This window comes from Choloepus didactylus, chromosome 8, assembly GCF_015220235.1.
Source record: "Choloepus didactylus isolate mChoDid1 chromosome 8, mChoDid1.pri, whole genome shotgun sequence".
Classification (NCBI taxonomy): domain Eukaryota; kingdom Metazoa; phylum Chordata; class Mammalia; order Pilosa; family Megalonychidae; genus Choloepus; species Choloepus didactylus.
This window is the reverse complement of record NC_051314.1, coordinates 83,202,006-83,272,444: the sequence shown is the minus strand read 5'-3', so window position 1 is coordinate 83,272,444 and position 70,439 is coordinate 83,202,006. Positions and strand designations below refer to the sequence as shown.

The 70,439-nt window shown below is 53.5% G+C and overlaps 1 protein-coding gene across 1 annotated transcript; it reads right to left on the bottom strand.

The window, feature by feature from the left end:
• Positions 1-10,846: 10,846 nt before the first annotated feature.
• On the bottom strand, positions 10,847-34,217 carry KRT80 (keratin 80). The gene is given in 10 exon segments (XM_037848016.1): positions 10,847-12,883; positions 13,020-13,075; positions 13,526-13,746; positions 14,405-14,530; positions 15,063-15,227; positions 22,252-22,260; positions 22,262-22,348; positions 22,622-22,682; positions 27,889-28,097; positions 33,781-34,217. Coding segments are annotated over 10 exon segments (1,359 nt in total). The 5' UTR covers positions 34,081-34,217; the 3' UTR covers positions 10,847-12,758.
• Between the last annotated feature and the right edge of the window lie 36,222 nt (positions 34,218-70,439).

Sequence of the window (70,439 nt, the reverse complement as noted above, 5' to 3'; positions counted from 1 at the left end):
GCTCATGCATTTACTGAGCACTTACTGTATACAAAGCACTGTAACCACGGGAAGAGAGAGAGCATTGTGAAGCGAATGCATCCTAGATTGGCAGGGCTGATGAGAGTCTTAGAGATGGCCTCTTCCAACCAGCTCAGAAACCTGGGTCCTGAGAGGTTACCCACACTGCCCTGGGTCACACAGCAGCGCATGGTGGTTGAGACGAGAGCACATGCTCCTTCCGTGGCACCTGCTGCCCAAGGAGCGCCCTGAAAACTGGGCACAGTGGTGGTGGGAAAGGCTGGCTCTGGGCAGAGGGGTGCCCAAAATCCTGAAGCACAGCTGCCAGTGGTGAGGGGTGAGAGGCAGACAGGAAATCTGCAGAAACCTAATCCCAGGAACATGGAGTTACTGACGTGCACCAAGGTGTGCGTGTGTGTGCACATATGTGTGTGTGTGTGGCCCCGGGCAGGGTTTGTTCTGGGCAGGCTTGATTAAACAAGCGAATGTTTATAAAGCACCAAGATCAATGTTTTCCAGGGTAAGTGCTACCCAAGCACTGTATTTTCCTGTTGTTATTTTGAGAGGCCTTAGAGTAGGAAGCCAAGCCCCAGCTAAGGTGGGGGCGCTTGGCTGAGGTTGTGGGCAGGAGGAGGGGTGGTGTGGCAGGTGGGCTTGGGGATGGGGGTGGGGGAATGAATGTCCCTTGGAGGAGTGTCTGAGCAGATCAGAGTCAAGGAGAGGAGATTCCAGCTCTGCCCACTTCCTGGGCAAGGGAAGTTCAGAAACTGGAGGCCGTTTCTCCAGCTTGGCTGTGGCTGTGCAGAGGGTGTCGCTGGTGGGCTCGACGGGGTGAGGGTGGTACTGGAGGGGGTGCTCAGAGCCTTGGCAGGTCAAAGAGGGTAGCGGGAAAGTCCTCTGCAAGGCTCTGGCCTTGTCCTCTAGGACGACCCTCTCCCCTCTCCCCCCTACCCTCCAGCACGAGCGGGAAGTGCTTGTTGAGTGACCTATGGGGGTGGTGCGCACGGAGGGAGGTTCCCCAGGGTTGGGGCCCGGTGGACTCCCCGCGGCCCACGCCTTGCGGCCTTCTCCCCGGCCTGCAGCAGGCGGCGGCGGCCGGCAGGGGGCGGTGCCCGGCGGCGTTGGGAGGCTCCCCTCTCCCGCCCGGGCGGGGCGCCGGGGAATGCGGCGGGGCTCAGATGTGGCGGCGCCGCCCGCGTCCCGTCGGGTCCGGTCCTGTCTCGCCCGGGCGGCCCTGAGCAGCCTCCCTGCCCGGGCACGCCGGCCCGAGGGCGGGTGGACACCAGGTGTCGGCGCTGCGGGAACAGAGGCTTCCGAGCCCCGCCCCGGGGACCTGGCGCTCTTCCCGGCGCGGGCCCCGGTGGGCGCCAGAGATGCGGGCGCTGGGAAACGCTGCCAGGGACACAGGCCCCAAGTTCCTGAGTGTCAGGGTGGGGGACCCTCCGTGGGCAGGAACCCAGAGCGGCCTGGGACACTCCTGGCCCCAGCCCCTGCCTCAGTGGCCTCCCATCTGTTCTGCTGGAGGCATTGAGGACTATGCTGGAGTTGTGGCTCTGCACCTCAGTTCCTCATCTGTTAAAAGAGGGTCATGGTCCTACTGGGCAGTTGAGAGTGTTAACCAGAGGGAAAGGCCCAGGACAAGGCCTTGGGGGGCTCTGCCTACCTCCCCTATCAGACTGGCAGCTCTCCCAGGGAAGGGCTCCTTAGGCAGGAACCTTTTGGTCCCCCATTCCATCCTGTAGCTGCCTGCTTGGGGCTGTGGCTGGCCCTCAGCTTGGGTGAGTGGGTGGGGAGGCTGAGAAGTGAAAGGCCTGCTTTGGCCTGTGCTGGCCCCAGTTTTCCTGGCCTGGTATCTGCTGTCTGGGGTCTCTTAGTGGATGCTGGGTGCACCCAGAGCCTGGCTGAGGCTGGACAGCAGATGGGCCCCTTAGCTCCTGCCCACCCTGCCCTTGGCCTGCAGGGCTAAGACAGGTGGGGAGTGGGGAGGCACACTCCAGGCATGTGGAGGGGGAGACTCAGCCCGTGAGGGGTAGACTGGCAGCAGGGGGGAGGTAGGTAGAAGGCAAACCCCATTTCCACATGACAGATGGGTCAACTAAACCTCAAGTTCACCAAACTAGTTAGTAACAGAAGCATGACCAGAGCCATGGCCCCTGACTCCCAGTCCAGTGCTCTTGTTCCCAATTCCTTATTTCCCACATTTTTGGGCTCGTGGGAAGCTGTAAACTATGGTGGTAGGTGGGGTGGGCCTAGAATACATTCCAGGTGTCTCTCTCTCAACCCAGCAACACTCTGTCCTGTCCCAGGTCCAGGATGCTCCTGAGAGACCCTGTCTGGGCCCTGGGGAGAGGTTTCTCTGCAGCTTCTTCCTCTCTACAGAGAGAAAATCAGTTGAATCTGGTGCGTCCTTCCCCTCTTCCCCCCTCCAACCACTGGACTTTCCCAGGACGTGGGGGCAAAGCTCAGGGTGAGAGATTCTCCTGGAGCTCAGGCTGTGTCCAAAGAGAGCAGGGAGAGGGCAGGAGGCCCAGGCTCTGGGCAGGTCCTTCCCCTCTCTGGGCCTCAATTCTTCATCTGAAATGAGGGGCAGGCTGCATTCATGGTGCTGGGAGAACACCCCTGGGAGGATGCCTATGCCACCCCCTGTGCCCCCAATCCTGAGGTGTGAGGTGGCCCCATCCTGTTCTGGAGGGATCTGGAAGGGTTGGACCTAACTGGACTGCAGCAGCTACTTTTCAACCAGGTTAGTTTTCAGAGGACAAAAGAAAGGGGGCTCATTATGTGTTCTATAGAGCAGTCACTCCTGCCAGGTGCTCCCTGGCTGCCTGGGGGTGAAGACAGGCAAGGGGAGGGGTCCCAGGCCTGCCCTCTGGGGCCTGAGGGGTTGGGGCTTTGGTGACTGAAAGCCACACTTTCTAGGGTGATCTGCATGGGGCTGTCCGGACCCCTGGGAAGGCCTTGAGAGCCAGCTCCTCAATCCGGGTTGTTCTCCGCCCTGGAGACAGGACAAGGTCCCCCTTTCCCTCCAGTGGGGCTGGACAGACAGGCCTGTGGGGCTTCCCATGCGACAGGCATAGTCTCAGCAGCCACAGGCTTGTGGGGAGATGGAGTTGGAGAGGGGGCCGTCAGGCAGGCTGGAGGGCTCCCAAGGAGGACCCCATGATCCCTCAGTCTCAAGGGCTTCCCCTAAAGGACCCCCACCTCACTGCATAGTGGCCTGAAGGGTCAGTGGGTCCCTAAGGCCTCCATTTTGTACCCCAAATGTCTGCAGCCAAGAGGAAGAGGCAAGGCAGCAGGAATGCAGGAATCCGGGCCAGGCCCTGTCCCAACAGGCTAGGGAAGGCAGGGCCTGGATCCTGTGTGGGCCCACAGGCTCCTGGGCTCAGCTTGCAGCTAAGCAGTCTGGGTAAATAGCAGAAACAGAGCGGTGCCAGCCTGTGTGTGTGTGTGTGTGTGTGTGTGTGTGTGTGTGTGTGTGTGTGTGTGTGTGTGCGCTGGGGGGCTCTAGGCTCAGGGATGGCTCTAGCCTCAAGCCTCAGAACCCCACAGGCCAGCACCTTTATTACCCACACATATAGGAAAACTGAGGCTTCAAAAGGTTGTACATACCCAAGGCCAGAGAGCAAGCCAGAGTTCAGACTGAGGTCTGGCTGACTCCAGAGTCTACTCTTAGCATTAGGCATGGACGGACGTGTTTGTGTGTTCATGCACATGTGTAGACGCTTTGATGGTGGACCCGTACCTGTGAATATCTGTCTAAGGACACCTGCATGTGTGGGTGCCTGTGCCAGTGCACGGAGGTGCATGCATAGGATCATGTACATGCATGTGCCCACACAGCCCACACATACAACACATATACATGTACATAGGTTCTGTGTCCATATGCTGTGTACATGTATGTGCATGCCTGCTGAGATCCATGTACTGGTGTACACGTGAGTCCTCTCCAAAGGCTGACCTCACTCTCCAGCTCAGCCACCCTCTGTTGTTTCTCAGGCTCTTGAGTCAGCACACTCCCGGGATCTGTTTGCATGTCAGCAGGATGTACCATGGCCTGGAGGGCACGGGGACTTCTGAGGATTTGGAGGAAGGGCATTTTGGGAGGGGGTTAGGATTGACAGGGATGGGGTCGAACATGAAGGCAGCATATGGGATGAGAAGGATTTAGGCTGGCATTGGGGGCAGGGCTAGGTTTTCTTCTGTCCCAAGCAGGGGCTGAGGACCAACCCACTGTGGGTCAGTGCTCCTTCTACCCACCTCTCTCAAGGCTCAGTCTCCACCAAGGGAGGTGCTCTGGGGAGCTACAGGGGAGTCCCAGGGCTGGAGGACAACTCTGGACCCAGTCCCCATATCTGTGTGTACACAGGCAATCCCTCCCCAGCCCCTGATGGGATGGAGGGATGAGAGGCAAGTGCCCAGATGGGAAGGTCCCCTGTAGTTCATAAGTGTGGCGGAGAAGGGCTGAAGCCAGATTCTAGTCCCAGGAAAGGCCCTTTGCACCTCCCCAGACCCCAGGCGGCAGATTTCCGGCTCCATGTGGGGAGTGGAGGTGCAGGTGAGGCAGCGGTCAGCAGGGGGCGCTCAGGGCCCACGGATGGCTGGGAGCAGTGTTGGAGGCAGGTCGGATGGACAGGATGAAACACATGCACAGACCCACCTGCGGGGTGGGGGCCGGCTGAGGAGCACGGACACTGCCCCAGGAGGGGCAGACCCCCAGACCTTCTGTCCCTTCCCGGGAGGGACAGACCCCAGACCTCCCTGCCCCCACATACCCTAAGAGGGACAGACTCAGTGACATCCCTTCCACCTATGAGAACACCCTAAGGCTGGTGTCTGGGACCTCTGGATGGGTGACTGGAGGCAGAAGTGATCGCCCTGGAGGTCCGTCCAGTGAGGCGGGGTGTGCTGGGCTTTGCCACAGCAAGGAGCCAAGGAGGGAAGGGCTCTGAGGTCAGAGCAGCAGGAGGTCTGATCCAGCTCTGCCTGTGGGTGACCCGGCAAGTCACTCAGCCTCTCCTGAAATGGGGGCAGTGTTGCCGAGTGCTCAGCACAGGCCTGGGCGCTGTGGTGCCACCACGGGGGTCATTACAAGCGGCCGAGCCTCCATCATGGGTGTGCTGGCACATTTCTGCAACAAATAATTAGTGAGCACCAACTAAGTGCCAGGCCCTTTGCAAGGCACTAGGGGATACAGTGATGGACAAGTCACAGATAGTGGCACCTGCCTCAGGGACCTGGCATTTTAATGGTTGAAGGAGTCCTAGGGCCTGTCAAAATGAAAACTATACCTTCATCCCACTTTGTTCTTTGAAATCAAAATTATGGGGTAAAAGACAAAGACTGGCAAAGGAGGCCTTTCTTCTCATTTATTGCTTGTCACCTGCTGGGTGAAGAAAATTCCAGATATTACTGTACTGCTTTGGCCCTCTTACCACAGAAGTCAGATCCAGTCACTCCTTTGTCCTAAATTCTTCATCTCGCTCAGTCAAAGCCGAAGTCCAACCATGGCCCGCGAGGCCTGGCACAGCCTGGCTCCCCCTGACTCTACCCAGTCACTTCCCACTGTCCCCCTCACTCTATCCACTGTGGCCACACTAGCCTCCTGGTGGGTCCTCAAACAGAAAGGCAGACTCCCCAGACTCAGGGCCTTTGCCCCCATGGCTCCCTCTGCCTGGAATGCTCTCCCCCAGGAACTTACATGGCTCCCTTCTTCACTTCCTCCTGTTGCTGAAAGGCCCCGTTCTCAGTGAGGCTTCTCCTGACGTCCATCTTAAACTTTCACACACCCCCGCACCCCACCAACACTCCCTATGCACCTTTCTGCTCTATTTTTCTCCATCGCACTAATTGTCACCATCTGGCTGACTGTATCTTGTACTAATACATTTCTTTCTTGTCTGTCTGTCTCCAGGAAAATGTAAATTCTACGTGGGCAGGGATTTTGGCAGATTTATTCACTGATACATCCCAGGCTTAGAACCTGCCTAACACACTGTAGGCATCAATAAATATTTGTCAAGTGACTGTTGAGTGTAGGCCCTGCACACACAGGAGCTGGCCGACTTTGAGGCCACAGCTGAGCCTCTGCTGACAAGACCCTGAATAGGGGCTGGAAGTGGGGTGGGGGTGAGGGGCACGGGCAGGAGTACTCAGGTTCCTTTCTCGCTTTCTTCAGGACAGAAATTGAGTGGTATGGAGACATCTACTAAATTTACCTACCTTAGTTGGGACAAGGAGGGGTGGGTTTCTCCCCTTGAAAAAAAGAAAAGATGTGAAAAGCTGGCAGAGGCTGGAGGAAAACAGAGGTTCCAGCGAGGGATTTGCAGATGTTACATATTCTCCACCTGGGCCACAGGTGCAGCCCTCCTTCTGGAGGCCCCACCCTGGCGCAGCCATTTTGTCAGGACAATCATCCAGTGTATTAATTCCAGAGGTTCCCAACTGAAGGCAAACTTTTTACTCTCCCCAAAGGAGTGTGAAGGTAGTGGGGGGTTATTTGAGATGGGAGTTCAGGGAAGGTCTCTCTGAGAGGTTAGCATTTGAGTTGAGACCTGAAAAATGAGAAGGAGCCAGATCGGGGGGGGGGTCTCTGAAAACTTAGATCTGCAACTGGAGCCTAAGTTTGTGGGCGTCTGAATTCCAGGTCCTAAGCCCTTCCGGTCTCGCCGCGGCCGGTAGAGGGCAGTGGTGGCCGTGCTGCTCCCTGGACGGGCAAGAACCGACCTTCTTGAAATGGAATGTGGCCTGGGCCACATTCCATTCCCATGGAAAGGAAGAGGGAGGGGTTGGGCCACTTCCTTTATCCTCTCTGATCCTCACCGTCTCTCACCCAGATCTCCGAGCCCCCAGAAGCGGCCTCTCCTTTGGGGTGGGGGGGTAGGTGAGGCCGGGCACATGGTGTGGACGCTGGCCCAGGGACCAGATTCCAACTCCACTGGGGATCAGGGGAAAGGCATTCCAAGATTGGTTTGTGCTTGTTGTTGTGTTATTATTACCAAGCCCTTCTGCGACCGAGGCACTGTGCTAAATTCTTTTATCCTGCATCATCTCTTTAAGTCTTCACAGCGAATCTATGAGGCAAGCACTGTTTATCTCTCTGAGGTCCAGAGAGGGTAAATACATTGCCCAAGCCCACAAAGCTAGTACCTTCTAGAATCAAGATTTGCTCTGCAGCCCTTAGTTTCAATTACTATTACCACTGCCTCCGTAATGAGGGTGGGTAGGGGGAAATTGGGTTACCCAGGAAACTGAGGAGCGTGAGGGGGGATGAGCAGGCAGTAGGAACTTCATGGGGTCAACATAGAGGGGATCTGGGCACTAACTGCTTTATTTTACAGATGAAGAAATGAGCCTAGAGAGGGAATTTAGGCACCATGGGGGCACCATGAGCAGGGGCCTGGTCACCCTGAACCAGACCAGAATCCCCTTGAGGGCAAGTTCCCCATTTTACCCCTTACTCTCACCTTCTTCCCTGCTCTGCCTTGCACAGGGAACAGCACACACTAGGTGCTCAAAAAATCCTCTGTGATTGGTTCAACTTGCATCCTTCAGCAGCCCGCAACCTCCTGCCATTCATTCTTTCATTCATTTATTTGGTATTTAGTAAGTGCTGACTGCATGCCTAGCATCCTACTAGATACTGGGTGCACAGCTGAATAGGACATGGTTGGCTTATACCCTGGTGGGGGCTTCATATTATGGCACATGCCCCCATAGTTTTCCTTCTCATCAACTCAGTTGTCCCCTGCTCACATCTGGCATCTCCTGGCCCCTGCTGTCTGCCTCAGCTGGAGGAAGAGCAAATGTGCTGCCCTCCTTCCCCCCAGGCCATTCCACTCCTTCCTCTTTGCCAGCCCTGATGCCCCTTCTTCCAGGAAGCCCTCCTTGACTAACTTCCATCAGCAGCTCTGTGGGCTGCCAGTGCTGAGGCCTTGGGCTCTGCACAAGTATCTCTGGTTCTATCTGCCTCTCTGTGTCTGTGTGGATCTCCCCCATCAGCCCTGGGAACTCACTCAAGACAGGAGCCAAGCCTCCCTTCCAGCTGTTTTCCTTTTAGGGCCTGGAAAGAAAGTTATGTTGTCAACCCCCAGCCACAGGGCCTGCCTTGGGGTCCCGGCCCCAGGACCCCGCTGGAGGAAAGTTTCTCCAAGCCACCAGTACTGACTTGCCAGTCCTGGCGCAAGGCCTCTGAGCCCAGTCTTCCAGGCAGAGCCTGGGACTCAGGCTGGGCACCAGCTGTTGGTACAGCTCAACCCCACCTGCTCTTTGTGTTTGAAGGTGGGGTCCTTCAGGCTCCACCTCACCAACTTTTGGGTTTGGTGATTATTTTCTGCCCTATGGTAGGCAATCTGCACATAAAAAATGGTTTCACGCAACCAAAATGCTTCCTCTTACCAGCTGGGTGAAGAGAGTTACAGTGCTTCACCTCTCTGGGCCTCAGATAATGAACACACACTTTCCCTACTTCCCTGTCACAGATGGTTAGGAGGACAATAGAGATCAAGGAGGAGAAAGAGCCAAACCCAGGTAGGGGCTTATTTTTATTATTGTAGCCAGAGCAGGGGTGGTGCTTTTGGCCAAGTGTTCACTGACTCATTTCTCAAGGGCAGCCATGGGAAGGAGGAGGGGAGGAGGGAGCTTTGCACAGGAGGGAGCCAGAGTCTGTACCTTGGCAGAAACCCATTTAGGAGCTGCTAGCAGGAAAGAGGCAGGAGTGTTTCCTTATTTGGGAAGGGAAAGAATTGTCTTCTGTCATTCATATATGCATCCATCCATTCATCTTTCACACACTGTGCTCTTTAAATGTTCTTGGCACTTCCTGACATGTACAGGCACCATGTGGGCCCCTTACCAGACACGTCATGGGGATTCCCCAAGTGGTGTGGGGTTCTTCCTCAAACCCTTCTGCCCAGGTGGCACAGTCTAGAATATATTCTGATGGGTACAGGCCCAAGCCTGCCAAATCGAATTCTAGCTCGACTGATAAGGACTGAGGACCTTTTTCAAGCATTAGCACTGATGATACAGAGGTCAACGAAACCTGCCCTTGCCCTTTTAGGCTAGGAAACCTTGGTTGGGGAGGGACTGCATTTGTTCATTCATTCTACATTTATTGAATACCTACTATGTGCCAGGCTATGTGCAAGGCCCTGTGATTCCCTGGGATACAATCCCTGCCCACAAGGAGCTTAGAGTCTTCTGGGGATAAAAGGAACAAAAATAGGCCATCAAAGCACTTGGAGGATTCGGGAATCAAGTGTACAGAGATAAAGAAACAGCTGAATTTAAGGTCCCCCTGAACATCGCGAGCAGAGGCAGGCACAGACTAATGCACATGCTCAATAAATGTTTGTGAAATGAGCGACTGTGTGTGGACGTGTCTAAATAACATGAATCAAGTCAAGAATAAAATTGCTTTAACTAAATGATAAAAAAAATGTGACATGCAACTATGGGATGCATTCAAAATGGTACTTCAAGGGAAATTTATGATCTTCAAAGAATCTTACATTAGAAAAGAAGAAAGGTGGAAAATCAGCATTCTAAGCATTCAACTCAAGGAGTTCGAAAAGGATAAAAATAATAAACCCAAAGAAAGTAGGAGGAAGGAAATAACAAATAAGGGCAGAAATTCATAAAATAGAAAACAAAGAAACAATTTGAGAGCTGATCCCAGCTCTGGGCCTCTTCTGGATGGTTTATCTATCAGTCTCTCATGAATTCTGAGAGTGCAGCCTGTTTCTCGGAGTCCTCAGGGGAATGAATAAACTTTTGAGTCACTGAATCCCCCGACCACGGTCCTGGCTGGGGCTGTGCCCTGAGTGGGTCAGCCCGAGACTCAGTTGCCTGTTTTGGATCTCCCAACCGGTCAGTCGACTTTAGTCCTTAGTATCTTCTGCCCCGACAGTGAGAGGACTAATAAACTTTTACATTTATTGAGCTGTTACAGTTCAGAGTGCCGGAAACAAGAGAGGTGGCTTTTCAGACAGGAATGCACACAGATATCTTATCAGCTCCCAACCATCCTGTGAGGTAAGTAGGAAGGGGTTTGCTCCATTTTACAGATGAAGAAACTGAGGCTCCATTTCCCTGAGGTCCCATTGCTGGTGAGTGGGTGGGCCAGGACACAAACCCATTTCATTTGCTTGGAAGTCCCTTTATCCCCTGAGATTCCTTTCCTTGAGACCCCTGTTCTTCCTTCCGTCTATCCAGCTTCCTCATGCTTCCTGAAATCTCCGCTTCCTCCAAGCAGCCTGCTTGGGTTCCCTGCTTCTTTTGGCCTCCACAAGCCTCTCTCTGTTGTGACCTTCAGTAGCACCCATTTCTGCACTTGACTAGGAAGTCCAGGGTGGTTATTTTGAGTCTTATCTCTCCAACCTCTGACTGTGAGCTTCTGGAGGTTGAGGGGTGGAGAGCAATCTTGGGCAGTTTAGCACAGAGCTGGGCTTGAAGGTCCTCAGTCCTTATCAGTTGAGCTAGAATTCGATTTGGCAGGCTTGGGCCTGTACCCATCAGAATATATTCTAGACTGTGCCATCAGGGCAGAAGGGTTTGAGGAGGAACCCTGTACCACTTGGGGAATGCCCCATGACGTGTCTGGTAAGGGGTCCACGTGGTGCCTGTACATGTCAGGAAGTGCCGAGAACATAGGCTGGTGTTGGCATGGGCTCCTTGTGGGGTGATGGGGCAGGAGACCTTTTTGTGTTAAGTTGTTTTGGCTCAAAGGTATAACTAGGTCCCCGGACCCTTTCCCCATAATTGGAGGATCTCCAAAGTCCTGTGGTCAACCCGGTTGACCAGTGACTGACGAATCCCAAAAGGAAGATAAATACAGACACACGGCTTTATCCACAGACAAATCTCAGCACTTTATTCATCCCTTGGCAGGGAGAAGGGGGCACCGCCCCAAGATAGTCAGCCAGTCAGATGGGGTGGCTGGGATATAAGTTCTCTATCCAGAAAGATAGTATATACCGCATCGATTATGCAGAAACAGGAAGGGAAGCAATAAGTTAAAAGCCACATAAGTTATGAAAAAATAATGTATATACTTTATATATCTTGTATCCCCACTGAGGAACTGCTCCCTTGGAAACCAATAAATAGCCTGAGAAAAAGCAGCAGTCAGCACCCTCTTTTGGGATTTCCTGACACAGAGATGGGTGTATGTCTGGGCTCCCTCCAGCCTGAGCGTCGGTAGCCCTCCGGCGCCCCCTACAGGCCTGGACGGCCTTAAGACCTAGCGGGGCGGAGGCCTGGGGGTAACGATGTCCTGGAGAATGAGAGGAATGTATTCAGGATTGGTGCTGGAAGAGGAGGTGAGGGCAAGGGGACAAGAGAGGGCAGGAGAGAAGGGGGCCTGTCTAGTGGGAGGCTGGAACTGCTCAGATCCCCCTGCAAACTGCAAAGGTGGGAGAAAAGAGGAGAAAAGAGGAGCGCTCCTATAAGACCCCAGAACTTTTCTCTTTGCTTGGGCCCTTGTAAGACTGCCATTGAGGCTCCCCAGCCTGACCTCCAGGGCTCAGAGGCTCCCAGACCGGCCTGGACTGTGCCTTCCTCCAGGCTCCGTGGGATGCCGGGAGAGTGGGCATGGACAGAGGGAGGATGGTAGAGGTCAAGGGCAGGACACCCCTAGGAAAGAAGCAGCTGTAACCTCAGAGGCGCGTGGTGTTCCCAGGCTCTTTGATGAATGCAAAGGAAGGGGAGGGCCAGGCTGTTTGGGCTGATGGAGATAACAGGGGCCCTGAGAAGTGGCATTGGTGGGAAATGGGCCTGGGGTTTCACGGCAGGAGTGGAGCTGGGGTCTCCAGGACCTGGTGCTCCAAGATCATGTGTTTGGGCCGGGGAGGGCCTGGGCTGCAGGGGTGGAGCGCTCAGATCCCAGGCAGGGGTTGTGAACCCAGGGCTGGCAGGGAGGTGAGAGATCTCCTTCTCCTGCCCGGGCCCAGGCTGCCATCTGGCCTATACCCCAGGGAGTTGATCATGGCAAGAATAGCTTTGGAGAAGGCGCTGGGAGCTGGTTGGGGGAGGCACCCCCACACCCTGCCGGTCCGGTTCTGACTGAGACCTTCTGGGAGGGACCCACAGGAGGAGAGGGGACAGAGGGGTCTGGGCTGATCTCAGATGTCCAGGCTCAGGTCCCAAACACCAGGGGCTCTCCTCCCCTTGCTCCCTAATACTGTCAGGTGACTGGGGAGCCCCAGTGGTGCAGGAAGGCCAGGAGGTAGGTACTCAGCACCCAGCCTCCGTGAGTGGGGTGTCCCAGTGCTCACCAGGCCCCAGTCCAGGCTGGGGCTCGGTTGGGCAAGTGAGGGCACCAGCCTTGGTTCTGACGCAGAGGCAAGGCAAGGCTTGAGATGTAAGTTTAGGGCAAGGGTTGGGCCAAAGGGTCAGAGTGACATTGGTTCAAGCCCTGCGTTGGGGAAGGAGCCTCAAGGAGAGAGGAAGTAGAGACAAAACTCATCTCAAATTCCAGTTTACCCCCTCAGGAGAAACTCTGGTCAGAAGGTTGGAAGGGTGGGACTGTGAGATGTTGATATGGAGTGGAGGGGATCTAAATATCTGGGGACACCCCTCTCCTACCCCTGGGCAACCCACAAATGTCTCCTTTCAGTTCAGTATCCTCTCAGAGGAGTTGGAACCCTCCTCCTCTCAGTTCACTATCAGGTTTTGCCTCCCATCCCAGCCCAGAGGCTCCAAGCTGCTTTCTTGAGTCTAGCTGAAGTCCCTCCTGCTGCAGTAGGGGTCCAGCTGCCTTAGTCTGAGGCCTCTGACTCCTGTGAGAGGAACTTCTCCGACGTTTCGGTGATTTTGATCACATGCCCTTTGCCATTCTTCATCTTGCGGGTGGGGGCCGTGGAGAAGCCTGACTTGGAGGCAGCTACAGGAGAGATGAGGGGTGGGGGAGGGAAGGGGCTAGGGGTGGGGAGCCACTTAAAATGATGTCTTTAGGGTCATGGTCCCCCTCCACTGTGTCTCCCTCCCCACCCTGGGTTCTTGGGGGCAGGTAGACTCACCAATTCTGGATCGGGACTGCACAGTGCTGACCACGGTGGCTGAGGGCAAGTCCACCCTAGTTGGGGGTAAGGGGGAGATGGTGGGGTGTGAAGAGAGCCCAAGGCTTAAGCTCCCCTGAGATTGGAGGCATGGGGTCTGGCAGGAGGAGGGGAATTCTTGGTTGCCACTCCCAGCCCCCAGGATTGCCCTGCTGTGTGACCCTGGCTGGCCAGCGTGTCCTCTCTGGGCCTCTGTTAACCTTTACTGAGCACTTATTTTGTCAGGATCTCATTAATCTACTCTGTAAGGTGGGGCAATGTTCATGATCAGCCCTATTTTCCAGATGGGGAAACAGAATTTAATTAACTGGGTCAAGATCTCCGGTTTGTAAGTGGCTGAGCCAGGACTTGAAACCAGGCCTGTCAGGCTCACCGCACCATGCTGGAAGCGGAGGCTGGCTTCGTGTGGGGCGGGTCCTCTAGCTCTCCGTCTCCCCTGGCCCTACCCCACCGATCTCGGCTCTCACCTGCACTCCTCGCCCTCCAGCAGGCGCCTGTAGGTGGCGATCTCCACGTCCAGGGCCAGCTTGACGTTCATCAGCTCCTGGTACTCTTTTAGCTGCAGCGCCATGTCCTGCTTGGCCTGATGCAGGGCGGCCTCCAGCTGGGCCAGCTTGGCCTTGGCGTCCTGGAAGGCCAGCTCACCTTCCTCCTCAGCCCCCTTGATGTTCTCCTCCAGTTTCAGGCACTGCAGTGAGGATAACAGAAGGAAGGAGTTAGAAATTGGAGGCGGGAGGGAGAGAGCGGGCCGGGGCCAGGGCCTGGAGCCCACCTTGGGCCTTGGTGGGAGTGTGCGTGGGGACAGAAGGCTGAGCAATGGCCTTCCTGGGTGTGGCAGTGGTTGCAGCGCAGTAAGAGGGAGTTCAGTTAGAACTAAGGACACTTTCCTAAAGCCAGAGGGCAATACCACCAGCCACCAAAGGAGCCTATCCCCGCCGCCCTTAAAGAGAGGCACTTGCTCTGGATGCTTGTCCAGGTCAGAGGCTGGGGCCTAGGCCTCTGTGTGCACACACACTCTCTCTCTCTCTCTCTCTCTCTCTCTCTCTCTCTCTCTCTCTCTCTCTCTGCTCCTCTGTATAGTTATAGGAAGCCTGGGAGGAAGGCAGTAGCTTTGGGGCATGTGTAGTGGGGGGCTGTCCAACGTTCCAACAGCCCTGGCCAATTTACAAAGCACTTTCACATGCAAAGCTCATGTGATCCTCTTAACCATTGCAGGAGGCTATGCTACTATCCCATTTGACAGGTGAGCAAACTGAGGCACTGAGGGGCATGGTCACTCAGGCCTTTCCTGTGCACAGCGCGTGTGCATGTGCAAGTATGTGCTCTCCATGCCTCTGGGCACTCACATGGCTCTGGATGGAGAGGATCTGGGATCGGAGCTTCTGGATGTGCACGTTGAGGTCAGCGATCTCGCTGCGGCAGCTCTGGAGGCTTTTCCCATACTCGGCTGAGCAGGCAGCCCGCTCCTCCAGCTGGATGGGAGTAGAGGAGGGTGCAGTGAGGGACAGCTCACTGTGTCCCTCCCAGCCCCCTTGCCCCCTCAACTTTTGCTCCTTTTGTTCACACTCTGCCTCCCCCATCCCCACCCCATCTCCTCCTCTGTGGTGCACAGCTCCCTCTCCAGCTTTCCCACTACATCCCATTCTGCACAGCCTCCTCTAAGCTGCCCTAGATTGAGCCCCTGGGTGGTGCCCATACATGGCCTGGCACTGCAGGGGCTCAGCGCCACTACAAGCTCCCAGAGGGCACAGACCCCAGACTAACTTCCCGACTGCCCCTTGGGGCCTGGCATATTCTCCACACCTGCCTGAGCACTGACTGCTGTGGTCCCTGGCCACCCTCTGGCCCGCCACCCCATTGCCCCTTTCCTGCACATTTCCCTTCCCCTCTCATGGAATCTCAGAGCTTCAGGAGACCTCAGTCATCACTGGACCAGCCCCTGCTGTGGCCCAAGGGTGCTGCTCCGCTGTCCCCTCCCAGCCCCGTGAGGTCAGCCGGCCGCACCTGGCTGCGGGAGTATGCCGTGGCCTCCTCCAGGCTGTGGGCTGTGATGGCGTCGTACTGGGCCTTCACCTCCTCAATGAGGCCGCTCAGATCGACGTGGCAGCGGCTGTCTAGGCCCACGGTCACCGACACGTCCTTCACTTGGGCCGCCAGGTCCTTCAGCTCCTGGCCAGGCACAGATGTGGGGGCTCAGGACTCGGGGAGGGCACAGGGACCCTCTGGCACCTCAGTCCTTTCACCCTAGGGTGAGCGGAGAGAGGGGCTGCCCCTGCCTATCTCCCTGAAGCCGTGAGCAATGGCTGAACACCTCCCTACCAGGAACACCTGGCTGAGACCCTTGGGAAGCAGGTCAACAGCTCCTGCACCCCCACCATTGCTCTCCCTCTCTGAGCAGAGGGGAGGGGGCAGGGAAACCCTCCGGTTTCCCCACTCTCCGCTCTGTTGCCCTCTCCCTGGCTGTGGGGAGAAGGCCCAGGAGTGGGGCAAGCTAGGCCCCCCTGCTCACCATCATGGCTCTGCCTCCCGCATGGGCCCGGGAGCTCCCCAAGGGCCTGGCAGAGCCCTTCCCTCTCTGGGCCCCCATGGCTGGCACAGGATCTGGCACAAAAGAGCTTCTCAGTTTGTTACTAAATGTCGGAATGGAAGCCCCCATGCAAGATGATGGGGATGGGGTGGGCTAGAGGCTGACAAGCTTGCACTCCCCTTCCCCTGCCCCTTTGGCAATGGGTACAGGGTACCACAGCTGAGGTGCTGCTTCTGATGCTGACACTTCGGGACCACCCTGGGCTTGCCAGGTAACAACGCAGGATGTAGCCATGGTATTTTCTTCTTTCCTCCCTGGGTCCTAGGAGCCCTTCTCTTCCCTCCTTTCTGTCCTCTTCCCTGCTCAGAAAATGCCACCCCACATCCCTGGAGCCCCCTGGAAATGGTACATTCTACCATTTCACTGAGGGCTCACTGCACAACAGGGCTGGCATCCTCACAGTTAATCCTCAGGAGGCAGGCAGTCTGTGAGTCCCAGATTACAGAGGAGGAAACTGAGGCACCAAGAGGTAAGAGGCAGAGCTGGACTCCAGAGCTCTTGTTCTCTTTGCTGCTGTGTCTCCCATGGAGGGGAGGGGACCAGAAGCTGAAGCCCTCTCCATCTTTCTAGCACTAGACCGGCTTTCCATTATGCCCACAGCCTGGCATCTTTTGGGCCAGAATGCTCAGGGTTGTGCAGGGGGGCAGGAGAGGAAGGCAGGAGGGCACAGAAGGGTCCATAAGGGCTGCAGGGTGTCACCTCTGGGTGCTGGGCCCTTCCCCTGGCGGGACTCAGCATGGGAAGAGGAGCAAGTGGGGAGTAAACAGAGTGTACTTTGCCAGCATCGTGCAGGGAGATAGTCGGCTGCAGAGACTCGAGAGGCAGGGGCCTGGGGGGAGGTGGGGGTGGGCCTCACCCTTGGGGAGGGAGGATGTAGGACCTGGGCTGGACACTTACTCCTTCTGTCACCCACAGCCCAGTCTAGACCCCTATTTCAATCATCAAAATCAGGATCTCCATTTCCCTGGTTGGCTCATGTTTGTTTGAGTCAGGATCCAAACAAGTTCCTTCCATTGCAATTGGTCCATAAAAGAGGCCTGTTGGCCTCTTTTAATCTATAGATAACCCTTCCACTTCTCTCTGTTTTTTTTTTTCCCCTTGCAATTTTTTCTTATTGGGAAAAAACAAAACAAAACAAAACAAGTTGTTTGAATTGTAGTTTCCTGCAATCGGGGATTGGCTTACTGCACCCCCGTACTGGTGTTTACAACATGCTTGTCTGACTCATGTATTTCTGAAAACCGGCAGGTGGATATAGAGGCTGCTCAGATCCAGGCTCAGTGTTGGGTGTTCTGACCTCTGGCCCCTGACTTCAGGCCCCTCCTGACCCTCTGCCCATCTTCATGCTCCTAGAGGCTGTGGTTGAGGCTCTGGTTTCCGTACCTGGCGGTGGCTGGTACTTCTGAGCCCCTTGCTGTGGCTGCAGACTGCGGGGGCAAGGGTGGGCCGGCGAGAGCCTCGGGGGCAGCTGTGAAGGCTGCTCAGGGGGCCACCCGCCCCTTCTGCTCGCCTGCTGCGCCCCACCCACCAGCATCTCCCAGTGACGAGGGGCACCTGCCTCCATCCTGCAGCCAGCAGGGTGCTGGGCTCAGTGACTGCCTAGACCGGGCCAGTTGCCCTCGCTGGGGGTGGTGCGGTGGTCTCCCGTTGGGGGTTTTGGTTGATTTTCAAATGAGCTTAGCAGAGATCTCTGAGCTGAAGCAGGCTAAGGGCACCACCTGGGCCAGAATAAGGCTGGTGGTTACAACGGACTCGTGCTCACCACGGCGGCCCCTGGTCACCACGAGAATGACATTTCCCACTTGGCAGCAACAGCCCGACTGTGGGCAGTTTCAGAGATGCAGCTTCGGGGCATCTCAGTGGCGTGCAGAATTCCAGACAGAGCCCCACAACGGCACTTCTGGCTCAGGCCAAATTTGGCATTTGTTAGAGCCCAGGAAAAGGCCTGGCCACAGTCAGGCCTCACTGCTGAGTGGGGAGGAGGTCTTCCCCAATGGGGCCATCAGGATTGGCAGGACATGGCTGGTGGAGCACCTCTGTTTCCTTCTGCAAAGAGGCAGGTTAAGCCAGAGCTTGGTAAATAGAGACAGGAAGTGGAGGATTCAGAAGAACCCCACAGCTGTTCAGACAGCTGGCCCCAGCCGAGCTGCAGAGGGTATGACGATGCTCACTCGTGTGGCGTGGGGGTGCCACCAGGAGAGGGGCCCCTCAGAGGATGCGGCTGCCACATTGGCAAGAATTCAGCCGAGGAGCAGGCTGGGGTCTCCCCGAGGTGCCTGAGCCGAGCGGGATGCTGTGTGTGGGGCTGTCACCAAGGTCCCTGGTCAGGGCAGGAGGTTACTCCAATGGGGTAATTTAGAGCTGGTCAGTAAACTGTCATGCTTCAAAGGGTGGGAGGCATGTCCCTAGGATGAAGTTTGGGAATATGGGCCCAGGGTACAAAGCCAACAGCTCTGGCTGAATCTGAGGAGTCCTGGGTTCTGACGCCAACATGGGTACACCGTGCAGAGTGACAGGCTGGACTGAAGTTGTCCCGGGCTGTTCCACGGCTATAACCAATATGTGTAGAGGGAGGGTAGGATTCAGGGGGACACAGACTGGGGAATCAGATGAATAAACTATGTCTTGCACCAACACGCCCTCATTGCCTACAGCCATGCCTGGCACTCCACCATGAGAGAGGCCAATTTAAAAAAGAAAATGAAGTGCTTCATGGCACAGGGCTCCGGTTACCACCACCTCTTATTAGCTGAATAGCCCCAGCCCAGTTTTTAAACCTCTCTGAGCCTCAATTTTGCTCATCTGTAAAATGGGTATAATTATAGAGCAGAAACCAGCTAACCTTTATTAAATGTCTACCACGTGCCAGACACTGTTCTAAGGGAATGCTTGAGGATATAGTAACAAAATTAATCCTCACAACAGTCCAATAAAGTAGGCACTATTATTCTCTTCATTTCACAGATGGGGAAATGGAGACAGAGAGAGATTAAAATAACCTGCTCAAGTTCACATAATTACTGAGCCAGGATTCAAATCCAAGCTGCTCTAAAGTCTGTGCTCTTTTAATCATTATGCCAAACTGCCTGCCTTTTAGGGCTGTTGGGAGGATGGAATGAGACTCGGTATGGAAAGCACTTAGCACAGCACCTGGAATATAGAAGGCACTCAGTAAACAGTAGCTAAGATGACTATTGTATTGGTAAAGGTGATGGAGCCTGGATGACGTGTCCAGGGACAGGGGCCAGAGCTGCTTAGACAGCACGGGGCTTGCTCTGCAGGATGGCTGTCCCAGGCAGCACACCTGCTGCAGGGGGCTGTCAGCAGGTCTGCAGCTAATCACCCTCAACCAGAGTTTGTGCGTGGGGCACGTGGCCTTCTGGCTGGATGCAGCCAGGCCCCAAATGTACTCAGGAGCCGGAGTTCACCCCGGAAGCTGAGGGGGATGGAGAGCCTTTGCTGGCCAGGGTCTTCTCGCTAGTTTTGTGTCCCCAGAGGGCTGGCAGCCGTGAAGCCCAGTGATGGAAGGGAGGGGTAGAGGGGTCCCCGAGGAGGCAGCAGTGTGTGATGGGGTCTCAGGTTGCCCCCTGGCCATCAGCTCCTGCCGAGTTGGTTAGGAAGGGCTTTTCAGATCTTGTCAGGGCTTCTCCTTATTCAGAGCTGCTCATGGACTCTGGGAAGGCCCAGGCAGCCTTCGGGCAGGGCTCCCAGGATGTGGGTGCACACACGTGTGTGTGTGTATGCGTGTGTGTCGGGGAGGGGAGGGCTGTTTTCTGGGAAGCAGGGGGTAGGCCTGTTCCACAGTGCTTTGGGATTTGGTGCCTGCTCCACAGTTGAAACTACTGAGTCCTGCCCCCTGGGGCTGCTCTCTTTCCACCATGTTTTTCTCCCCCCCAAGGCAGCTGTGGTTGGCACTTTCCTTTGCTTAGGCTTGTGCTGTCCAATGTGGTAGCCACTAGCTATTGAGCATCTGAAACGTGGCTAGTCTGAATGGAGATGAGCTGTAAGTGTAAAATACACACCAGATTTCAAAGACTTAATAAGAGAAAAAGAATGTAAAATATCCAATTCATTTTTAGATTGACTACATGTTGAAATAATAATATTTTGGTTATACTGGGCTAAGTAAAATGTACTGTTAAAATTAATTTTATCTTTTTCTTTTCTTTTTTAAAATCTGGCTACTAGAAAGTTTAAAATTACGTACGTGGCTCACATTATGTTTCTCTTAGATAGCACTGGCTTAGAGTGTGGGGAAACTTTTTTAGCCAAGAGTAAGTGTTGCCTTCCTAGCCTGTACTGCTATATAGAGAGAAGTCTGATCTTTGATTCCCAACACCAGCTTGCCACCTTGCTGCTTCCAAAGGTAATAATAACTGTTACAATGTACTGAGCGTGTCTACGTTCACTGCACTCCCTTCTCCACAAGCAGTCTTACAAAAGGACAAAACCATACCCTGACCACCCACCCGTGCATCACCCCTTCCCAGTTCCCACCAGTGGCCTGCCCATCGCGCTTAGAACAAGATGCAAATGCTCATCAGGGGCCCAAGGCCCTCCCTGGCCTGACTCCCACCAGGTTCTCGGACCAATCTCCTAAGGCCCCCCAGCTTGCCCTCTTGGCTCCAGCCACACCATCTTCTTTCTTTCCTTTAGTCACCAAACTCACTCCTGCCTTAGGGCCTTTGCACAGCTCTTCCTTCTGCCTGGGATGCCTTCCATCCAAATCTCCACCGGGCTGGATCTTCCCCATCTTTGGGCCTCTGCTGTCTGGCATCTCTTCTGAAAGCCTCCTCCCTCCACCAGCCACTGGGTAGGAAGGGCCCCCCTCCCTCCGGCACTATCACATCCCCTGTGGGTTTTTTTTGTTTTCATTCTAGCACTTATCACCCTTTGGAATGATCTGGTTCAAATATTTGTTTCCTGCCTATTTCCTGTCGCCTCTCACCTAAGCTGTGCCTTCATCAATAGCAGGGACTCTGTCTGTCATACTCTCCACTACGATATTGGTGCCTGACACACAGTAAACATTTGTTAAATGAATGAGTGGCGGCAGGCCCCATCTCAACCCTGAGAGGCTGGTCCTATTACTCTTCCCACTTCACAGGTGGGGAAACTGAGGAACAGAGGAGAAATACCTTCCCCACGGTCATAGAAACGGTGAAAGACAGATGGTGGGATTGGGGCCCAAGGGCTGCCAAATTCTAAATGGAGTCTGTAGCCCTGGCTTTTGAGTATGTCTCTGGCAATACCCATGTATATTGCTGGCTACGCCCAGCCTTCTTCTGGTTATATCTCCCCATCTGCAGGGCCTCCATTCTGCCTTAGAGCTTGGGCTCTGAGCTTGCTGAGACATATAGGAGAGCAGGGTGGAGTGTAGATTCTGAGCCATCAGCCCTGCTAACGTCTGTCGGGCTGCATCAGCCCACGTGAGTTTGGGCAGAGGAGCCCCTAGCCTACTCCTCAGGCCGATCAGCGGGCATGGGGCCCGGGGCGGCCTCTCATGAAGCCATGGGGCTTGGCCTGGCTACGGAGGGCTTTGGCCAGGGATGTGAAGCTTTTCAGGGCTGCTGGTGGGGGTGGTCTGCGTGGGAGGGCTGCCTTCCAGCTGGTCCCAAGGCTCACGGTGCTCTCTCTGCTCTGCTACCTCCCATGGCCACAAACAGGTCTCAGACCCACAGAAGCCTCAGCTGGGGGCTGAGCCTGTTGGAAAGGAGTGTGGCCCTTTTGCTGTGGTTAGCAGCCCATTTAGCAGAAGTTTGTGATTGACCTTGGCTGCACCGCCATAGCTTGGCAGTTGCAGCACACGGGCTGCCAAGGCCTGTCATCCCCAGCAACAGTTTGGCCATACTCTCAGCTGAGCTGAGGGCATTTGTGGAAGTGGCCTCACCTCCTCACCCCAAAATAATGACCGTGGAGAGGAGGACACATATCCTGTAGGATGCCCAGGAAGCCAGGGTGGAAGCAGAGGGGTAGCAGCCAGCATCCTCCAGTGGGGCCCAAAATGACAATGTACAGGTGGCAGGCTGGGACTTGCTGGGCCCTCATGCACTCAGGCTCAGTTGAGGACAGAGGCATTTGCTGGGCCATTTTTGTTCCCCCAGAAGCTAGCCTTGTCTGGACCTGAAGAATCTGACCCCGGGTACCTGCCCTTGCTGAACAGGGACGGTGAAATGCATGCCTATCAGAGCTGGGACTGCGAGTGCCTGAGATTTAGGCTGCAGGGACTGGAGAGGGACTCGTTTGATGAGCACGGTTGTTTGAGGCCGCCTGGTTCCCTGCCTCTGCGCCCAGCCTCCCCAGCCTTGCCCAGATGCTCGTGGTCCCCTGTGCGTTCCTGGCACTCTGCACACACACCAAGACATGAGTTCTCCCTGAGAGAGTGGCCTTTTGGGAATCTGTCGGTGCTCCAGGTGAATGAGCGATAGGGAGACGTGTGGGATTTGTGACTGCAGCACAGGAAGGGGTTGGGGAATTGTTATGTCTAGACAGAGAAGGATAAGTGAGGCCTGCAATTCCCACCCACCCACCGGCTGCCCCTACATCCCTTTCCCATGGGCCAGTCAGCTCATTGGCTTGACGGACCACCGGGCCCATCTTGCTCACCTGCTCGTAGAATGGTTCTCATCAGCTCCACGAAGCTCTTCAGGCCTTTTAACTTGGTTTCCAGTTCAGTCCGTCGGAGACACTCAGTGTCCAGGTCCTGGGGGTTGGGAGGAATGGAGAGGGAATGAGTGGTCCTGGGACAGGAGTGGTGGGGGGTTTGCTTCATGAGTGAGAATGGGGGCATGAGTGGGGGGATCCCAGGAGGGGACCTGGCTCAGACCCCAGGAGAAAGGAGACCAGGGTGGGGACAGGTTCTTCTGCCTGTCTGTCTGCTTTCTGTTTCTTGGTCCTGGGAATCAAGCCTCTGGGGATTTTGCTTGAGGATAAAGGATGTATGAGGAAGGGGCCCGGGGCAGGCTCGGCATGTTACCTTCTTCAGCTGAACGAAGGTGAACTCCATGTTTGTACGCTTGGAATTCTCGTCCTCATACCTGGGAGAGGGGGAGAGGGAGAGAGAGGGCCTGAGGTCGGTGCTCAGCTGGATGTGGTGGGAGCTTGAAGTTTGGTTAACCCTCCTTGGGGGGTGGGGCGCAAGGCCTCTGCTATCCCATTTGGTGCCTGAGCAGATTAGGAAAAACAGGCCCTTCCTTCAGGAGAAGGCAGCCCCATGTCTTGTAGGATAAATCTCCTCCCCCATGACACCCTGGTGTAGCATCTGGGGAAGAAGGCAAACCCACTTCTCCTTCTCTCACTCCCACTCCCTCCTGATGATCTTCTCCTAGAGGCATCTGCCCCTCCTCTGGCTTGGCTCTGCATTCACCTCCTCCAGGAAGCCTTCCCAGATTGTACACCTTGGTCTGTTGCCTTTCCCCAAACTCCTTCTCTGGGAGGCTCAGATTCAAACAAGCTGTGCCTTTGGTTAAGTCTGTTCCTAGCCCCCTGCTTATACCTCTCTTTCCCACCTCTATCCCTTCCCTGCAGTTCCATCTTCCTCCCTTCTGAGCTTGTTAGAAGGTTGGACACCATCCCACTAAAGGGGGATGTTCCCTCTAAAGGGAGGAGAGGAAGGGCATGGGCTTTGCAGTCAGAGACCCCCGCAGTTGTGATTTGGGGCAGGGACCTTCACCCCTTCTCCCTTGGCTTCCTCGTGTCTAAGGCGTGTGTGTGTTGGGAGTGGGGTTGTGTGTGTGTGTGAGACAAAGTCATCCTCCGATGCAATGACTGACAAGTACAGTGTTCAATACAGGTGGCTTTCCTCCCTTCTCAGTTTTGGCCCCTTCTTCCTTCTTACTCAAGTCCACCTGGTGTTTGGAGCGAGGACACTGTTGGGTAGGAGAACTGGACTCTGGTCCCTGACCTTACCCTCTTCCTCCAATCAAGACATTTGTCTCTCCCCCATGGGGGTGGGTGTCTACCAGCCTCAGACTTCCCTTCCCTCAGCCTGCACCTGCCCCAGCAGATGCGAGGATCGGTGGCTTCCTCTTTCCCGCCCTCCTTTCCAGCGAATGCCTGATTCACTGGCGGCTCTAATTACAGCTGCCTACCTGTCCCAGTCCCTGACCTTGCACAGGGGGCAGCGTCACCTATCGCCACACCAGCTGGCCACACCTGCCACCCCCCCTCACGCCTTCTGCTGTGCTAGCCCACCCGAGGAGCTGAGGGGAGCCTGGTCTAGAGGGGCCCTGAGAGAGGCTCTGGGTCTCTGGCACTCAGTGTGCTGGATGCGGACACCCTCACTGGCCTTGGCCTTGGCTTCCAGGAGCCCAAGAGTGGCTCCGAGGGTGCAGATCACAGGGGCCGGGACAGAGTGGTTGGCCGGGGAGACTGTTCTGGTGTCTGGGGCCATCCAAGGAGTGACAGGTGCCGCGGGCCATGCCTGCCCTGTGCTTGGTGCCGTCTCTGCCCTCTCTCCCATGAGCCCCCGAGTCCCCAGCTAGGGAGGTCCTACTGGTCCCATTTTACAGAGGAGGACAGGGAGGTGAGAGAAGGTCTTGGAGGCTACCGTGGTGGGGTGGGTAGGCCTGGACTCCAGAGCCCAACTACTCAGGCTCAAATCCTGCCTTCCTTGCTAACTAGCCATGCAGCCCTGGATAAGTTACTCGTCTGTGCCTCAGCTGTGACAACAGTGATGTCGTGAGGACCACATCAGTTAAGACAATGAACGTTTACACCATCGTCCTGCACTCACCAAAGCCCTGACTGTTCTTATCACCTGAGCTCAGGTCTCCCTAACACCAACCCCCACCACCACCCCCCACCTCAGGCCCTTGACCCTGGCCTCCCAGCACTCCCGGGGAGGACCTGTGGGGAGCCTTATTGCTGCAAATCCTCTGGGCTGGTATGAACAGCCTTCCCACTGGAATTTGGGGGGTCTCTCAGGAATCCCCTTCCTGGGGAGGGGGGCCTGGAGAGCCCCAAGTTGAGAAGCCCCTCATTGACAGGCCCTCCCTGCACATGCTCCAGGGCTGGGCCTTTTCCCCTCCCCTCCGGATAGCAGAACTGGGGGGGCAGGAGCTTGGGAGAGAAGTTGGGGTGTGGGATGGGGGGGGTTCCAAAGTGCCAAACCTCCTCCTTCCCCACTCCCTGCTCTTTCCATCCTCCATGTGTCCTTCCCATGAGATGTCCTGATCACCCTGATCTCTGATTTTCACGTGGCCCACGGAAAAATTTATTGCTTCTGGCCTGCTCTCCAGTTTATTTGTAGCTCTGTCCTATGAGAAGTCTGGGGAGGAAAACCTCAGGCCTTGGGCTGGGGGCAGCGAGTCCCATCAGAGCCTCCCGCCCCCTTGAATTTTCCCTGGGCTGGAGAGGGGAGGAGCTGTGTTTCCCTGCCAGGGGTGTAGGGGAGAAGGGCAGGGTGAGTCTAGAGGAGACTGAGGCCTGGTAGGTCCTCTGAGAAACGCTCCCCTGGCCGAGAAGGCTGCCGGGAGGGTGGGGCCTGAGGGGGGTACTCGGGGTGTCCATGTGTGCTGGGCTGGGTGGGTGGGAGCAGCTAAGGCCTCAGCCCCCTGGGGAGAGGCTGGCGGCTCGGTGTGAACACTGGACTGAGGCTGGATGCCGGGTTCCAGTTTGGGGCCAGTCCCTGTAAGGCTACTGCTAGTCTGTCCCCAGGAGTTGTGTGCATCAAAAAAAGGTTCCTTTTCCCGGGGGATGTGTAGCCCTGCTTGGCTGGATTTTAGCCCCATTCACCTCCTCAGCCAGATGCTTGTGTGCAGCTTACACAAGTGGCATCTCTGAGCCACTTGCCGTGTGGCCTTGGGCAAGTGGTTTCCCGTGGCTAAGCCTCTGCTTCCTCCTTAGTGAAGAGAAGGAGGAAGACTAGCTGGTCCCAGGGTCCCTCCTGCCTCAAAGCTTTTGGAAGTCTCTGCCTCTGTAGAGGCTTGGGTAACACCATCTCCCTCATTCTATCCCCAACCCTCTGCCAGTCACCAGCTCCCAAACCCATTCTCAAGCCCTTTGCAGCTTGTTTATTTCTGGGAGTGAGGCTGATCTCATCGGCTGGTAGAGGCAGGGCACAGCCCCTCCCTGTCAGGGATCAGCCTGGCGTCTCCTGGCTCCTGGGGGCCCCAGGCTCTGCACAGCCAGGCTGCAACTTCCCCGCCTCTGGCATGCAGACCCAGAAGCCCCCCACCCTGTCCCTGGACCTGGACTCCCCTCCCCTATCACAGTGGGTTCCCTGAGCCCAAAGAGAGTAAAATTGGGCAGAAGGTGGATGGAAACCAGGCAGCAAGCCAAGTGAGGAGGATGAGTCAGATTAAAACAACAAGTAGTATTTGTACAGAACTTCCAGTTACCAAGTGCTTCTGTTGACTTGATCTGGCTGGGCCTACGGAAGTGGCCTTACGGGGTGGCTGGCCGAGGTTTGAGATGAGACTTAACACACAGGGCTGTGTGAGTAGACAACAAGCCCCTGCCCTCTCTGGGCCTCTGTTTCCTTCCCTATAAAAGGATGATCCAAGGCATCCTCCTGGCTCTACTATTCTCTGATCCTTTGAGGGCCAAAGACCTAGCAGGTATTGTGAAATGAATCATGGATTCTGGTGAGCTGACATGCGTTTCCCCTGAATGGTCAGGTGTCAGGAAGGTGGGCAGCTCAGAGCAGGTAAACAGATTTCCTGTGTGTCTCATTTCCCTGGGAGCCCTGGGAGTTTGGGGCTGGTGGAGATGTGGCCCCAGGCCTCCAGGTCCAGGAGGGGCTCAGTCACCAGGCCAGCCAGGCTAGACTTGCAAAACATGCTTGTTGGCCGGGAGGGTCCAGCCAGATCATTTCACGGATGAGGAAACCGAGGCCCACAAAGTGCGGAGAGCTCCCTGCATGACTGTCCCCATGACCCTAAATGAGCCCGGGCAGGAGAGGTCAGGCAGAGAGGCGGTGGGCAAGCTGAGCCGGATCCCTGGACTCCTGGGCAGGCTGCTCTACACTCCCACCCTCCTGGTGCTGCAGCCTCACCTCACATGAGCAGGGCTTGGGGCTGAGCCCACGCACTGGAGGAGGGGAGAGAGGGGTTCAGGCCACATCCTGTGCTCCCCTCATGCTGGCCCTAGGAGGCAGGTAAAGGCACAGCCTCTGATGCTCTGCCTCAGCTCTGCCATCAGCTCCTTGACCCTGAAGACTGGCCCACTGCCCAATCAGAGAGGGCTGCATTGCTTGTGAGCCACCCGAGTGCCTGGTCTGCCCCCTTGACTGGTCAATTCAGCCTGGCAGATCTGCATCAGGCCCAGTGTGTGCCAGGCACTTCTGCCTTCTAGGGGATAGGAAAGCTGCCATTTATAGCTGAGGGGTTGGGGAAATTGTTATATGGCCAGAAAGTGTAAGTGATGCTGCGGATCCTACCCCCTACTGGATAACTGAGCTCGCCACTGGCTCCCCATCCCAGCCTTAGGTCGCCATCAACCATCATTAGTCCCATTTACACAGGAGGAAACTGAGGGTCACGTGTTAAACAACCTGCCTGAAGTCACAAAACTAGTAAAGGAGTAAACCCTTTCCAAGGCATGCTTCTGGCTCTACTATTCTCTGACAACACTGCCGACTGGCTGCTGCTCTCCCTACCCGTCTCCCCCACTAAGTTGTCACAGCAGTTGGCAAGCTGGGGCTGTGTTTTCCTCATCTCTCTAGTTCCCACGTCTAACTCAATGCCTGGTATACATCGCCTCCGGGGGACTGAGTCCTTCTATAAACAAAACCCACCCTTTCCACCCCCTGCCTGCACCACAGCCGCTCCCCTTTCCTTTCCAGCTCACTTGAGATCAAAATCCAAAGCCCTATCTGCAGCAGAAGCCCATCTGTTATTCTGGCTGGTGACATAATTTCCCATTGCCAGCGGGCCGTGTGGGCGAGAGCAAGCGTGTTCATGGGCCCAAGAGGAGGCTGTGTGAGGCAGGGGGTACGGGCTGGGGCTGAGCTCAAGGGTTGGCAGGCATAGTGCTTGGCTGGGAACCAGCCACAGACTTAGTTGTAAGGGTCATACTTGAGATGGTAGTTGGGAACTCACTGCTGTATCCCCAGTATTTAGAGTACTGCCAGGCACATAATGGGTCCTCACTATTTCTGGATTAAAGAAACGTTCCTTATCTTCTTTCCTCTTTCTCTGGCTTACATGCTTTGGTCCTCCCACCTGAGTACAGGCTGGTTCCCTCTCTCGGTCCCTGAGCGGACCCAGGCTCTGCCCACGGCCCCTCGAGGGCGCCACCTACTTGATGCGAAACTCCTCGACCTTCTCGAGCACCTGCCGCAGGTTGGCCTCCAGCTGCCCTCGCTCCTGGCTCACTCTGCGCAGTTCCTCCTGCAGCCGGCCCTGGTACTCCTCGTAGAGGTGCTCGAGGTCGAAGGTGGCCGACTCCTGGCTCTGCAGAAAGCTCCAGCGGGTCTCCAGCAGCTGGTTGCGCTGCTCCAGGGCTTGCACCTGGGAGAGAAGAGTGGCGGTGAGGGAGCAAGGTGCAGACAGGAGGGGGGCTAAGGGGGCCTCCCAGAGAAGGGATGGCTCCTCATCTGCATACAATCACCCTGGGCCCAGAACTATTCTCCAACTGCTGATTGTTCAAATGGAAGATGGTGAGATAAGGAAGGATGGGAGAGAGGTGGAGCCAACTGAATGTTTCCTAGGGGAGGAGCTGGCCAGCTAGATGAGGGAAGTGGGGAGCTGCTAGGATGGGAGAGTGCCAACATGTGACAGGCTCCTGGTGCTGCCTGGGGCTTGGGTGGGAGACCCCAGGGAACAGGGGCTGTCAGAGGCCCATTTGACACCCCCTCCATGACAAGCCTGGTCTCATCTTGTTTTGGAAACTCAGCAGGGTAGGGCCTGGTTGGTACTTATGTGCTAATCCACCTGACAAACACGGACTTGTATTCCCCCTGAGTCTCAGTTTCCCCTACTAGAAGCTGGGGATCATATCTACCCTGCCCATCTCGGAGGGCTGACGGGAGAACCTAGGGGTATGCTATGGAATAAAAATAATAATGGCAAATGTGTATGTGGTGCCGAGTGCCAGGCATTGTTCTGAATGCTTGCTATCTTTCACTCATTAAAGCCCCCATAACACCTTGATGGAGTAGATACTATTATCTGCATTTTACCAATGAGGAAAGTGAGGCGCAGAGAGGTTAAATAACTTGCCCAAGATCGCAGAATTGGCAAGTGGCAGAGCTGGGCTCGGCATCCAGGCACTTCATGATGTGCTGCTTGAGTTGCTGCTGGCCCTGGGACCCCAGCTACCCTTCCTGGGATGGCTTTTGCTTCTAGTTCAGGCCGGTTTTGTTTCCATCCTCAGGCTCTCCTGCTCAGACTCCTCTGAGGGCTCCCCTCGGCTGGTGGGTCACACTCCAGGCACCGTCTGGCTGACAGGGTCCCTCTCGATTCCTCTCCTTCCCTCCACCCTGCTTGTCCTCACCCTTGGCACTCTCCTTTCCACCATCCTGGTCCTCCCCCACGTCCCCATAGGTGCACTTTCCTCCCCTCCTGCAGGAAGCCCTCCGTGACTAACAATTTTCTAGAGTAGTAGGCCCTCAGTTGATCTGCTCCTCATTTGTCCATCCTACTGTCCCTTCTGTCAGGCTGGGTATCATCTACTCTCCTCTTGAGGTCCCCACCCCTGGGTGCCAGGATATGGGTAGGCCCGGAAGGCCTGGCTCTGGGGCAGTGTGGGCTCTGCTGGCATGAGCATGTTGTGATAACAAGCCCCATAATGCTCCCTATGATGGCAGGCAGGCGGCCCGGCCTCCTCCCACCCACTGCTGGCACAGGCTCACGGACTCACATAGTCCGATGGAACTTTCCGGAACCTTTTAGATCAGCTTGTCCCTACCATTCACTTCGAGGGAGCAGATGGAGGCCCAGCAGCATCAAGGGACTTGCCCAGGGGCTCACAAAGCTTCCCAGGCAGGCCCATCTGATGGCCACTGCCAACTCTGGACTTCATGGGCTCGCTGCTCCTCCTGAATCTGGGTGCCAGGTGGGGCCCTCCTCTCTCTCTGTCTCTCTGCCCGGCCCACATGCCCAGGTTTTCCCTCTTTTTTCCTGAGAGGCTCTGAGGCCTTTGGGAAGTCCCTTCTGATAGTCACAATGCACCTCACCAGCAGGAATAATGGCCGATGGCATATGATGACGGCGTTCGAGGGCTGTCATTTTCCTGCTTAACTCCCAGTGTACAGGAAAGTTCTGCTGGAAGCTGACCCTAAGCCTACCATTTGCTGCAGTTGCAGCCAAACAAGTTCGGTAGGGATGGAGGTTAGAGGGTTTCTGCGCTGCTTTGTGTGTGTGAGAGGGAGCATGGTGGGGGAGTGGATCTGCTCGCCCCACCTTCCCTCAGTTTTGACAAGCAGCAGCCCTGTGTTTACACTGAGGGTGGGGTGAGAGGAGAGATGTGAAATTCCTTTCTCCACCCATGAGCAACCGAAAAGCACTTTGCACCAAAAAGTTCTTCCTTTAGTCTAACCTCAAACCCCCATGTTTCAGCACTAGCCCCCTGGGGGATGGAGCATTTGGCCAGCCAATCCAGCCAGAGGGCACTTGTGGTCTTAGGGGATGGGGCAGCCCCCAGTCTCCGGCTGCCCTTAGGGGCGTCACTTGTTGTCTCAGTGGGTGGGGATAGAAAGTCACCCTCTATCTGGGATGTTCCCTGCAGGAAGGGCCCGGGGAGGGCTGATAATCCAGATGCCCTGTGAAGTGCCAGCTTAATTGCCTCCAACCTGACAAGGCTGCCAAGCTCACTGCTCATTCCTCTTCCTCTTTGCTCTGGCTGCACTCCCACTCTGTCCCCCCATGCCTTAGATCATAGAGTGGCAGCTCTAGGAGGAGCCCCAGAGATGCTTGGTTTATCTGCCTCCCCATTTTACAGGTGAGAAAACTGAGGCTTGCAGGCCCAAAACTCACTGTGGCCCAACTCCACAGCTCAAAAGCAGGGCCAGGCCAGGGCAGGGCTGCAGGGAGAGAAATGCTCTTTGTTGGGGAAACTGAGATGTCCAGGCTGGAGCTCTTGGCTGGGGCTCCTTGGAGGGAGGGAGGCTGACCACATCTGGGCTTCAGGTCCCCAACCCAAGCAGTGATAGTCCAGGCTGGCAAGCCTGAAAGGTGGTGCCTCTGGGGCATGCAGGTGCCCTCAGGTAGGGAGTTGAGAGACCGAATCCCTCACTGTCAGCCAGAAGTTGGCTCTGCCCAAGGAGGTTCAGTATCTTTGTCAGGATTTTTGCCTTCCCCCTGTGGGCAGGGGGCTGGCTCCAGTGACTTCCTGAGGTCCCCAGACTTGGGGAAGACACTGCCTCTATCTGTCCATCTCCAGGCATTTCACCACCCTCTTGGGTTCCCTTTTCTCAGCCTCCTTAGGTGGGCTGCGGGCAGTCCTTTCTCTTGTCCCACCTGCATCCCCTCTATTGTCTGCTTGTGAGAGAGAGCAGGCCCAGCCCGTAGCCTTGACCCTGCTGCTTCGCCTCCTGCCCCTTCCCCAGTGGCCATGGCCTTGCCAGCCCTTCCACCCTGAGCAAAGCACAGCAGAGAGGACTCCAAGTTACAGAGAGGGTAAGTGGCTCACCCAAGGACCCATCCAGCAAGCGGCAGAGCCAACACTGCTTCCCAGGGCCCCTCAGCTGTCTCTCGGGAGTCTCCCTCCTCCTCCTAGGTGCTAGGTGCCTTGGTGGGCTGAGGAAGGGGATGTGGAACCTGAGAGACCCACCGTGTCTCCTCTCCTTGCCCAGATCCCCAGCTCTGCACAGGTCATGGCCTCTTGCCCCTGGGCCTTTACACTTCTCTCTGGCAGTTGCTGCTCCCTCCTGTGAAGTCCCTCCACTCCCCTCCTACAAGGCCCCCTCCTCCCCTCTTCTCTAGGCTCTTGTCTGGAAGGGGTTAACTGGGTTCTAGGAGCAACATGGGCGAGGGCCCATTTATTTGATTTTTTAAAAATTTAACGAGCCCTTAGAAAGCATCTGCCATGTACCAGGTGTGCTGTAAATGCTTTTCGAAATGATCCCATTCGATTCTGACAAGCTCATTACACTGATGAGTACAGAGGCACAGAGAGGTTAAATAATTTGCCTGAGATTACATGGCTGGTCAGTGGCAGAACTAGGATTCAAACCCGGTCATGTGGCTACAGATTTCACACTTTTAACTGCTGCCTGCATCCACCGAGGCCCTCAACAGCCTTTGCAGAGACAGGAAGGGCACAGCATGGGCTGACACACCTTCTCCACAGAGCTGGTGGGTCAGCGGGGACTCCCCCGGGCACAGCCCCACCAATCAGGGCCCCTAAAAGGCTGGCTCCAACCACTCCCTGAAGGCTTGAGGGTTGGGAAGCCCTGATCTTGCTAAAGACTTATAGGGCCTCGCCCTGGCTCCTGGCACAGGACCCCAACCCCGAGGGTCCCCCCTTCACCTACACATCCCTCCTGGCCCTGTGGCATAGGCACAAGGCTGATTTCAGCACTGGCATTCCAGGGAGCAAAGCCACCCGTCTCAGCCAAATTACGAAGCTCAGTGAAGCATTCCTTTTAAGGAATTAAGCTGGGAATGGAGAGGAGGAGGCTCTGCAGGGACCTGCCTCCCGATGGCAGCTGGGCTGTTGTCTGAGGGAAAACCAGGGCTTGGGGAGGGACACTCCACCTCTGGGTGGACAATTGTCCTTCTCCAGTTAGTCATTCCCCCTCCACATCTTCTGATTCCTGGCACCCTAGGTGTGGATGAGGAAACTGGACTGGGAGTGTGAATGGGGCAGGAGAATAAATAATTCCCACTGCCGAAACTACTGGCTTTGTGTCTCATAGAGCTGAGTTCAAATCCAGACTGTACCACTTGCCAGCTGTGTGACCTTGGGCAAGCCACTTAGCCACTCTGGTCCTTGGTTTCCTCATCTGCACAGTAAGGAACATAACAGCCACTGCAGAGTGTTGCTGTATGGGCTAAATTGCATCATATTCATAAAGTTCCTGCAGAGAGCCAAGCCATGCTGATGCCTCCTTCCATGTCTCTCTGCCAGCTCCCATCTCACAGAAGAAACAAACAACATGCAGAAGACCCTGAATCAGAGAAACCAGGGTGTGGACAAGGACCGAGGCTGGGGCAGATGGATGGGACTAGGATTTACTGGGATGGTGAGAAAAGTTAAGTTTTTCTCATCTGTAAAATGGGCACAAAGATGCCTGCATTCATCAGGCTGTTGAGGGAAATAGAAATGTGAAGCATTTGGCACCGTGCCTGACACATATAAGCAATTAATCAGTGGCTGCTGTTACCATTATGATTATTTTTCTTGGGCTCGGCTGGAGGGAGCAGAGCTGGGAGGGCAGTGAGGAGAGGCTTCCTGGAAGTGGTGAGGGAGGAGCAGGTGTGGGAGGTGGGCAGGACACCCTAGGGAGCTCCGTGACCTGGCTCTAGGGCAGAGTTGGATACGAGTGCCCCAGACCAGTGCTCAGGATGTGGGCAGGGAGGTCTAGAAAGTGTGGGAGAGTGAGTGCTGGGGACCCACTCCCTCCACGCGGGCAGGTGCCAAGACCTGGACGCCTGCTTCCTGCTCCCTGAATCCATCCCCTGCATTCCTATCTCCTGACGTGCCAAAGGTGCAGCCTCGCTCCAAGATGCAGCCTCCTTCTGGGGCCCCACACGCCCCCTTGGCCCTGTTGGCGCTTCTGATCTTGGGAAGCTAAGCAAGTCTGCCTTGGGAGAGATGCCACCGGGACAGAGGCCTGAGGGATGGACATGAGGTGGGTCCTTGGGAGGTCATCTCTTCTGTCCACCCGTCTGGGCATAGGATCACATATTGCGTGTGCACCAGCCATTCCTGCTACCCTTGGCGCTCTCCTCCCTAGTCCACCCCGGTGAGGGGATGACCCCAGGCCACGCAGCATGTTAATATCCAGATATTCCTCAGAGCCCATCCTGGCTTCCTTTCTCCCCTGAGCTGCATACCAGGATGGATCAGGGACTTCCCTCCCCATCTCTTTACTCAGACTTAGCCCAGGCCGGCTCCCCATTGGCTGCGGGCAGGGGTGGGGCACGATGCTCCGTAAATACAGAGCTCAGCCACCTGCCCGAGACTGACAACCCTTATTATCAGGAACCACCCACCTCCCTTCCCCAACACACACACACTGCTGCTCACCTTGCCAATCAGGGAGGCAAATTTATCATTGAGGACCTTCATCTCCTCCCTCTCCCGGTTCTTCAGCTGCTGGATGGCTGGGTCCACCTTGAAGTCCACGGGCACCAGCAGGCTGCTGTTCACAGTCACCTTAGGGATGGTGCCAGACGGGCAGTAGCCCGTGAGGCTGCGGGAGCTGAAGCTCGGCCTGGGGTCCCCGCAGATGTCCCATCCCGAAGTCCCAGGCTGAGGGCCTCCGGCTGGGGTTGCCTCGCAACTGCTGTAGCTGCTGAAGCCGACGACGCAGGAGCGGCAGGCCATCGCGGCCCCCCGGCCCGGGAGCAGGAGCAGGAGCGGGGAGGGCGCGGGGCTGAGTGAGCGAACAGGCGTGCAAGGGGTGGCGGCAGGTGGCCAGCTCCGGTCGCAGCCAGGGCAAGCCAGGGACTGAGGAGCGAGCACCTGTCGCACGGTGCTCATTAGCTCAAGGAGGGCGGGACGCCTGGGAGCCCGACCAACCAGTTAGATGACGTGGCGCTCCCGCCCACCCCCGGCACCACGCTCGGATTCTCTCCCTGGGCAGGGGAGCTGCGGCACTGGGGGGCCTGGCCACAGGCACCCCCCACCCAGGCTTGGGGTGGGGGAGGGGTGAGGCCGGGCCAGCTAGGTAGACGGGGTGGGGGCCGCAAGAGGAAGGACAGAGAGAGAGAGAGGGGAGAGAGAGAGAGCCTCTAACCGCAGACCTCAGCCACATACCTGAAGGCTGACGTATTTGGGCTCACATTCTTCTGGAAAAGATGAGGCAAGGCGCAGCAATCCTAGTGCCAGCTTGGCATGGGGAAACGGCACCCTTATTATTTATCTTCTAGCTGCCAAGGAATCTCCCTGGTTTACCCCTCTCTCCTTTCCTCCCCTCTCCTCCCTCCCTCCCTTCCTTCCATCAGTTCTGACTATCATTTATTGGCCTACTATGTGCAGCCCACTGTCTCAGAGGCTGGAGAGGGAAAGACCGTCAAGGCCTTGGGAAAGTGAGAGCCGGTTCAGGTCTCAGCTTGGCTGCTCACCACGGGGTTGGCCTCGGGCAGGCTACTACACTCCTGTCCCCATTTGTAAAACAGGGATAGAAATGCCCACCTCCCAGGCGATAGAGTATGCAAAGCACTGAGCAGAGTACAAGGCACAATGGCTGCCCCGTAAATGGTGGTGAAGGCAGGGTGCCTGCTTTCTGGGAGCTGAGTCTGATTTGGGGGGAGGGGGGAGGGATGGATGCATGATCAGCTACAGCCCTCCCTCAAGGGCTATGAGACTATGACCCCCCTCCCTTTTTCCCACTTCTCTTTCCTCTTGGTCTCTAACTCCTTCCCTTCTTTCATCTTAATATTAAGCAGAAATAGAAAATATACTATTTTGCTCCCATAGAACCTCTGATGGGCACCAGAAGGCTCACCCAGGTCTGGGGGAGCTCCTCTGTTCCCCACAGTTCTGCAGGTCCCACTTTTTCAGTTCTCCCAGCTCTGCCTCTTTCCTTCCACAAGGGTCCAGCCACTGCCCTCTGCCCTGCCTGGATGGTTCCACGTGTCTCTTTCGACCTGGAGTGGCATCTTGGGCCGTGTAGCAGGCTGAGCTCCCAGGCCCTGGCTGGGGCAGGGGCCGCAGCAGAGAGAGGGGTGTGTCTGGGGGAGACAGACTCGGTGGTCAGCGATGGGAGGGATCTCAGTCCCTTCCAGGACCAGGGAAAGAGACAGGCATAGAGGGCGGGGGGCCCTGACCTGAGTCCCAGGCCCAAACCAGGCCTCCCGTCTCCCAGTCCAGACCTCTTTCCTGCACCCTGGGGGTCTGGCTCATCAGGGCACAGCACTCTGTGCTGTGCCTGCGGGTCCCTCCTGACGCTGGTGGAGAGCTGGTAAGACGTGCCTGGTGACCAGATGGCTGCGGTGGTGTCCGTGTCCCCACTTCTGACATGTACCGCCCTCTTCCCCACTTAACACCCCCTTGCACGGCGCACCTCAGCCTCCATCATCCTTACCCAGACCCAGTGTCCGGAAGGTATGTGGTCAATCGCAGCACTGTGCCCTCACCCACCCCGGCCGCCCCTGTGTACTCTGTGGGGAAGGGAGGTGGCAGGCAATGGCGTCGCGGCTGCACCAATGTCAAAATAACAGCTGACAGAGCAGGGATGTCCCAAACGCTTCATACAGATTAGCTCCCTTCACCCTCCCAACAGCCATTTGAGTAGATGCTTTAATTCTCATCACCTCAAACACCTTCCTCAGAGGAGGAAACTGAGGCCCACAGGTGCTAAGTGCCTCGTCTGAGTTCACGCAATTTATCAGGGATGGATCTGAACCTAGACAGTCAGAGTTATGAGCTCTTGCTCTTAGCCCCTAAGTTTTGTGACCCCTGCAAAGGGACAGAAGACGAAGCTGTCCTCTGACTGTCAGGGGCTCAGTGGAGGGCAGTGTCACCTGATTTTCTGCAAGCTGGATGCCTAATTCTCATGAGTGTCTCTGCATCATTATTTCAAGTCTGCTATTTCTTCCTGACTTCTTCTGGCCTCGGTCAGTCCTTGAATTTTGAGAAGTTGCAGTTAATTGCCAGATTTCTGATTGGCGCTGGTTTTGCAGGGCCTTTCTCTGGGGCCCGAGCATTGGGTGGCCTTTCTTAGAGGTGGCTTTGCCTTTTTGGAGGAATGAAGGGCAAGCCCACCTGAGGCTCTGGCTTGGGGGGTGGGACATGGGGGTCCCAGCCCACGGCTTCCCCTCTTTGGGTACAGTCAGTACAGGGGTCCCCAGCAGTCACAGCTCTGGCCGCCAGACAGAACCAGCCAGCAAAAAGCCCCAAACAAACCAAATTTCAAAGAACCGCCAAACCTACCTCCTTCCCCCTCCCCTGCCCTGGCCCCTGCACCCTTCCCTCACTAGTTTCACCTGTACCTCCCTGCACGCCTGAACTGGCATCCTCGGGGGTCATCTGCTCCAGGCTCCTGCCTCTGAGCAGGGGCTCCTCTAGCCAGTGGAGATCCCCACCCTCACTGAAGACTTCCCGACATCTCCCAGCCTTGGCACGAAACCCGAACCACCTAGGAATTCAGTCCCTCCAGGGAAGCAGGAGCCTGGGAGAGGCTGGGAGATGGGAGATGGAGGGTGGTGGAAGTCTTTGGTCTCTCTGGGCAGTCTCCTGCATGTACTAATGAACAACCCTGTTTGGGGCTTCAGGTGTGGGATGAGCCTGGCCCCAGGTGAGCCTGGGTGAAGCCAGCTGAGACGGCATCTTGTGCCCTCACTGCCTCCCCCTTGAGTCCACCCCCGGTGCCCCTGAGGCCTTGTAACTGGTGACAGGACGTGATCCTGATCACCAGGAGGCAGGGACAGGGCAGAGGAAAGGCGAGGGCTGGCCCAGGAAGGGATGGGGAAGGAGGCCTGGCTGGGACGCTCAGAAGTTCACTGGAGCTGGTCCCCAAAGGAGCCGGAGCTGTTTTGTTCTGAGGAAGACGGAGCTGACTTTAGCACTTTCTCCTGTGTGTCTCAGTCTCCTTCTCACTCTTGCTCTCTTCTGCTGCCTCTTGTTTTCTCTCTCCTTCCTGCTGTTTCTCTCTCCCTGTCAGTCCCTCTCCAACTCTGACCTGTTGCCTTTTCCCGCCTGCCCCCTTATGCTTTGGGTTGTCTTGTCCTGCCCTGTCCCTCTTGGGGTTGACAGTCCTGGCTGGGGCTCCTCAGTCCCAGCTCCGGGGGAGGCGAGGTGTCTGTGCGGCCCCTGCTGCCCGGCTGGCTGGCCTTCTGGGAACGGCCTCCTTGCACCCTAGTCTCAGTGTCTCCTCCTGGCCCTGCTGCCAGTTGGGTCCAAGGTCTGGCCCTTAGGGAGCAAGCGTACATAGCTGTGGGGGGATGTTCCAGTGAGCACTTCCCAGCCCGGCCTGGGCTCTGGGAGGGATTGGGCTCTTGGGAGACAGGCAGGGCTCTCTGGGCAGGGGCACTGAGAAAGGTTTTGGAATCTGCAGGGGACAAGGTTAGCTCCACTCCAGGGCCTGATGTGGGAGTGTCTGTGTGTGTGTGGGGGTGGGGGGGTTGTTGGCATGGAGGTGTGGGGGAAGGAGGCTGGGTCACTCCTCCAAGAAGTCCTCCCTGATGACCCTGCCAGGTTCCAGTCCCTCCCTCACCCTTGCTCCACAATGTACATCCACACCTACGGTGTTACCTGTGTCAGTGTCACCCTCCAGCCTCCTTTCTCTGGACCTTCCCTTTGAGCAGAGCCATTCTGAGGCCAAGGAAGGAGGCCCTGCCTAGGGACTAATTCCTGGGGATGGAATTCCCAGGCCAGAGACTGGGGACTTGTGAGCAACCTGTGGCTGTATAAGAATTTCTCAGGGCCCCAGAGTAGGGGACTGGGGAGCTGAGCATAGGTTTGCGAAGGGCAAGGGCCAAGAAAGGGGGAGGTAATGGCAGGGATGGAGGAAGAAAACCATGGCACAGGGAGCCCCCTCTGTGCCAGGCAGGCTGTGGAGACACAGAAGGAGGCCCTGACCTGGGTGAGGGCATCTGGGATGCCTTCCCAGGGAGGGACAGCTGAGCCAAGGCTGTGGAGGTGAGAAACTGTGTGGGACGGGGAGAGCCAGGTTACTGCAGTGTGGCAGGGGCTACAGAGCTCTCAGGAGCATGAGCTCCCGGGGGTCCACTGAGATGCAATCCAGGCATTTCATTACTTGGCATGAAGTACTTCAGTGGCTTTCCCTGGCTTACCGATAATGGTCTAGAAGATTCCTTGGAATGTCAAACAAGATCCCTTGCACCTTCTGCTCGTCTTCCTCTCCCTGCTCTCCCCTCCTCCCCGTGCCCTCCTTCTCTTCATGGCCCCTGCCTCTTCTCACCCCCAGAAAACTGGCCACATTTCTCTGAACCCACAGGTGGTGTCATGAGTCTTTGTCCACCTACCTAGAAACAAATCCCCAGCACCCCAGCAAACACCACCTCACCCGTCTCTCTGGACTAAGAATCTTTTCCTTTAAAGAGTTGTTTTTGTCCCCCTCACCCCCTTCCCTGTGATGGACAGAACTGGCCATGATCTCCTGGGACTCTCTTCCCCTCCCCGCAGGGTGCTCTGTCACGGTGCGATGGCACTGGACGGTGAATCAGGGGGTAGCTGCCACAGTTTGTGTCCCTGTGGCTGAGAGCAGAGCCTGGCTCATGGTGGGGGCTCAGTACTGCTGGCTGAGGAAGCATGCATGGTTGGGGATGTGGCCTCTGAGGTTGCCAAGGGAATACTCAGGAATCAGGGAGGCCTCACCTCTGAAGGTGTCAGCTCCATCACATGGGCTGAGAGGAGACCAGCTGGTTTCTTCTCCTTGCAACGAATGACTGTGGGGCTCTGAAAAGAGGATCAGGGCTCTGACCCGGGGGGCTATGAACCTCAGGCCTGTCCGTGGTGGGACTGCCTTGGGGGGCTGGTGGGGGAGAGCCTGGGTGGGCTAAGCTTGGAGTGGAGGGAGCTGGGAGGATGGGGGAATGCAGCGTTGTCCCCCAAGTCTTCCACCTTGGAGCATTGCATTACGGACACTGAGGTCAGGTTTTAGAATAACCTCACTAAGAAGTCTGTGAGACCATGGTTGGGGTGGGAACTGGTCTTCTGTCCCTGCAGTGTCTTCAAGCACAGAGCAGGCTCTAGCCAGGTGGGAAGATGGACTCAGAAGCTAAGGCCTGAGAACACTCAGAGTCTCTAGAGCCCTAGAAAGGCGAGATGTACTGTAACCTGGAACTGTGCTGGCCAAATTCTGTAGCCACCAGCCATGTGTGGCTATTTAAGTTTAAATCAATTAAAAATAAATATAATTCAAAGTCCTTCTCACAGTGGCACTGGCCACATATGCTCAAGAGCCACATGTGGCTAGCGGCTGCCTTGTGGGACAGCGGAGATATGAACAATTCCATCGCTACATACAGTCCTATTGGGCAACCCTGGCCTACAGAGAGGGCTTCTGAGATGGGAAAAGGGCTGGGAGGCTGCAGTGGTGTGAACTGGCTCAGGATAGAGGAGCAGGGCAGCATGGGGGTGGTGGCAGGAGCTCAGGATCTGGAGTCAGGAGATCTGGTTTCTGCCACTCACCAGCTGTGTGATTTGGAGCCAAATGCTTGGCCTCTCTGGGCCTCCGTGGCCTGTAAAATTAGGTTGGACAGGATGATCACTGCCTTTTGCTGCTCAGTTCGGTTCAACAAATATTCCTCAAACTCTTGTCAAGCCCCTCACTGTGCCACGTGCTCCTCCAGACCCGGGGTGTGCAGAGGGAAAGGGAAACAGGCCTGCCACATGGAGCTCCCAGGCCCGTGCCTGAGGCCGACCGGGGACAGTGCCACACGAGGCCCTCGCCGAGCAGCGTGCTGGGGAGGCCGGGCAGGTGCAGCGTTCAGACCTCTGGGGCCTGGGAGAGGTAAGTGTAGGCTAATTACACTTTCCTGCCTTCGTAGCACTTAGCCCAATTTGTAATTATTTGTTTGGTTGTTTACTTGTTTGTGTCTGTCCCTCTCCCTCTCCTCGCAAAGCTCCATGAAGACAGGCACTGTGTGGTGGTTTTGTCCCCTTGGTGTCCCAGCACCTAGCACAGTGCCTGGCTCACAGTAGGGGCTTGGTGATGATTTACTTATGGAATGAGTAATAAGCCACCTGTCCTCATAGAGCACTTGTTATGCCACATCAAGACACAGGATAAAACATTGAGAGCTTTGAGATGGGTGTAGCATGACAGATGCTGGGTAGGTTGTGGAGGAAAGTCAGGATGGGGTGGGGGACACCCCACCTCTGGAAGCCAGCTTCAGAGACCCCACCCCACATGCCCAGCCCGGCATCTTTTTTTTTTTTTTTTTTTAATATTTTTTATTTGTGAAATATAACATATACACAGAAAAGTGATAACTTTCAAACTGTAATTTAACAAGCAGTTAGAGACCAAATTTCAAAGAATGTTATGGGTTATAGTTCCCCAACTGAAGTATACCATATATATACACAAAGGTGGTAACTTTCAAAGTATGATTTAACAAATAGCTATAGAGCAAATTTTAAAGCATGTTATATGGTACAGTTCCATCGTGTCAATTATTTCCTTCTAGCTATTCTAGTACCCTAGAAACTAAAAAAAGTTTATGTAAAGATTTATTATATAGTATTCATAAAGTATTATTGTGAATTATTATGAATTCATAAGGTATTAATATGAATTTACAGAGTATTCATAATCCTTTGTTAAATCCTATCTTGTCAGTTGCTACCCCTTCCTCCCGTTTGATCACTTTCTCAATCTTCAGGGATATCTGGGCAGTGATGACCCTAACTTGTTCATATTGAAAAGGGGTGTCGACATTATGCGGAAGGGGGCTGCATCTGGTTGATGTTCTTGGAGAGGTCTGGTTTGGGGACTTATCTGGCCTAGGAACACTCTGGAGGATATAAGGTTCTGAAAAACTAAACTTAGTGAGTACAGGGACCTACGTATTCTTTAGTATTTTCGGGAGTATTGTTCCAGTCTGGGCATCTTACCCTTGGGTTTCCTGCTTAGTCTGGTGGGAACTCAGACACCCTCCTGTCATGGACAAATGCCTTGGGTGGGTGAGAAGACTGACGGTCTCCCTCTGCAAAAGAAAGAAGCAGGAAGAAGCCTCCGTAAGCTGGCAGAGGCACCATTAGGCCATGAATTTGGTCAGATGTGCAGCTGGGGCCGGGGACATGCCCCACCCTCCAGGCCCCGTGCCCAGAAGGACCCCTCCTGCGTCGCAGGACCCAGGATGCAGCACATGGGGCAGGTTGGTTTCCCTGGTCCAGGCTCTGGCAGGCCTGGCCTCCCCAGGCATCCCCGGCCCATGCCCGGCTGTGTGGGTGCTGGTTCATGCCAGTGGCATTTCGGCAGTTGCCAGGCCTGCTTCTGGGTGGAGAGGAGCAGGAAGAAGGGATTGCACAAAGGGAAACTGTGGGGAGGACCTGGCTTCCTCCAGCTGCTGGATGCCTCCCGGGGAGGGCCCACAGGAGGAATGGGTGCCTGGGTTCCCTGGAAAACCCTGCCCCCTCTCCTCAGCTTCCTCCCTGGGAGGAAATGCCAGGTCCCAGGCCCTGGGGCCCTGCTGTGGCCCCCAGCCCCTCTGCCGCCGCCCAACCCACCAGGAGCAAGGAGTTTCCTCCAACAAACCCGGTTCCCCAGGCCTCAGACCCACACTGTGTTTCTCCTCCCTCCCACACACGCCTCCTCTCTGTCTGCCCCAGAACCTTCCCACAGCTGCTTCTCCCGCCTTTTCCCTCCCTGCTGGGAGCCTTCCCGAACAGCCCCACTCACTGCCAGTGGGAGAGCTCTCAAAAGCAAGCTCCACGATGGCAGGGACTTTGTTATGTTCACAGCTCTAGCGCCACTGGCACACAGTAGGTGCACAGTAAATATTTGTTGAATTAATGCACTCTTTGCCCTCTACTTTTGGCACTTGTTTCTAAGCCTCTCTTAGGCCGGGGTCTCTTCTCTGCCCCCCAACAAGGAGGGTTTCAGGATGCTGTTTCCCCTCCTCCGGGTCCCCTCACACCTGAAATCCATCACGGGACCTGGTCACTGGGGATGCCAGCCAATCTTACCCCTCCGCCCCCATTTGTGCATTCATTCAAGAAGGGCTTTCTGTGTCCCTACTGTGTGCCTATGCTTGTGCTGAGTTGTGGGGCAGACAGGAGGATAAACGGGCTGTTCTCCCTGCAATTCCTGGTGCCCTCTACCTCCAAGACCAGTGCCTTCTGAGCTCTGGAATCTCCTTGCCGTCAGCACCCCCACCTCCACGCCAGCTGCCCAGCAGGTTCCAGCCTCTCCACCCTTCCTTTCCTGGCAACTCACACACAGATAGTTAGTAGGTGTCCCCCACCCTGGGGCTGCTTTCAGAGAGGAACAAAGTGGAAGGCCCTGGAAGGCCAGGGCAGCTGACAAAGGAAGCCAGGGGAGTGGTAGGGCATCTGGGGATGTTTATTTTTTAAGCTCCAAGTGCTCCCCTGAGCTTTGGCCACTGCCTTTGTCTGCCCTGATAATGGACCAAAACCATATTCTGCTCCCTGCTGAGTGGTTGGTGCCTGGCCTCTGTGAGCCTTTCAGACCCTGCCCCAGCTCACAGGCTGTCCCACACACAGGGATGTCCCCCTCACCCACAGATCCTCAGGCTGTGGGACATATCTGGAGAATGGAAACATCCCTATTGTGGATAGGGTTCATTCATCTGTGTGATCCCAGCACCTGGCAGACAGCTGGAGCTCAGTGGTTGAGCTTTGCGCATTCAGCACCTGTTTACCTGGGGTCTACTGTGTGCAGGCACCTGGGTCTCTCCCTTCCCGTCCTATATTCCTTTCCTCCAGGTGGTGGGGAGTCTCCAAGGCAACTGGTCTGTGAGAGGCCAGGCTGAGACCAGCTCTGCTCGCTGTGTCCCAGGGAGAAAAGGAGGAGAAAGCCCTTCCTTATGTCCCAGTAACTCGCCTTTGTACCCAGGCTTACGAAAAGATCTCACATATCTGACCCCATTTCATCTCCCCACCACTGCTAGGCAGGTCGGGGATCTTTGCACTCTCATTTTGCAGGAATGGAATTTGTACCCGGATCTTCCAACTCCAAAGTCAGCATCCAACCCAGGCTCCCTCTTGCTGTTTGGGGCCTCATTCCTTGAGTTAATTAAGCTCTGAGGTCCTGGAGGAAGCTGGGAGGGGCTGGGGGGCTGGATGAGAGCTGGGGTGGGGACGGGCCACGGCCGGGTCACCAGGGTGGGTGGGCTGGGTGGGGTGGGGTGAGCAGCAGAGGGAGCAGGGTTGGTGGGCTGAGCCGATGGCGCTGGCTGATGGCTCGGGACAGGGGGAAACTGATGACCTCAGCTCCTCTCTGAGGTGCCATTGGCTGCCTCCCAAGCGGGCGAACAGCGCTGGGGGAGACTGGGGACTAATGACTGTTTTCCAGTGGGCCATTCCCCTCTGTGGGGCTTATCTTTCCGGTCATTGTTCTGCAGTTGGCACTTAGTGGGATAATAGCAGCCTGGGCCAGGGCCTCCTGCCCACCTGCCCCAGGGCCCTGCAAACAGATGGCAGCAGATGAGGCAGAGGGAGGCAGGAATAAACAGGAGCAGCCTCCCCCGACCCATCCCAGGTCATTGCAGGTGTACGTGCCTCCACCCTTGCTGCTGCCCTGCTCCAGGGAACTCCCACCAGCACCCGTGCCCCCTCCCTTCCAGTCCCTGCCCCCAACCCCACTAGCCTCTGAGGTCCCTCACTCCCCTTTCTCAGGATGTTGAGATGTTGACTGAGGATGTCCTGGGTGTGGTGGTGCTGCTTCAAGAGCATTGAGCACTCACATGGCTTAAGTCTCCCCACCACCCATGTGGTGGGAGTTTAAGGTTGGAGATCTGAGGCTCTGGGAGGTTGAGTGACTTGTCCAAGGTCACCCAGCCTGGTCGGCAAGAATAATAGCAAAGAAGTCCATGTCTCAACCCGCGGAGCCTGTGAATATATCTCATGTGACAAAAGGGACTTTGTGGATGGGATTAAGTTAAGGATTTTGAGATGGAAGAGATGATCCTGGATTATCTGGGTGGACCCAGTGTAACCACAACGGTCCTTTAAATGTGGAAGAGGGAGGCAGAAGAGTGAGTGCTGAGAAAGATTTAACTAGCCATTGCCGGCTTTGAAGGTGGAAGAGGGGCCATGAGCCAAGGAATACGGGCTTCCCCGGAAGCTGGAAAAGCGGAAAAGGCCAGGAAGCAGATTCTCCCCTAGAGCTTCCGGAAGCAACGCAGCCCTGCTGACACCTTGATTTCAGCCTGGTGAGACCCGTTTTGGACTTTTGACCTCCAGAACTGTAAGATAATGAGTTGGTGCTGTTTTAAGCCACTAATACACCCAGTTGGTAAGTGGCAGAGCTAGGCTTTGTCCTCTGGACCCAGCTTCCACACTTGCCCTTCAGCCTTACCCTTACAAGCTCTGTCTGTCCCTTTGCTGTCTCTCTTTCCACCCTCTGCCCATAGTTTCTGACCTGAAAGACAGCCCCACAGCTTGACACATAAAAGCCTATTGGTGAGGAGGATTGGAGGGAAGATTCACAACTGGGACAGAATCTAGATTTGGCTGCTCTCCTTCTCCGGTCCCCAGCCTCCCTTCCTGTCTCGCCCCCACTGTTGGCCTCAGGAGCTCTTAGAGATGGCACCCTGTTTCTCGGGGGCTCAAGGGAGCCGTGGTCTGGGCTGGGCATTAGGGTTGGGGGTGTGGTGTGGTTATGGTGTCGAGATGGATAGCGGTCTGCTTTTAGGAGGCTGCAGCCCGGCTGGCTCTGAGCCTAGTTCGGTGTCTCTTCCCTGGTTGTGGGTCCTTCCAAGCAGGGAGTGCGTGGGATGGGGGAGGGTCTGTGGGTCTGTCTCCTGTGGGGTCCCTGAAAGTCAGCATCTACAGCAGGGCGGGAGGGAGTATCTCTGTGTCAGTGTCCCTGGCTGTGAGGAGGCTCCAAGGGCTCTGCCCCTCTGGGGATGGGGTCTCATCCTGTGGATCTCTCTGGAAAGTGTGGGCACTCGTGCCCCTGAGTGCAAGGGTGTGAATGTATGATTGTGTGAGTGTGTGTGTGTGTGAATGTGTGAGTGTGAATGCATGCCTACACACACGCCTGTGCATGACCATGCGAGTGTGCAAGTGTATGGGTGTGTCTACTCATGCCCCTGTGTGCGAACGTGTGACTGTGCAAGTGTGTTTGAATGTGTGAGCCTGTCTACTTGCAACCTTGTGTGTGAATTTGTAAGTATACGTGTCTGTTCATGCTCTTGTGTGAATGTGTGAACACGTGTGCATGAGTGTACAAGCGTGCCCACTCACACCTCTATACGTGACTGTGGGAATGTGTGAATGTGTAAATGTGCCTACTTACACTTCTGTGGGTATTGTGAACATGTGAGTGTGCATGTCTGCTCATGTTCCTGTGTGTGAATGTGTGTGTGTGCAAGTGTGTCTACCCACACCTCCAAGTGGATGTGTCTACTCGTGCCCCGGTGTGAGTGTGTGAGCATGTGAGTGTGCCTATTCACGCCCCTGTGTGTGAACATGTGAATGTGTACTCCCCCATATGAGTGTGTGCAAAAGCGTGAGTGTGTGCCCTCGCAGCCATGCTGGGGAGCAGCGGCTCCCTGCACCCAGTGCCCCGCCTCCGGCCAGCCAGCATTGCCTCACCCCTGTGACACAGCCACTAATGACTGTTTGCCATTGTCTGTGCGACGGTGGCATCACCCGCACTAATGACAGTCTCCCCTGCCTAATGACCTGGCTTCTGCCAGTCATTTAGGAGCCACAGGAGCACTTAGGCGCATGGTTGAAGAGATGTTGACGAGTTTGACACATTTCCTGCTCGGGGGTCGGTGGGAGTGGGGGAACCCTGTCCCGTCCCCACAGCCTTCCAGGTGCACGGTGTGGGCTGCTGATGGCATTCCCGGGCAGAAGCCCCAGGTCTGGGCTCTGCCCTCTGTCTCAGGCAGGGCTGAGTTGCAGCTCCATTCCCGGCAAGGGCGCCGGGACCCCCAGCCACCAGACCAGCTTTGGCTCCCCTAACACTGTCCGCCGTCCTCCACGAACTCTCTTGGCCCTCCTCACCTCTGCCTCTCTGAATGAAGGGGTCTGAGGTCTCTCCTGACCCAGAAGCTCTTTGCTGGGGCCACCCTGGGTGGGGGTGGGGGGTTCTGGAGCAGTGTGCTGAGGAGCTCACAGGGTTCCAGGCAAGCCACCCTGCCTGCAGTCCGCCATCGAAGCCTCCTCCGCTGACCCTGCCAGTGATTCTTTTGTGATTGGAATTAAGTTCCAATAGGCTTCTGGGCCCTGACCGAGCAGCTGGGGAGAGCTGCTGGTCCCTTTTCTGCGAACCGCAGCAATTTTGTCCATAATCTTGTATAGCTTTGAACCCACTCCATCCTATCGCTGTTTCCCATTTCCGCCTCGGCTTCCTCCTACCTTAAGTTTGTCTAGATGGGCAGATAAGCCCGGGAATCTACCTGGTTCAGTAGGGGCTCTCCAAAGGTTTTTGCAAGGTAATGAATGCAACCCTGCAACTAGCTGTGTGACCTCGAGCGAGTGACTTGCAGTGTCCTCTTCTGCAAATGAGGATGCAATCGCACCTGCTTCAGAGGGTTGTTATGGGGAGTAAATAAGCTAGGTGGGTAAAGCACATGGAGCATTGCTGAACATGGAGCAAGCACACAATAAATCTTTTTAAAGCTGCTTTCAGTCTTCATGGCTGCATCTATAAAATGGGAAGAACAAACTCCGGGAGCAAGGGGCTGCTGAGAGGATTAGTGACAATGCTTGTTAAGTGCCTGCTGCACAGTGGGGCCACTGATACTGTCTTTTTCCTGGATTCCTCATCCTTGGCATTTGACTCACCCACCCATGAAGGAGATGAAGGAAGGAAGGAATGTGCCAGGTGTCCTGACTGTCCCTGTGGGGCTGGGAGTGCCCACTCCTCTGCAGCCGGGGGCAGTGGCTGATCTATTTTGCACACCGGTGTTCCTCAGACTGGGGCTCGTGACTCATGACAGGGTCAAAAAATAGGAAACCATCCCAGTGCATTGCAAAGCATCGTTTTATGGATGTCTGTGTCTATTGGTCTCTGGATAAAATATATATCTTACTGTGGGTTGAGGTGAAAACTGGAGACACCCTGATCCACTGACCCTGGAGTGGAGGCTCCCTGGTTCTGCCTCGTTTCTGCGTGAAGCACCCGTGTGATGTGTGCTGAGCTGGGTGGCTGAGCTCCCAGATGGGAGGACTCAGATCCCTTCCTGCCCCAACAGCCTTCAGTTGTCACCTCTTTCATGCCATTTGCTCAGGTAAATTCCAAGCTTGGCAATTGAGTCCTTTGCCATCTAGGAGCTGCTTGCAGGGTGGGAGAGTAAGGGCTGGACGTGGAGGGAGTGGAAGAGAAGGCCTCCCCTCTGCACTCAGTGCTGAGCCGAGCTGTCCCCGGACCCCACTCCTCCCCCCACAACCATGGACACTTAGCCAGATGGTCCTGTGCGTGGAGTGAGGGTAAACGCTTCCCACAAAATCAGATCAGTGGAGGACGTTGAAGAAATCCTGACGTTGAACCCCAACATTTCCCCCCACCAGCCACCCCCTCTGCATGGCCTTACTAGGAGCCAGTGGTGGGCTGCAGTGAGGAGGCTGTGGCTGCTGCTTGAGACCAGACACCATATTAATGATGGCTTCCTCTTACTGAGTGATGGCTCTGTGCCAGACATGGTACCGGTTGATTTACAGAGAGCTCCCCCATCTCTGCCACCCTCTTCTGGTGTCTTTATTTATTGTGCTCCTTTTACAGATAGGGAGATGGAGGTGCAGAGTGGTTACGTCCACACGAATGGTCAGTGCTGGAGCTGAGGGTTAATCCAGTCTTCCCTACAGCCTCCTGCATCCTCTGGGGGAAGGAGCCGTGGGTGTGGTGGGGACACAGCCTCAGCACACAGGCTGATTCCAGTAAGAGGACCTGGGACTGGAAGGGCTCACAGTACTCCAGGGAGAGAAGCTTCCCCTTGTGGAGAAGGTGACCTCCTCTGGGTACTCTCTAAAGATTCCTGCCCTGACGATCAAAGGAAAAACTTCAACATGGGGAGAAGCTGCTCAATGTTGGGGGTTTCATCCGTGGTAGTGCTCGATGATCGAGGAAAGAATTGCTGCAAGAGAGATGTGACTTAGATTCCAGAGACTTCCTTGGCATTCCTTTAGGGCAGGGATTAGTCCTCCAACAAATGGGCTTACTTAACACTGGGGACTCTCAAAATTAGCGATGACCTTGGAAGGTGTAGCTTTGTGAGGACATTTATAGAGCAAAACATAAACAAGGACAAATGAATAGAGGGTAAAATATGGATCTAAGTACCGAGTAAGCTGGCTGTAAGAGCTGGGTGGGGTTGTCCCGGGGAAGCTTCCTGGAGCAGGGTTGGGAAGGGACAAGGCTTTCCTTGGGGTGGGGTAGGCAGGGGGAGCAGCAGGTACCTGCCATCCCCAGTGACTTCATTTGGGAACCAGCCATCCCTAGCAGGCCTGCCTCGGAGACCCAGTGCAGTGACCTGGTACCCTGGGAATTTGCCCTGCCTCCTGGGTGGGGACTGTCCAGCCACAGACCTGCCCAGCCCATTTGGTGCCACTTGCAAATGACATGAAAATAGTGTGCAGCTTTGAGCCAGGTCCTACTCTCTGGGGATTTGGGGCCCAATTTTGGCCTGTGGTCCATCCAGGTGTTTTCTCTGTGGGATGTCCGGGGATGGAAATGAAGGAGGAGTGTAGCCCCCCCCCCAAGTGCTGAGGGAGATTCTGAGAAGGGGAGGGGGTACTAATAGGGCTTGCTGCCCTCCCTGCTCCTGGAGGGGTCAGGGTGTCATTCGGGAAGGCTGGCCTCCCCCTTCACTGTCTCCAAGCTTGGTTGCTTCTGGGGCAGGAGACTGAGCCTGAGGCAGGGCCTGGGACAATGGAGAGAAACCTCAGATTCAGAGTTCCTGAGCTGGAGGGGACCTTACAGAGAGGGACATGGAGGACCAGAAGTGGGGAGGGAAGGGTAGAGTATGTTTGGGGTGGGGATGAGGGTGGGGGGCATTGAACCCAAGATTTGAAGAAGAGTCACTGCCCCAACCACAGTCCAAGGGAAGAAGTGGGAGCAGCAGACACCCTCAGGCAGTTGAGCCTGGGGGGGGGGGTGTTTTCCTGAGGGAGGGGGAGAGGGGTGGACCCTGGGCGTATGTGGGGAGTCTGGCTGAGCTACAGCAGAAGGTCTGAGACAGGACAGTGAGAAAGAGGACGCTCAGGGACCGAACTCTGGGCCCAAACTGAGGGCTTTGCCTGGGAATCAGGGGGCAAACGGAGTGCCCCAGGCAGATGTCTCCTCATCGCTGGCAACACAAGGGCCGAGGCCTGGGGGCAGCAGCTGTGTCTCCTCGCGGGCTGCGGCCTGTCCACCCAGAGCTCCGCGGAGGGGTCTTTTGAGCCCAGGGATGGATTTTGCGGTGGATAAGGGAATCATCTGGAATGGGGAGACCTGGTGCTGGCTGGGGAAGGAGGGGTTGGGCAACAAGGTATGGGATAATTTGGAGACTGAGGTTGACTTCCAGTCTTGTCCTCACCTCTAGGAACGCCTGAAACTGGGATGGAGGCGTCTATTTGGGGATTCATTGCTGTTTTATAACTGGCGTTTAGATGCCAGCCTGCAGCAGCCGCAGGAGTGGCCGCATGTGGCCGTCCCTCTCCCGCCCAGCAGACTCTCTGTGCTTTATCATAGCAGCATCCTGTTCAGGGCCAGTCGTTTGGGACAGGAGAAGCAGGAGATGCAAAAGGAGCCATCGAGGCCTGGGGAAGATCTTATCCCTCATCCATTTGTCCTTTGGGGAGGGGGTGGGGCAGCAGGCCTGGGGAGGTTGAGTGGTGGGAAGGGACCCAGGAGGAGGAGCCAAGGCAGTGGGTCACTATCCAAAGGCCACAGGTGGAGGCCAGACGGACTTTGGAGATGGCACTCGGCTGCCTTCCTGCCTCCTTGTCCTGGGCTCCACGCCTGGGTCCTGCTGTCAGCACCTGCTCCCTGAGCCAGTGCTTGGCAAACGCAGACATGAGATCATGGGGCGGGGTAAGTTGGCAGGCCCCCCATCGCTGCTGGAGCCACAGCAGGTGCACGGAGGAGCCCTGGGCCTGGCGCCGCCGTAATCTCCCTCCTGGCCCCATCCCTGTCCAGGGAGGTGGCTCCTCCAACCAGCCGGGGCAGCCTCCTCCACCTCGGTCCCTGGACTCTGCCAAAGGTGGAAAATTGGCTCATGCCATGACATGAAGGCTTGAGATTAGACTTCAAGAAGGAGTTCCTATATAAAAGATGGGATAGTGAGATAAGGGAAGGCTGTGTGTGTGTAAAATTAAGGACATATGTTAAGGCAAATGGAACACTCCTCATTGAGCACTTACTCTTTCCTGCTCTGTGCTAAGGGAATCTTTACCATAATCTTGTAGAACATGGAAACTCGGCCCAAGCTTTCATGGCCAGTAAGCAGAAGAGCTGATGTTCACCCCTGAGCCTCTAACTCTGGGATAGACCTGGAAGGCCCAAGGAGGTGGGCCAGTGGGGGACCATGAGGGCTGGGCGGTCACTCACCGGTGCTCATTCATGCCTTTGTTTGGCCTTCAGGGGTGAATGAGTGCAAGGGTTCTTGTAGGGCAAGAGCTGGAGGTCAGACAAGCAGGAAAGATAAAAGCTGAGTTCATGTCCCAGAGGGTAGAAGTCAGCCACACTAGGTGGGTGGGCCTGTTTCTGTCTGGTTCCTCTTGAGTCAGAAAGGAAGCAAGCACATCATAACTGCAGCAAGAGGGATGAGACCAGACTGCAAGGCCTTCTAAATCCCAGGTCTGCATGGTGCTGGCAAGTCAAGTTTCCTGGAGAGGGGGAGCAGTCTGAAGGGCTCCGTCTGGAGGTGGAGGGAGGATGGACAGTGACTTGTGTGTGCGTGTGGGGTGTCTGGGGCAGATGTATGAGGGTGTGTGTGCATGCGTGGGCATACCTGTGCACCCATAGTCTCTAGTGATGCATTTTCTAACCCTGCCAGCTCTGAAATCTTCAGTAGTGTCTGTATTGCTATACAACAGGCACCTGGGAAAGGATTGTCCCTTGGCTGATGGTCTGGAATGTACTTTATATTTGGGCGCAGTGCTATCTTGTTTGAGGGACTATTCCTGTGCCCCAAATGTCCCCCAATTTGGCAGACCACTTACTCTAAGTCTGAACCCCTCTCCCCCTTACTTCTACGAAGTTTTCTCCATCCCTTCTCCAAGGACTCCTATCCCCTTCTTCTTTCCCTGAGGATGAACTCGGGTCTAGGATTTTAGCTAGTTGTGGGCACATCCTGTTCCTTCCCCGTAAGTCCCTAATTCCATCTTGACTCACTCCACACTCTGTTCCAGCTTCCACAGGACTTGACCCCTGTGGCAAGACCACCTATGTTTCTACGACATATGCATGGAGGGGAAGGGTGCATGGACGACTCCTGGCATGCAACCGGGGCTAGCCCCCATATGCTCCTTGTGAGGTGCCCTGTTACCCCGTCTGCCCTTGTTGTGCAAGCCTGTGCCCTATGCCAGTGGGTTGGGGTTCAGATTCTGCGTTTCAAGGTCCAGTGGCAGGTCACGCAAATAGAATCCTCGGATGTCAGGGCAGGATGGGACCCCAGAGACCATCTAGGCCCATCTATCTCTCATTTCCAGACAAAGAATTCCCCAGAGAGGGACGGGCCTTCCCCCAGCAGGTTTGGGTATGCTGCCTGGTCTCCTGACTCCCAGGCTCAGCTCTTCCCGCCATGTCACCTTGCCTCCTTAATTTTGACGAGCCTCTCTCCCTCCCTCTCTTTTCTCTTGTCTCTGTACTGTTCTCCCTCTCCCCCTCCTATGCCAAATGCCCTCTGCTCTCGTGTCTGCCCAGCCAGCTCCTGCCCCTTTCTCAAGGCCCAGCCTGTCCCTCCTCCACCATCCAACCCCACAGGAGCTCTCTCCTCTACCTTCCTCTGCACCAGTAGCAGCACATCCTGCTAATTCTCATTCCCTAATTGTCTGTAATACAAATTAATGCTTTATTACTTGATGCTCTAACTGGCTCAATTGCTTCCTAGCTGCGTGACCTTGGGCTAGTTACTTAACATTCTTAATCCTCTGTTTTGTCATCTGTAAAATGGGCCAGGGTTTGAGCCTGAGTGAACAGCAGAAGCTAAGACTCAGAGGAGTAAACTGGGCAAGGCTGAAACCTAAGGTGCGGGCAATGCGGGAGTGAATGATGGTGGAAAGGCAGGCAGAGGCCCCATGTGGTGGGGGTGGGATGGGGTGGAGGGTCGCCCTTGGCCGGAAGGCTTGGACTTTGTGTTTCAGGCAGTGGGGAGCCCTTAAGGCTTTTGGGAAAGAAACCAAGAATCCTAGAGTTAGGAGTGGCATGGGCTTTGGAACTGGCAGATCTGGATTTAAATTCCAGCTCTACCATTTGCCGGCTGTGTGGCAAATTGCTAGACCTTTCTGAGCCTCATTTTGTAACCTGTAAAATAAGGATTAAACTTATCCCGTAGAACTATGGGAAGAATGAAATGAGAAATGTCTATAAATTGCTTAGCTTGGAGTCTTGCATTCAGTCAGGGCTTAACAAAGAGTGGCGCTCATCATTGCTGTGGTTGTCATCATCCCACAGCACGTGTCATTCTGCATCCTTGCCTGGCTCTGTCCCTGGGTCTGCCTCACCTTGGAAGCTTCCCAAGGGCAGTGCCCACATGCATTGTCTCCTTGCTCTGGATGCCCCAGGAAGGGACAGGAGCTGGGAAATCTGTTGAAACATGAGAGAAGGGTGATGCCACCCTTTCGGCCCCTGGGGTGGCTCTGCAGAGGCATATTCTTGAAGTTAATCCATTGCTGGGATGTGAACCCATTGTAAATAGGACTTTTGTTGAGGCTACTTCAATTAAGGTGTGATCCACCTCGATCAGAATGGGTCTTAATCCTCTTACTGGAGTCCTTCATAAATGGGATAAATAGAGAGAGAGAGAGAGAGAGAGACAGAGAGAGAGAGAGAGAGAGAGAGAGAGAAAGTCATGGGAGCAAGAAGCTGAAAGCAGATGCAGCCATGTGTCTTGCCTTGTGGCAGAGGAGCCCAGGATTGCTGGCAGCCAGTCTCCAGGAAGAGAGCATCGCCTTGATGATATCTTGATTTGGACATTCTCATGGCATCAAACTGTGAGCTAATGAATTCCCATTGTTTAAAGCCAGCCCATTTCATGATATCTGCTTTGAGCTGTGCAAGAAACTAAAACACCATGGTATGAGAGAAAATATTTGCAAACCGTATATCAGATAAAGATCTAGTATCCACAATATATAAAGAAGTCCTACAATTCATTAATTAAACACAAATAATTAAAAAATCGTTGAAGGATTTGAAGAAACATTTCCCCAAAGGTGATACAAATGGCCAATTAGCACATGAAATGATGCTTAATGTCATTAGTCATTAGAGATATGCAAATAAAAATGAGATACCACTTTATGCTCACTAAAATGGCTGTAATGAAAAAATGGACAATAACAAGTGTTGAAGAGGATGTGGAGAAATTGGAACATCAAACATTGCTGCTAGGAATGTGATTTGGTGCAGCCACTTTGGAAAACAGTTTGGCAATTCCTCAAAAAGTTAAACACAGAATTACCATAAGACCTGGCAGTTCCATTCCTGGGTGCATACCCCAAAGAACAGAAAATGTATGCTCCAAAGTGGAAACAACTCAACTGTCCTTCAACCGATAAGCGGATAAGCAAAATGCGGAGGGGATGGGACGAGCGTGGAGGGGTGTGTGTGGCTGGCGTGAGGAGTCTGAGGTGGAACTGCATGGGTGGGAGGGGTGAGAGGGTGTGGGGACGCTGCTGGGAGGGGCCGTGGAACCTGAGAGGGTGTGCGGTGGGATACAGAAGCCGGGGCTGGAGCAGGCCCCAGAGGGCTCTGCTAGAGGGGGAGGTTGAGGCACAGAGCAGGAGGTGGAGCGGGCCTGACCGTGGCCTTGGCTCTGCCACCTCCTGCCTTGAGGCCTCAAAGGCTGGGCTGCTCCACGCGCCTCAGACAAGACACAGCCCCCTCTGATCCTCAGTGTTCTCATCTGAAGACAGAGAGGGCACTTAGAGCATCTGGTTGGTGAGCAGTCACGGCACCGAGTTCTGGGACATAGAAACCAGGTGAGGCAGAACCCATGGTCCGCAAGGCCCCCACTGACCACACGATGACCTGAAGTGTGCCTGGGAGGGTTGACCCAAGTGGTTGGTGTGCTTCGGAGGGGGGCTGGGGGGCTGGGGGAGTTCCAGGAAAATGTCCACGAGAGTGCGCTCGCAGTAGTCAGTGGACAAGACCACAGGTCCACGGCTTCCTTTTGTCATCTGTAACCTGAGACCCCTCCCATCAGGCCTTTGAGCCACCCCATCCTGTGAGGGTGGAAGCAGGCCCCTGAGGGCTGGGAGGACAAGGAAGATGGGGTCACAGCTTAGGCATAGAGGAATGAGAACTCTGGAACTCGCTCAACTCTGAAGGTGTCCAGATCTTTGCTTTAATTGCTCACGTTCTGACTCCACAGAGCCCTGAATGGGAAGAAATAGGCTCCACCTGCAGCAGGGCTGAAAGGATTTAGATAAGAAGAACTTCTGGCTCTGTCTCCCAAGTTCCCAGTTTTCTCCATGTCCCAGGGCAGCACTGAGTCGGTGGGGGCTGAGAGGTGCCTCAGCCTCCCTCCCTGAGCCCCCTGCCCCCACCCTGCCCTCTTGAGGCGCCTCTGCCTGCATCCTGGCCTTGTTGGAAGGTGTCCCTGTGTGGGTGTCAGGCAGGTGGCAGGTCAGGGCTGGTCAAGATGCCGAGGCAGAGTACACCCCCCAGGGATTGCTGCCAGTGGGGTAGGGTGGAGGGTGGTTTTGCCAGGAGAGGGGAAAGAGAGCCTTCTACCTACCCGGGTGGGTCCCTGCTCCAGGAGAAGGTGCTCTAGCAGGCTCATCTGCACACCTCACCCACTTCCCTGCTGGGTAAGATTGGGCCCTGCTTGATCTCAGTATCCAGGGACCCTTAGCTCCTGGATCTGGAGAAGGAAGGGACGACAGGGGAGCAGAGCCCTGACCCTGTCTGCCCCCGCCCTTCCTGACGGGGAGGAGTGGGGGCTGGAAGGACAAGCGAGGCTGGAGATGGCCGAGGAGCCCCGTGTGCCCACGCCCATGCCCCAGGGAGCTGCCCCTGCTCCCTCCCCATGCCTGTCCCTCACTGCTCTGTCCCTGCCCCCTCTTTCTTCTCTCTCCCACTTTCCCCTTTTCCTCTTCCTTCTCATCTCTCTCACTCACCTCCTTTTCTTCCTCCCCTCTTTAATTTCCCCTTCCATCTCTGGCATCACTCTATCCACCTCCATCCATTTCTCTTTTCCTTCTCCCTCCTCAGTCCCTCCCTCTGTCTCCCCTGGTTCCTCCCAGTACCTCCTCCTCTTCCTTTCTCCCCTCCCCTCCACTTTTCTTCCACTCACTTACCACTCCCCACTCCAGGCTCTCCCCTTGCCCAGAGTTCAGGTCGCCATTCCTGCCTCTTGGAGTCCCGGCCCATCTTAGCAGGAGGGCCAGGGTGACTGGACGCTGTCCAACCCCTGCCCCCAGGCAGCCCAGGTCCCAGTGCAGGCCCCACGGTGCCACGTGCTGCCCCAAGCCGGCAGGAGGATGGTGTCCCAGGCTGGCTCCGCCCTTCCAGCCCAGGGCTGAGGACCAGGTAGCAGCCCCCAGAGGCGAGGCCGGGACTCACTGCTTCCCGCCAGCCGCAGTCCCCTAATCCCACTCATATTTTCAAGCCCCGTGTCCTGAAGGCCCCACCTGTTTGTCTAGGGGTGCGCTTGAGGGTGTGAATGGTGTGCAGGGATGTGTGTGAGTGGTGTATGTGCTTTGAGTGTGTACATTCTGCATGTGGGTCCGTGTTTGTGTGTCTGTGTGAGTGCACACACGAGTGTGCATGTATGTGAATGAAACAGATTCCTGCAGATTTCTGTGTAGGCTCTTAGTATGTCTGTGAGTGTGAACACTGGAGAATACATGTGAGAGTGGAAAGGCACGTGTTTCTGTGGGTTCTTGGAGGGGGTTGAGGGCCCTGCCAAGTGTGAGCTCACCTGTGCCTAGGCCCACCAGTGAGCGTGGGGATAGCATGAAGATGTGCGTGTGAGTGAGAAAGGGGTCCGTGCATGCTCACATGGGATACCCACAGGCGTGTCCCCGTGTGTCCGAGAGTGACGAGGCAGCTTGGCACGCACACATGTGCTTTTGCTGCACGTGTGAGGGACATGGCGCCATAAACTCACCTGTGAGCAGCAAGGACGCCTAAGGGAAGCTGTGTGTGCATGTGGAGACGTGTCTTCCCAGACCAGGGGCAGGGCTGGGCTGAAAGGGGAAGTATTTAGTGATTTATAAGCTTTTAAAGACATGGCTTGGCCCCCAGTTGGGCCCCAGACACAGTGAACCCCTTGCGGTGCTCAGGCCTGACATCAGCAGGCACCTGAAACCCCAGGAGCCAGAGGAGGTCGTCTGGCCGGTCCCCCCACTGCAGGGCTGAGATCTGGGGGTGGCCAGGATGTCCTCTCCCTTCCCTGGTGCAGTGGCATACTGCCAAACCACTGCCCCAGTCCAAACCGAAGACCCTTCCCAACCACTGAGGCCCCAGCTGTTGGCCAAAACCCTGTTGGAAGGAGTAGGGACACCTGTCTCTGCTTCGTGGGATCTGGGGGCCAGGTGTCCCCTTTCCCAGCCAAGCTTGGCTTCTCCAGGGGAGCCAAGAGGGAACCCTATAGGGGGCCCTCTGGAGACGGAGTGGCCATGAAGCAGGGGGGAGGAAGCCCTCAGTAAATCATGGCTGGAGGAATGAATGAACAAACGGTGGTTCCTAGGGGTGATGCTGGCTAGTCCCGGGGAGTGCACTGAGGGTAAGCGGCTGGCTCTGCCTAGTGCTGGGGTGTTGGAGTTTGCACTTCACCTCTGTCAGATCCTTTCTGAGCCTCGTTTCTTCCTTTCTAGAGAAAGGCAGAAACAATCCCACAGGGTCATCATACCAGTGAAACACGCCTGGCGCTGGCATGTGGTGGGTGTTCAGGCAAAGATAGCCACCTCCTGCCCCGACCGCTGACAGTGCACTGAGCCCCTTCCACAGCAGCCCCCGGACCAGCTAGAAGCCAGCTCTGACTGAGCAGCCGGAATCCCCAGGTTCCCATTCTGGAAGCATGAGTCAGGCAGGACGGGGAAGGGGGAGGTCACACTGGGGTCACATTCCGGACCCAGGCAAGAGCAGACACGCTCCTGCTGCCACTTTTATCACGATGGCCGAGCATGTTGTTGACAAGGGCCCTGTGATGTGGAGATGTTTTTCAGATGGATCAGCCTGGAAAGGGCCCAGGCCAGGCCCTGGAAGGCCTTGCTTTCATGGTTGCTGGAGCTGCTGCTGGTGACAGGCCCCAGCCGGGGACTCCCCCTCCTCCATCCAGCTTGCCAGGCCCCGGGCCTGGTATTTGATTCCAGATGAGCCTCTATTCTTTATTAACATCCCAGCAGTCCCTTTTCAGGACCCAGACGAGTTTCCCCAGGTCTTGGTGAACATCTGAGAAGTGGAAACGCCTCCTCTGAACACCCCCACACCCCTGACTCTGAGCAGGGAGGGGGTCTGCAAGCTGTGACTCTCCAGTACAGTGGCAGTGCCCATCTGCGGGGAAGGGATGGGGGGTGGATCAGGATGTGCATCCCTGAGCCTTGCAATATTCAGTATATTGACCATATTACATATGTCCCCAGTGCCCAGCTTCTTATGTCCAGGAGCCATTGATTCTCTGAGGCCTGGAACTTGTTGGTTTCTTATGGCAAGTAACATGACTTATCCATCTCTCAGCAACTAAACATGTCACTGTAGACATTCATGTTCGTCAGCAATACTTTTTAGGATGAGGTGCCTCAGAGAGAGTCTTTATAGGCTGAAAAATGGAGAGAAGTGGAGTGGTGATGGGGCTTATTTCTTTGCCTCCCAGACATGCAGAAAAAGTCAATTGAAATACACACTCAGAAACAAACCATTAAGTGAGCACCTGCTGTGGCCCAGCCCTTATTAGGAAATGGGAGGGTGTAAAAAAAGTGCATCATGCAGCTGCATTTGCACAGTCCTTGTCTTACAGCAGCTCACAATTGGGCGGAGAAGATACACAACAAACATTGATTTCTTTTCCTTTCCTAAAATATGCAGAACTATCACAGGGAAAACTTTGAACTTATTGAAATATGCAAGAAGGGAAGGGGTAGCTTTGCTGGGGAGAGGAGGGACCTCAGAAACCCACCATGACCGGATTCCAAGGCAGCCCCCTCCTGGTTCCACTGATTATTGCATCAGCCGCGCCCCTCGCCACCTCTGCCGGGGAAACCATGTTTCACATGGGGAAGCGGCATGGAGGTCCAAGGACACCAGGGTTCGGTGACTTTTTTATGGATTAAAAATGTATTTATTGTATAAACAATGTGTCGATACCAGAAATCAAAGGCTCTCCTTCTTCACTTCCTCTCTCCCCTTCTCTTCCCAGGCTCCTCCTTCTCTGGCCTTAGGGGCCTGATGGAAGGTCACTTGATCCTGGCGGGGGGTTGTGGCTTGTCTGTCCTCTTACCCCAAACCCCAGAGGCTATAAGCTTCCGACCTCCTCTTTAACCGCTTCCCGCTAAGGTCCCTTGCTTCAGCCCCAGCTGGTGTCTGCGGACAGCCCGCCCCTGCCCAGCCTCCGGTCTGATCCCCTGGTGGAGAGGAATTTGCTCAGCCCACACCTGGCAGTCTGTCCCCGACAGTCAGGACAAACAGGTTTCGCTGCCTGAACTGGCTGCAGCCTTTGTTTATTGCGAGATAAAGGAAGAATCGGACCTTATGGCCAAAGCCGAAATAAACTTTTCTGGACTTTCTTTTGAAACCTTTTCTAACTTATGGAAAAGTTGCAAGAATAGTATGATGAACTTTTTTTTTTCTCTGAACCCTTTGGGAGTAAGTGCCGACCCGATGCCCTATGACCCCCGAATATTTTCGTGTGTATTTCCTGCAAACAAGGACATTCTCTGGCATAACCACAGCTCAGCCATGAAAATCAGGGAATTAATATTGATACATTACAGCGATCTAATCCTCAGAATCCATTCAAGTTTTACCAATTGTTCCAGTAACATCCTTTAGAGCAAGAGGGTCTAAGCTCGGAATCATGTGCTACATTTAGTTGTCATCTCATTAGTCTCCTCCAATCTGGCGCATCTCCCCAGTTTTGATTTTCATGACCTTGGCACTTTTGAGGGTTCTAAGTCAGTTAGTTTGCAGACTGTTCCTCAGTCTGGGTTTTTCTGCTGTTTCCTCATGTTTAGATTCTCGTTACACGTTTTTGGCAGGACTGTTGCAGCAGTGAAGCCGTGTTCTTTCTTCATCCTGCCACGCGGCACACGAGCTCAACTGGTCCCACTGCTGGCGACGTTACTTCGATTGCTTGATTAAGTGGTGTCTGCCAGGTTTCTCCACTGTAGATGGCTTTTTTTCTCTTTGTAATTAAAAAACACTTTGTGCAGAGATACTTTGAGGCTATCTAAGTATCCAGATCCTCATCAAACTTCCTCCCACTAGTTTCACCATCCACTCATGTGTCTTGGCTTAATTATTACTGTGAAGGTTGCCAAATCCATGATTACTTCTACATTTATTAGTTGGTGCCTTCTATATGGAAAAAGTTCTCTTCTCCATACTTATTTATTCATTTATTTATATTAATATAGACTCAGGGATTCCTCTTTTATCCATTTTTAAATTTTGATGCACAAATCATCCCAGCGTTGGCCAGAGGGAGCCCCTTCAAGCTGGACTCTGTATATATATATTTGATATATCCCCTCCATTCTTTTTTTAAAAAAAATTTATTGTGGTAACATATATGTAACACAAAATTTCTCATTTAATCATTTTATGTGTACAATTCAGTGATATTAATTATATTCACAATATTGGGCTACTATCATCACCATCTGTTGCCAAACTCTTCTATCACTCCAAACAGGAACTCTGTACCCCTTAAACAATAACTCCCCATCCCCACCCTCCCTCCCCCAGCCTTTGGTAATCTGTAATCTACTTTCTGTCTCTATGAATTTGAATATTCTAGATATTTCATGTAAGTGGAATCATACAATTTTTGTCCTTTTGTGTCTGGCTTATTTCACTTAATATGATGTCTTCAAGATTCATCCATATCGTAGCATGTATCAGAACTTCATTCTTTATTTTTATAGCTGAAAAATATAAGCCATTGTACATATATACCACATTTTACTTATCCATTCATCTGTCAATACACACAGGTTACTTCCACCTTTTGGCTACTGTGAATAGTGCTGCTATGAACACCCAGTGTACAAATATCTGTTTAAGTCCCTGTTTTCAAAGCTTTTGATTATATACCTAGAAGTGGAATTGCCAGGTTAAGTGGTAATTCTATATTCAACTTTCTGAGGAACCCCCTAACTGTTTTCCACAGCCACTGCACCATTTTACATTTACACTGCACCATTTTACAATCTTGTACATTGTTACAAGATTTCCTATTTCTCTGTCTCCTTGCCAACACTTGTTATTTTCTTCTTTCTTTTTTTTATAAGTTTTATCAAACAATATTGCCAATATTTAATTAAAAAGCGTTGTCTAGGTTTCAGCGTTACTTTTGCAGCATAAGACAATTATTATCAGCAGAACTCTTTGTTCACACCATAATAAACTGATGCATCATGCTGATTTTTCCCAGTATGGAAATCATTTTTTTTTTGGTGAGAATTTATTGTCATGTCAAGATGTTCATGATTTATATATAATTTACTCTATGGCTACACTTTCACATAGATACAAAAAACAGATGATGTGAAGCAACCTTGTAAATTACCAAAAAGTAGTATTAATAGTACTTTATTGCTATCTCCAATTCAGTTTTTATCAGAAATAAAAAAGATTATTTGAACCAGAAGTAGATTGGCTGTATTGCTCTCACAATTCAGTAGGTTTCTGTGTGTTTCCATGTACACTACAACTACCACATTTCATTACTAACCTTTAAATTCTATATTAGGCAATATTCTAGGTTTTTGTTTTTTAAATATATTCACTTAATTTTTGCAACTACACTATGAGGTAGTAACTTATTATAATAACCTCTGTTCTAAGAACTTTCTTTTTCTTTTTCCTTTTTTTAAAAATTCAGTTTTATTGATATATTCACATACCATACAATCATCCATGGTCTTCCCTTCCTCCCTTCCTCCTTCCCTCCCTTCCTTTTCTTTACTCCCTCCATCCCTTCCTCCCTCCCTTCCCCTCTCTCCCCCTCCCTCCTTCCCTTCCTTCCTTTCTTTCTTTCCTAGTAATAGCCAACCTAGTGGGTGTGAAGTAGTATCTCACTGTGGTTTTGATTTTGATTTGTGCGAAGTAGTATCTCATTGTGGTTTTGATTTTGATTTGCATTTCTCTAATGGCTAATGATGTTGAGCATCTTTTCATGTGCTTATTGGCCATTTGTATATCCCTCCATTCTTTAAGCATTTCCTAACTTTCTGGCATAAGATGTTGCTAACTTATTTGTGCTTCCTCTGTCCCAGCCCTGGAATTAGCCATTTATCCAAGAAACCTTAATTTCTCTTAGTGGAGAATGGCATTTAGAAACCAAGATTTGGGCACTTGGTATGTGAATTGCTTTTGAGGTGTGGTCAGTGATTCTCAGACTTTTGAGCATGACCGTTGCCTTCAAGCTTTAACACTCAAAACCAATCATTCTAAAACCTGTTCAGGTGGCAGACAACATGGAAATAATGAGATTTTTAATGGAAAAATATGTTATATTTATTGAGAAAACATAATACTGTTTTAGAATCTAGGACAACATCAGTAGAGAGAGTTAGGGAAGATATGCACACACACAAATTTCAATCCATGTGTATTTTCTACATTTATCCATCTATATTGAAGGTCATGAGTCCACACTGATTTCTCCAACACCAAATCCAACACCACATGATTTTCATTCTAGTTTTCTCCCTTTCCGTACTTGTAAATGCTTTCTCCTACAGTGAGAATTGTCTCCCCTCACTCCTGGTGTGTAACCAGTTTCCTGTTGCCCCCACTGCCCCCTGCACAGATGCCCCTGGAGGCTGGGCCAAGCACCGTCTCCTTCCTGCCGGGCACACATGCCCACACTCCTTGAACTGAATTATTCAGGAAGGCAGAGAAGCAGGTTGGCCTCTGACAGTTTGGACTCTTTAATGACCCATAAATCATTACTTTTCCTGATCTTTGGGATGTTTTGCTTAACATTTGCCCTTAAAAATGATGGATATTTTGCCAAATGACATGATTAATATTTGAAAAATAGAAGACAGGAAAAAATCACCCATTGTTTCACTGCTCTATCACAACACTGTTAAGTATTTTAGTGTCTTTCCTTTCATTCTTTTTTCCCACGGTGCACCTGATTTTCTTTAAAACGTAATTATAACTAACGTTGCTACACCTTTCTATCATGCATGCTAACTTAAGACAATAATAATAACACTAACTTCTTATGAAATACCTAGCCTGTGTCAGGTTGTTTTTTCTTTTTCAGTTAATGCTTAACATAATCCTTCAAGGTATGCATTTTCCTGATTTTAGAGATAAGGGAGACTGTCCATAGCAACACGTCTAATAAGTGGCAGAGTTACAGGAATCCAGATATCTCGGACTCTGGAGTCTGTGCTCTATCCTCCCTGTAGCTTATGTATTTTTTTCATAGTACAACACTATTTCCATAATCCTGATTTTAATTGCATGTCTATTACCCTAATAAGGGCTGTTCCACAACTTATTCAACTACTCCCCTATTGTAGGACAATGTGAGCCTCTCTCTCACTGACTCTTCCTCTCTCTTGCTATATAAATGATGCTTTGATGAACATCTTCATGGATATGGCTTTTCACTAAATTGTTTTCCTAAAGGGTTGCCTCAATTTGAATGTCAGGACTCAGACCAGAATGGCATATTATTATTTTAACAATTGCTGATACTTTAATAGGCAAAAAAGTATCTTGATTTAGTTAGCATGGATTTGAACATAAGTTCAGTTTCCTTCAAGAAACATTTAAGGAGTACTGGCTGTATGTCAGGAATGATACCACAGAATGGAAGATGCCAAGATATTTTTATTGTTCAACTCAGTCAGAAAGCCAGTATCAGGGAGTCTCAATTAATTCAGTGCATGACAAAGCCAGTTGTTTTAGGGTCTCTGCTGCCGTAGCCTTCACTGAAAGGCCGAGGGGTGATATGGGTACAAATGCCAAAGCAATGGGTTGTTTTTGACAGCTCGGGAGAAACATGATGTGGAGTAGAAGGGAGTCCCAGCTGATGGGTGCGACGCTTTCCAAGTTGTTGTGTCTTACCTCCAAACCCACCCTTCTACACTCTGCTTTGTGGTGCTGGAGTTGGGACACTAAATCACACTTCTGCTTTGCCAGCAGGCTCCCTGCTACGATCTGCCAGTAGGGGAGCCAGAGGGCGAGTGCAAGGCTGCTCCCTTTCTGTGGACTTTCTGTGTCTGCTTCTCGTGAACTTTGCTCCAGCAATGGGTCTTCATACTGCAGTTCCTTCTAGTAGCAGCAGCTGAATCCAGTTTGCAGCTTTCTCAACTCTTGGAGAATCGGCTTCATGGTGCCCTCCGACCCAGAGATACCAGGCGCCAGCCAGCCAGTGCCGCCTCCTCAGAGGTCTGGGTCTCGGGCCCATAGGGCCCTCCTTTGAGCTCAGAGTCACAACTACCTCCTCAGACGTCTGCGTTTCAGCTCCATGGGGCCCCTGCTCTAAGTTTCTGAGTTGTAATCGTCCTAATCTTTTCTCTTCATTCCCTCAGCCCTGGTTATGGTAGCTACTTCAGCTGGTTCTGTGGTATCTTAGATTTCTCTTTTTACCCTTTCAGTTACCCAGTTGACAACTCCATGACTAGTTAACAGTTCTTTACATTGACTTCTCTCTGTTCAAAAAACTGCTGTGGCTATTGTCTCTTTTCTGAACCTGACTGGCCCAGGGCAGGCCTTGGGTCCCTGAGAGGTAGAGGCCATGGGAGCACTCACATGCTTTCTTGTTACTTCACGGTGTACAGAGGGCATGATGAAGCGCCCTCTCCCTGGCCCGTGGGCCCATGGGAGCTGCCATGTTGGCTGAGAGGAAGTGGCCTGTTCCAGAACATTCTGGGTCTCTCTTGTCAGGTCTCAGAAAGTATCAAGCTGGGCTGAGCAATTGTTGACTGAAATTCCAGTTGGAATGCTTGGCCGCTATATGCTCCACCAAGTAAAGAACATTTCCTGGAGACAGGAATCCATTTTAAATAGTTTAACTTGATAAACTCACACAACTACTTTTTCTGTTTCCTGCATTAAATGACCATATAGCAATTTTCACTTCCACCTGATTCAACAAACATTAATGAGCACCTAATAAGGGTTAGATGCTGTGCTAGAAGTGGGGTATGGAGAGAGAGTTATCGGTTTTTTATCCTGCAAGATCCCACTGTCTCCTTCGGGGAGGCATCCAGGCAAAGACACAAATGATAACATCCAGTTAAATATGGCAGATTGAACACACATATCTAACTTTTCTCCCTTCTAAAACCCACTAAAATTGCAGTGAAGTTTATTTTTTCTTTTATACAAAAAAACTCCTGTAATACTTGTTTTGAAAATGGAATTTGTTTCGACACAATTTATATATTATGGAATAATTTGTACATAATGTGAATTTCACATTTGCTTATGAATGATTTCATCCGTGAGAAACATTGGTGAATTAAGAAAACGGCACCCAGCCTAATTGAGCCATGTAGGAATACACAAAACAAGTGCACGCACCTGCACACCGACACCTCAGACATCTACCAGCTGCTTCAGTTCACCACCCACAACAGGTGTTACAACTTTCTGTGAGAATTCAGGCACCCCTTCTCCCACCACTTCACAACTCACAAACTGCAACCCTTCTGACGCCCACTTCCACAAGCAAATTTCAGATCTTTTTCAAGGTAAAGTGCCATATTTATTGTAGTATTTATGTGTTCCTCAACTATTTAAAGTGTGTGTAAAACCGCGCTATTGTTTTCATTAGGTTCCTATCTTTTTTTTTATGTGTCACTGATGAAGTTTTTCAATATTATACCCCTAACCCCATTCCTCCCCATAGGGCTTGTGGTTTTATTGCATGATTTTGCATAGTGTGGTGATTTTTAGGAATACATGTTTGATTATAGCAGCCCTAATTGTACATAAGACACCACACACAAAATGAACAAGACAGCAAGAAAGACAAATGCAAAGCACTTTTGGAGCCTAGAAAGTAGAACAATTGGTAACTAACTTAGACCCACAGAAGTGGAATCTTAAGCCAGCTATGAGAAAGAAGGGAGCTACAAGAGAGAGTTTCAGAAATCTCCCTAGGGTCCCCTTGAGTCTCTTTTGAATATATGTAGGGTAAAATGTGTAGGGCGAAAAGCCCTGAGGCTAGGCAAAGAATGACTGAGGAGCTGTAAGCAGAACAATTTCCTGAGCTCAAGCAGGGCTGAGAGATGTTCTAGTTCCAACTAGCCAGAGAGGAGGTTGTTACTGAGCCCCGGGGGCATCCAGAAGAGATCCCAGAAAGGTCATGTCTTTGTGGAAGGGCTAAATCAGCTCAGGATAAAGATGTCCCTAAACCCACTCGAACAAAGTTTAATGTTGGAGGACTTACACTAATTCCAGTCCACATCACACATCTCATAATGCATCAAAGAAAGGAGGCAAGAGGGGAGGTTTTCAAACCTTGTTTCTTTGGGACCTAAAAAAATAAATTAAATCTTAGTGTCCATTCCAGTCTTCTTTGTGTTCTTTAATATACATATTTTCTTTTCATTTTCATTTTTATCATTATACAAGTACATAATTTCAAAAGGCAAAAGTTTGTATAAGGCTTAAAAAATAAATTCCATCCTCGTGCCCATTTCTTGCTCTCTAGAGTTGATAACTTTTAACCCTTACAAGATTCTTTTATTTACCTTCAAATTTCTTACGGTTTGAGGCATTAGATATTAACTTCGCACTGTGGAAGATGACGATTTAGCTAACTTTTATTACCACACTTACTCCCACCATGCACACACATACTTCCTCCCCTCCTTGTTCTTCCCAATACAATTATATCAGTTTTATTTGAATCAACATTCAGTGTTTGTAATATGACGACTTTAAATGCTCTTTACAGCTGATCTATGTGGTATACTATGATTAATTTTCTTACTTGCACAAATTTTTGTTTTCCCTGGAGTTAATAGTTGTTTTTCTTTGCTTGTTTATCTTTGTAAGTACTTCTGGGTTGAAAGGGCAATTGAGTGCCCAGGATAATTAATGAAAAATAACCCCCTACCAAGATACATCATTGTGGAATTTTAGAATACTGGAGACAAAGAGAAGATTCTACAAGCTTCTGAAGGAGAAAACAAATTTCATGCTTAGGTAGATTGGATTCCTGGGAATCAGGGAATGTTTCCCTGTTCCTAAGGGGAGCTCTGGAACTGAGCCAGCCCTACTGAGTTTTCCCAGATTGTGACAAGGAAGTGGAACTAAAAAAAAAAAATCTCTGCATTAGGGAGTCCTGGGCTAAGGGCTGCCCCCAGGAAGGGGGCATAACCTTGGGCAGGGCAGGTCCTGGTAGCTGAGGGCAACTCCCAGTGAGGGAATGCAGCTGAGAGCTATGGCCCACGTTCCCAGCAGCTAGAGCGTGGGCATGGGGGCTCTGAAGAGGGATGCGGGGAGCACAACACTATCCACCACACATACAAAGGCCCAAGATGCTAGAAGGCAACCAAACAAGGCCTTCAAAATTTGGAAGGAAATTATTTCCAACCTAGATTTCTATACCCAGCCAAATTATGAATAAGCATGAAGGTAGAAAAAAGACATTTCACTTATGTGAGTTCTCAAAAAATTATCTCCCAAACACCTTTTCTAGGGAAGCTACTAGAGGTTGGCTCTATCCCCCAAAGCTCCAATGAAAGGTCATGCAGACAGCTCTGCCAAGAAGTTTGGCTGTGAAGGGAAACAGGAAGGAAACCAGAGGGAGTTGAGTGTGAAAGTATTGGGAAGGGAGGGGGCAACTGATGGAATATGATGTCTGAGGAGGTGAGAGAGGACAGAATCCAGGGCTCAGGTGGAGGGAAGTCTGCCCTCGGAGACTAGAGGGAGGCAGGGAGGGAGGGGATGGGAAAGCAAGTCTGGGTGGGGGAAGGAAGGTAAGGCAGTTTTTACCAGGTGGCCTTGATTTCCCCAGTGAAGAATGCCATAAGCCTATGTTGACAGTGAGTGGGGAGGGGGTGGGGTAGGGGACAGGAAGGGAGTAGAGAAACTTTGAAATAGCCACCAGGAGGACGGGGAGAGGTTGCTGACCAAAGGCAGTAGCAAAGAGGACCCAGCTGAGCTTGGGGGCTGTGAATTGGTGGTGACACCAGATCTTGAGGACATGGTTTCCTTCACTGATGTGCTGCAGTTTAGAGCTTGAGCAGAGATGTTCAGTGTGAACACTGAACAGGGCTGGGGGTTTATCCAGGTGGAGGAAAGAAGGCTGAGAAAGTGAGGGTAATGAAATGACAGATCATGGGGTGCAATCTGGAAAGAGAGTCCAAAAGGAGGGTGGTGGGTGGGGAGAAAATGGGCTGGTTCAGTATAAAAACGGGGATGCTGGTGTGACTGAAGACTCCATCTGCCGAGAGTGATCGGTACAAATGTCCTGCAGTGTGATGTTGGAGTTTAAGGTCTCAGAGGTGGAGCAGTTTGGGGTCTAGAGTGTGACCATGGGCAGAGGCAAGAGAAAAAGTGTGGGAGTGAAAGTTACTGGTATTGAGGAGCTCAAGGAACGATAAAGTTAGGAGGCTGGGTGGGTTGTCAGCATGGCGACTGAGGCTGCCTGGGGTGGAGAGGGACCCCAGACACCAGGTCCGGGTTCCCTGGTGAACCTGAGGGAGTGATCAGGTCAGGAGATGGCTGTGGGGCCAGCAGGGATCAGCCACAGGGGAGGTGGGTAGCATGAGCCTGGCAGAATTTTTTTTTTTTTTTTTTTTTTTGGCTTTGTATTAGTTAGGGTTCTCCTTGGAAACAGAATCACTGAGAGATGTCTCTGATTATCAAATTGTAAAAGTGACTCATGCAACTGTGGGAGCGCACGAGTCCAAATTCTGCAGAGCCGTCAACAAGCTGTCAACTCCAAGGAAGACGTCCAACGAACTCCTCGGGAAATGAACTGACAACTTTGACGAACTCCTCAGGAAATGAACCGGCAACTTTGAAGAACTCCTCAGGAAACGAACCGACAACTTTGACAAACTCCTCAGGAAACGAACTGGCAACTTCGATGAGCTCCCCAGGAAATGCTTCACTGAGCAGCTGAAGAAGAAGTGAAGGTTCTCTAACCGTCCGGCTTATAAGCCTCTAACTGATCATCCGGACCAAATCCAGCCAATTGCATTCTCTCACTGTGGAAGCACGCCCCTTGATGAGTCATCAGTCAGCCGCAGTCAATTGACTGATGATCCAACAAACCAGCCCGTTGGTTTACTAACCAGCCTCAAATATCCTCATAGCAATCGTCAGGCCAGTGCCCGCTTGACCAGACAGCTAGGCCACCTACCCAAGTTGACACATGAACCCAACCATCACAGTCCACCCCTTGTCAACTTGGCAGTTGTACACATCACCTAAAACCATACCTTCAAAATGAACGTTACAGCTTATGCCTTATGATAAGGGGATAAGACAGAGAAGAAAGCAAAAATATTTTCTTTACAGACAAATACAAACTTAATCATTAACAAAACGAGGAGGAAATATTCATGTCATCATAGTCCTCGTTTCTGTAACTGGTCATGTGGCCGTAGTTCATATTTATCACGACCTTCTTCCACTACCCATTCCATGTTCCCATTACCCTCAGCAAGCACTTCAGCTGGCCGTGGTTCTTTGCCTGGTGGGGTGAGCCAAACCTTCATTCCTGAAGTTTCGTGGCCATTGGTAGTCCTGCCTGGATTGGGTTTTTGCAGTTTTCCATTGACTTGAATCACGGGGCATGGCAGTACTAAGAGACGCCCTAGGGGATCTCCTGTATTCCAAGAAAACTCTTCTTTACTTCCATTGTGTAGTTGCAGTGCTATTTCCCCTTGATAGTCAGGATCAATCACCCCAGCCAGTACAGTAATACCCTTACTTGCCTGTTGATTCATAAGAAGCCCAAAGTGGCCAGGTGGCAGTCTTAACTTCCAGTTCAATGGGATTATTGTTGTGTTTCCTGGTGGAAGCACTCCTCCTTTTGGAACCAAGACCTGTAGACCAGCAGAGCTTAAACTTGCAGGGACAGGAAGCAAAAATTTCCCTAGTGGATCACTAGGAGTGATAGTGAGTGGTGCCACTCCTGTTTCCACCCCTTGATTCCTGGACCCATGAATCCTGGCTATGGGAGAAACAGCACCATAGAGTGGACGCTGATTTAGAGCATACACAGCCTCCTGGAGAACACCACCCCAAACCCTGCAAGGTATTGCTACCTAGTTGGCGCCGTAATTGAGTCTTCAATAGGCCATTCCACCGTTCTATCAACCCAGCTGCCTGTGGATGATGGGGAACATGGTAAGACCACAGAATTCCATGAGCATGTGCCCATCCCCTCACTTCATTTGCTGTGAAGTGGGTTCCTTGGTCCGAAGCAATGCTGTGTGGAATACCATGACGGTGGATGAGGCATTCTGTAAGTCCACGGATCGTAGTTTTGGCAGAAGCATGTCGTGCAGGGAAGGCAAACCCATATCCGGAGTATGTGTCTATTCCAGTAAGAACAAATCGCTGCCCTTTCCATGATGGAAGTGGTCCGATATAATCAACCTGCCACCAGGTAGCAGGCTGATCACCCCGAGGAATGGTGCCATATCGGGGACTGAGTGTGGGTCTCTGCTGTGGCCAGGTCAGCCTTGGTGAGTGGAAGTCCATGTTGCTGAGCCCATGCATAACCTCCATCCCTACCACCATGACCACTTTGTTCATGAGCCCATTGGGC